The sequence below is a fragment of the Silene latifolia genome, chromosome Y (genome assembly GCF_048544455.1).
Source record: "Silene latifolia isolate original U9 population chromosome Y, ASM4854445v1, whole genome shotgun sequence".
NCBI classification, from domain to species: domain Eukaryota; kingdom Viridiplantae; phylum Streptophyta; class Magnoliopsida; order Caryophyllales; family Caryophyllaceae; genus Silene; species Silene latifolia.
This window is the reverse complement of record NC_133538.1, coordinates 190,010,571-190,082,659: the sequence shown is the minus strand read 5'-3', so window position 1 is coordinate 190,082,659 and position 72,089 is coordinate 190,010,571. Positions and strand designations below refer to the sequence as shown.

At 37.6% G+C, this 72,089-nt stretch overlaps 2 protein-coding genes across 2 annotated transcripts; both read left to right on the top strand.

Moving 5' to 3' along the window:
- The first annotated feature begins 20,146 nt into the window (after positions 1 to 20,146).
- Positions 20,147 to 56,141, top strand: LOC141629674 (uncharacterized). The gene is made up of 6 exons (XM_074442645.1): positions 20,147 to 20,717; positions 21,160 to 21,269; positions 53,527 to 53,667; positions 54,143 to 54,463; positions 54,927 to 55,074; positions 55,477 to 56,141. Exons 1-6 carry the CDS (start codon positions 20,147 to 20,149, stop codon positions 56,139 to 56,141), a joined length of 1,956 nt encoding a protein of 651 aa, XP_074298746.1.
- Positions 56,142 to 58,535: 2,394 nt separating this feature from the next.
- On the top strand, positions 58,536 to 60,119 carry LOC141626420 (uncharacterized). The gene has a single exon (XM_074440247.1). The coding sequence runs from the start codon at positions 58,536 to 58,538 to the stop codon at positions 60,117 to 60,119; it is 1,584 nt and encodes a 527-aa protein (XP_074296348.1).
- The last annotated feature ends 11,970 nt before the right edge of the window (positions 60,120 to 72,089 follow it).

Genomic DNA, 72,089 nt, shown 5'->3' with positions numbered 1-72,089 from the left:
GGGCCTATGTCTTGATTGGATCTCGACACGTACTCAATAAGTTTTATAATGCAAATGTATACATTACAAAGGAAAACGAGTATGTAGTAAGGTTGAGTAAGGTACAAGAAGTTGATAAAACCTACTAACCAAAGCCTTCTCATAAGCTTAACACGATGAGTCATGACATTTCAATTGAATTGAGATGAACAAACATACAAGATCAAATTAGATTATAGAATATGGAATAAAAATCAGGCATTGACTATTCATATGTGATAATCGCATTTGTCGTTCGAGTTTTATTTTAAAACTCTTTTATTATACTGTGTTACATCCAAACAGGTTGTATGACGATATTGAACCTCGTTAAAGTGAACCCGGATTAACATAGTATTCGCCAATAGTCACTTGTTTGAGGTGACGTCTCGAAGTGACTAGAGTGTGATGCGATTGATGGCAAGTTCAGTGCCATACAGTCATGTGAGATGACTAGTTGATCACATAGGCAGCCTGTTAGGAACACTTTGTCGGGCAGTGACCGCTTATAGAGTTCTGGCAAATTTATATAGCTTGGTCGTGGCGAGAGCTACTATAGTATTCTAATGAGTCAATTCTTTTGACTAAAGACTGTTCGCCTAAGATGGCACAGTTTCAGATTAGCTTTGATTTATGTTACTACGATCTTCGTAAATGGGGTCAAATGGGCATATTTTGGGTTATGATGGTTGTGGCTAGTCGAAGGGAAAAGTGCGATAGGAATTGTCCACCCCCTTGTCAGGGTTGAAACAATATCTCAGGGCCACTCGAGGAGTAATGAACTGGAAATGCGTGGCCACGCTCGGAAGGTTTCTATGGTAGAAAATTCCGGTCAATCAGTTATTCTCCAGATCGAGGAAACCACTCTCGATATGATCACTTGTAACTACGACCCGAAAGACACCTTGCATTGAGTGGGAGATAGTAATAGGACAAGAGAATTGGTGACGCACACTTTTCGAGGACAAGTGGGAGATTTTTGGAGTAAGTGTCTCCGACAATAATGCGATCACAATTGTCGATCATATTGATCACATATTTAAATATCATATCAAGAATACGAAAGGGATGATACATAACATATATATAGTCAACTGGTTCACACATATCGGTAATGATTGGTCAAGGCTAGAGTTTTACATTACGTCGTGCGACGGTGGGTGATCGATTGATCCTTGTGGTCACACCTAAAGGACGATTCCCTTAATTGAAAAAGGTTAATCAATTGTATGTCGATACAGATTAATTAATTCCTTAAAATTGAACAAATTATTATAATAAAAGTGAAAATGACATCGTATTATAATGTGATTAAATAAGATTTTATTTAGTAATTTAAGAAGTTATATTACTAAAATTAATCGGTGTTTGCGAAACACGCGAGATGATAATGATAAGTTAGTTATAATTACAAGATGTTGTGAATTATACTAACTAGTATTTAAATGACCATTTTATGAGAAAGTAATTTTGAATTACTAGTCAATTTGTCAAATGTGATTTATTTAATTTGTAAATGATATTTAATTTGTTAAATATGCATTTTAAATTAAAACATGACATAAGACATGTCACATGTCACATGACATACAATTGTACAATTGACAAAAATAAAATGGACTCTATATTACACATCAAAACCGCAATTGGTGGGCAAATTTTAGAAGTTTTGTCTTATTCATTGTCTTATTCATTTGTCTATGACACTTGATAGTGACATGACTATGGACAAAGGCTTACACAATTTGTCTTGTGAAGACAAAAAAGAAAAAGAAAAAAATGGTCCATGACCACTTAATCCCACCGGTTTTTGGAGAGAAATATAGAGAGATTTTTTCTCCATAATTCATTCTCTCATGTTTTATGAAAACCCAACAACCTTCTCTCTCTTGTTCTTCATAAAATCAAGTTTTATGAATCAAATTTGTACAAATCAAATACTAATAATACTAGTAGTAGTATATGAGTATTAGTAATCGATTTTAAGGTAAACCACATTACAAATATCTAGTACATGTTAGTTTGTGGGATTTTGGGATAGTCTTGGGTGCTACTTATTGGAGGGATTCTATTTTGAAGTCATGGATGTTCATCCATTATTGGAAAGCTCAAGAACTAACAAGAAGGAGATCTTGTTGGTGCCCATAAAACCGAAATCATTTAGTAAGAACAATGATTTCTTCTGTTATCTTATTTATGTTTGCATGCATAAGATCTAAAATTTATTTTATGACTAAATAAATTGTTTCATATATGAATATGTAAATTAATGAGATTAATAATTTCTAACATCTCTTCCACTGTAACATTCTCTTTTCCCTTTTCTCTCATTTTATTTAATGTTTATTTCTTTACCCTTTCCTTTTGTTCTTACTTTTATTATGTCTAGCTAATTTCTCTGCTAGGATTAGGTGATTCAATGGATGAAAGTTAATTGCTAATTAGTTTATAGATTGGTCGTTGTTGTTTTAGTCTTTGTTGTTAATCACTGCCCTTAATTGTATCTAGCTGATTGAATCGATGCAATTAGCCTTTTAATTTTGGTAAGCCTTGACCTAGACCGAAAGGTTGGAAGGGGTGAGACCCGCAGTGAACAATAGGATGCTTTAGTGAGGGCGAAAGTTAAGCTAATAGCATTTTAGGGCGAATTGAGACCGAAAGGAGATATTCATTGCCCCTTAGACCGACACATCGACTGATCTGTGACCTTAACTGCGATTGACTGACGTTCATTGATGACCCGAAATCCTAGTCTTCTCTCCCTTGCTTGTTAATTCCTCTCATTTCTATTTCTCTTGCTTTATCTAATTTAGTTTAGTCAAACAACTCAAAACCCCCAACTTGTGACTTAGACAGACCGAATAGACAAGTAGATAGTGACCGCCTCCCTGTGGAGATCGACCCTACTTACCGCTGACTTCTGTTAGTAGTAGCTAGGTATTTATTTTTGGTACCTGACGACGGTATCACACAACACGGGCCTCCTTCATTTTAATCGGGATAGTTGCTTTTTTTTGTACTAATGAGGGGCAAGCCCTAAGTTTAACTACTAGCTATTACAGGGGGAATAGCTACACCAAAAATGTCTTCCCAAGTATAGGGCATAATTCATCAAAAGGAGAAACTAAGTGAGTTGTAATGGTGCTAGAATGGACTCCACGATTAGCTAATAAGTCAGTGGCTCTGTTAGCTTATTCTCTACAAGTGTGCTCCAATTTGACCATCCAATGAGCTTCTCGAATAAGATCCTTACAGCGCTTGACGATATATGTAAGGCTATTGCTGACTAACTGGTCTTCGTTAATGAGATTGACACAAGGCGAATTATCCATGTGTATAGTAAGCTTGGTGAGATGAAGAGTTTTTGCCCTTTATAAGCCAGCAAATAAAGCTAATAGTTCAGCCTTTATAGATAAACAAATACCACATGAAAAGTAATAGGCTGTAATGAAATCACCCGTCTCGTCCCTGAATATACCACCACCTCCTGCTAGACCTGGATTACCTTTCGACGACCATCTGTATTAAGCTGGTACCACCCATGAGGTGGAGGGAGCCAACGGACGAGTTTCTAGGTTGCGGGATAAAAATATCAAACCTCTCAAAAGCCTTTTAGACGTCTCAAATTGCTGATAAAGAAATGGCCTTAGGTCTATTGGATTATCATTTCCATGGCTGAAAACAACATTATTCCGCCATCTCCATATCCACCAACAAGTATTAGTATCGTCAATTCCTACCAAGCTCCAAATTTATCTCGAGACGGGACAATGACAAAGAAGATGGTTCGTAGTCTCTTCCACTTCGTTACAATGCGGGCAAATAGGATCATTGCCCATGTTTCTAAATACTCTATTAACATTAACCATTAACCTTCCGTGAGCTGCTAGCCATAAAAACATACGGACTTGCTACTGAACTGGTAATCTCCATATGTTTCACCACATCATGTTATCGGGTAATGGGGCAGCGTCCGCTCCTTTCAGATAGCCTAAAGAGGATTTAAGGGTAAATTTCCATGTTAATGTACGTTGCCAATAGAACGTGTCTTCCAAATCAGGATCGTTTACTAGCGAAATGGACGCAACTTTTTGAAGAACATTCTATGGAAGAAAGTTGGAGAAAGTGTCCTATTTCCAACCATTATTTTCGCACCACATTTCACTCAACGTCTCACCTAGAATATCATTCGGAATATGAGCTATTGTATGGTCACTCAAGCATAATCCATCAGCCCAAGTATGATCCCAAAAAAGCGTCCTAAGCCTACTACCCACTGTTGTAGCTGCGCCCCTAACAATTGTTTTTTACTAAGATGTTATTCCGGCCCATACATTAGACATGTTGGGTTTTGGCTAAAAGATATCGATATCATAGCGATTATTGCATTATTTAGCTCCAAGGACCCGGGACCAAAGACTAGTTGGTTCAACTAGCACCTTCCATCGTAGTTTAGTAAGAAAAGCTGCGTTAGCTTGTCTTGCTGATAAAATACCGAGACCTCCGATGGAATTTGGTTTTTGAAATGTTTCCCTTGAAATGAGGTAAATAGGCTTTTTTATTTCGTCACCACCCCATAAAAATCTTCGAGCTTTTCTATCAATAGAATCACACACGGACCTTGGGATTTTCGCCGATTGCATACTATAATTAGCAATGGTTGTCAACGTAGATTTGACAAGAGTATGTCTACTAGCTAAACATAGTCGTTTAATAGACCATCATGTAAGACGCTTATTAACGTTTTCTTCTAAATGAGTAAAAATATGTCGATTTACTGATAGTTAGCATACCAAGTAAGTCCCTAAATCACCAGTTTCTTCGAAGTCTAGGGCGCCACTTACCGTAGCTCTCGTTATGCTATCAGTATTGCTAGAAATGAAAACCTTTGACTTTGCAGCGCTTATTTTCTCACCCGAAGCATTACAAAAATTATCAAGCACATACCTTATTACCAAGGCTTGTTATTCCTTAGCTTCCCCGAATAATACCATATCATTTGCGAAGAAAAGATTGGTAATACACGGACCATTTCGATACAAGATATGTAACACCTTCATACACCAAGGTGCCTTACCAAGGACCACCCAGCATATCAAGGTGCTACCATCTCGGTTGCCCGAGGTAAATTATATCAAATAGACTATTACAGAACATCGATTAAAAGTACAAAACTGTTTAATCAAGACAACCCAAAGTCAAACCAAAACTGTTTACATCTCCGAACAAATCAATAGAAACTAATGTTTAAACGACAACGGAAGCTAGCTAAATGAAAGGTGATAACTCGGCCTCATCCGTAACCCGCGAGCTACATCCATAGCCATTACCTGCTAAACCAACTGCTTACTATGCCCGAATGGATCACCACAGTTTTGAAAACAATAAAAGGGGCAGTCAACTGCATAACCAATATAAGAAATCGCAAATACACAATCCAGTACACAATCTAAATTGTAGTAACCATCTTCCAAACTCCAATAGTAACCAGTAACCGACTACACAACAAAGTGTGTAGCCCTGCCAAGTTACCCATCGCAACAGATAACCCACACCGCTAGTGGGGGACCGCAACCTTACCCACTAAATCCCCGTTCATCGCAACGAGCGAACCCAGATCATTAATGTACACATCCCCCTTGTGACGGAAGCCACAAGGGGCGAACATAGGGTTGGAACCATCTCCCGAAAATGGGCCCATAACAACAATACCAATCAACAATATAATCTCAACCAATGTAAATCCAAAGGATACATATTATAAAATCAATCACAGCCAATCTTATATTAGTTTTACAATCAACTGAGTAGGAAAACCCTACCTTATTGTAATCCAAATCAAAGCACAACAATCACGCTAGAACCCTCCTTTACGAATTCCTCACCTTTTATAATATCATACAATCAATATACTACACATAAAATGACTAACCCTCCAAAACCCCCAATCACCCAATTAGGGTTTGTAAATTATAACCAAAATACATAAATGACAAAGGGTAAAACACTTACTGATCGAATTGACGCGGAAAGAGGAATGAAAATACCCAAATCTATAACCCTAGCCTTGGAAATGATTAGGATAATTGGAGAGCATTGTTACGTCATTTAGAGATAAGAAAAGTGATTAAGAACTGATTATAAAATGATTTAGTCGATAACACAACTTATATATACTTCTCCAATTATCTTATTCAAAACCACGTAAACTAACCCGTCAGACCGGGTACTCGGTCGAGTACCTAGGGTACTCGGCCGAGTACGACCTACTCGGCCGAGTTAGTCATAACACGGCCGAGTGCACCCAAAACAGTAGCCTGTTTTAAAGCACTCGACACCTTACTCGACCGAGTATGGACTACTCGACCGAGTAAGCTAGGACCAGAAAACCTTGGTATTACAGTCTTTCCTCCCTAAAATGAACTTCGTCTCCAAAGTTCACACCATACCTGATACAACATGCAAAACCAACCTACTAACTATGCAACTCAAAAGGACACCTAACTCAAAAGATACTAACCATGAACCCAACTATAACCAACAATTGTTCACACAAACCGAAACACAAGCATACTGACCTCAAAACTACTCCAAAACACATACGATCACCTCCTACCCCCTTAAAAGACAAAGGTTACGACCCCGTAACTAAACATACCTGGTAAAAACGATGTGGATATCGTTCCCTAATTGCTTCTTCCGGCTCCCAAGTGGCTTCCTCCACGTTGTGATTAAACCATAACACCTTAAGCAAGACAGTTTCACCATTCCTTGTCTTGCGTACTTTACGATCCAATATCTCTTTTGGAACCTCCACATAAGTTAGAGCTTTATCCAACTCGATATTCTCAACCTCAAGCACATGTGACGGATCACTCACGTATTTCCGAAGTTGTGACACATGAAAAACATTATGCACCCGATCAAGAGATGGTGGCAAAGCTAGCCCATAAGCTACTTCACTTACCTGATCCAAAATCTCATATGGACCGATGAATTTCTGACTCAACTTCTCTATCTTGCCAAACCTCATAACGCCCCGCATAGGTGACACTTTCAAGAGAACCTTGTCACCCACTGCAAACTCAATGTCCCTACGATGCAAATCCGCTTAACTATTTTGTCGATCTTGAGCTGCTTTCATCTTTTGCAAAATCAAGTGCACTTGCTCAACCATATCTTGCACCATCTGTGGTCCCAAAACCACAGCTTCAGCACTATCGTCCCAATACACTGGACTCCTACACTTCCTACCGTACAACCCCTAAAAAGGTGTCATCCCAATGCTCATGTGATACCTGTTGTTGTATGAAAACTCTATCGGATCAAGTCTATCCTCCCAACTCCCACAAAATTCCATCGCACAAGCTCGCAACATGTCTTCTAAGGTCTTGATAGTCCTTTCAATTTGACCATCTGTCGTAGGATAAAACGTCGTACTCATCTTTAAGGTAGTCCCCCATCAATTCCTGCAACTCTTGCCAAAACCGTGATATAAATCTCGCATCTCTATCTGACACAATATCTTTTGGTACTCCGTGTAACCGTACCACATGGTTCCTGTACCCAAGAGCTGGTTGAATCTTACTCCAAGTATCTTTCATTGGAATAAAATGAGCTGACTTTGTCAGACGATCGACGATTACCCAAATCAAATTGTTACCCTGCTGAGTCCTCGGTAACCCCACAATAAAATCCATAGAAATCGATTCCCATTTCCATTCTGGTACCTCAAGTGACTGAATCTTACCTTGTGGTCTCCGTTGTTTCCCCATGACCCTTTAACAAGTCAAAAACCTCGCCACAAATTCTGCCACCTCTTTCTTCATACCGGGCTACCAAAACCTCTTCTTCAAGTCCTTATAGAGCTTGTTACTTCCCGGATGTACCGAATAAGGAGTGCAATGAGCCTCCATCATAATCAACTTCTTCAACTCAGTATCATTAGGCACACACCACCTCCCACTGAATCGAATGCTCCCATCTATATGGATAGAAAATCTTGAAACTCTACTATTCTCTACCCTTGTCTTCCACTCCTGAATCTTGGGATCAAGTTCCTGTTTCCTTTTTATGTCATCATAAAGTTCAAGCTCGATAGTCAAATCACCGATGGCATCTCCCTTGTGAATCATATGAATCCCCATTTTAGTCATCTCGTCCTTTAATTTCATTAGTGACATGGCAGTGTATAGCGAATGCACACTCTTTCTATTCAAAGCATCTGCAACCACATTAGCCTTCCTCTCATGATAAACAATTTCCATGTCATTGTCCCCAATCAGCTCCATCCACCGTCTCTGACGCATGTTCAACTCCTTCTGAGTGTAGATGTATTTCGAACTCTTATGATTTGAAAACACCTTAAAGGTTACCCCGTACAGATAGTGCCTCCAAATCTTTAGAGGAAAGATAACCGCACCCAACTCCAAATCGTGAGTAGGATAGTTATCCTCATACAGCTTCAACTGCCTCGAAGCATGGGTATAAATCTCGAAGTTCTCACTTCCCTCAGGCAAAGTTAGAATGGGAGTTGTAGTCAAACGCACCTTTAATGTTTGGAACGCCGTCTCACAACTCTCATCCCAACGAAATCTAGTCTCTTTCCTTATCAAATTTGTCATAGGTCTAGCGATCTGAGAGAAATCCTTCACAAACCTCTTGTTCTAACTAGCTAAACCCAAGAAACTCCGGTTCTCAGCAACATTCTTTGGTGATTCCTAGTTTGACACCGCCTCGATCTTACTAGGATCCACCGATACACCATCTTTTGAAATCACATGACCCAAAAAGGCCACCCCCTCTAACCAGAACTCACACTTGGATAACTTAGCATATAACTGATTATCTTACAAAGTCTATAGTACCAACCTCAAATGCTCCTTGTGATCTTCCTTAGTCTTACAATAGACCAAGATGTCATCGATGAAAACCACCACAAACCTTTACAGAAATGGGCTAAAGATTCAGTTCATAAGATCCATGAACACTGCCGGTGCATTAGTCAACCCGAAATGCATCACCATATACTCATAGTGACCATACCACGATCGGAAAGCTGTCTTAGGAATATCTTCATCTACAATCCTCAATTGGTGTGATGTTAAATTATAAGAACAAACGTGATTGAACAGTACGACGGTATATTCCTTTGCAAGATAGGATAAAATCGTGTATGTTTGTTGATGTAACTAGTAGTTTCGCAGCAGAATTGTATTTATTTTAACTGTTTAACACGTGAATTTGGAAGTAACTGGGATAGTATGGTGAATCTCGCTCTCTGCCTCGCAAGGTACGAACTCGAAACACTCACAATCAACCTCGTAAGGAAGATTAAAAGACTAAACTCGCAAGCCTAATCAAACAAAGTTCTCAATGGAAACTTCTATTAAAATTCTGAATCTCACGTGTTAATCTAGATCATACACGCCCCCTATTTATACTCCTACTTAGCTTGACTAATAAGGTACCTTTCCTAATCCTACTCGATGTCACAAATATAACTCGAGATCTAATTCCTTAGCTTGCATATTAAGCCATCTACTTCTTTCCTAAACTAACTAGGAAAGTTATTAAACTACTAATAATTAAAATACAATCAGATTTAAAGTATTCTAATTAAACTAGGATTAGGAAATAACAAATTTTCCTAACTTGACTAGAGTTAGGATAAGCTAACCTTTCCTAAACTTATTCGAAATTAAATAAAATAAGCTAAAACTAACTCCACATGGTTTAGGAAACCGTGTCTCCACAGCTCGGACTCGAAATCCGTATTACTTGATTGCCAAGTAATGCAACTCCATTGCTGGTTCACCAAGTAATCCGTGTATCATGCTCTTTTCGAGTATGCTCCTGCATCATACTCCCCTTCTTAAAAAAAGAATCAACCCGATTCTTGGACCATCGACCTCCCAGATCAAATATAAATCTCACAGATCGTTGATAAGGAATAACAATGTACTTGAATCATCCTTGAGGTCATCATCCTCGATGCAAACTTCAAGCTCATTCATCCTTTTCGATTTCAGCCTCCTCTCGTGCCTTGTGAACCATATTTTCTTGTGCCTTCCACCCCACCTCCCTCCTTGTACAAGTCTCAACATCTTATAGTGAACCGTTTTAGCGACCCAACAAATTGGACACGACAATTCACTCACCATAGCAGCATGCTCTTCTATTGGGTAATCAGCCTTGTATACAAACTTGTATTGATAAGACGACTTTTGCACTGTCGCATCCATATCCCTGATTCGTGCCAAATAAGAAACCAATGAAACCTTGCCCTCAGCATACTTCTCTTTGCCTCCTATAATTACTTCCAAGGAATAATCAATGTCATCCTTCAAATCGCCACAAACTGATTCCTGTTCTTCATGAATTCCTTTAAGAGATTCAAACTTTTCTTCTTTAATTGGATCTAATGGCTTGACAACATATGTGACAACCTCGTCTTCCTCATCTTCATAATCATCATAGATAGGTGGTAAATCAAGATTGAAGAAAGAATCACCTTTATCTAATGGCTCGATAATATAAGTGAGAATCGCGTCTTCCTTTGGTTCATCATTTGGAATCTGACATCTTCTGGACTGTTCGTTTGGACAAGATCAGGCGTCTCTATGATCTGACAGACGCCTACACTGTTCTGTGGCGTCTCTCCATGCTTTTCTGCTTCTTTTTTGTGAGCGACTTTATAAGATTCAATTTTAATCTCTTCTTCCTTCGTGCCACAAGATTTATTAAGTTCACGCTCCCACTTCTCGTATTTGGATGCAAGTTGGTCAATTGTGCTTGTTATGTCCTCCCATAACAATGCTTGTTGATAATCCTCCAACGTATTTAATGCTCGTTTGAGTTTCTTCAAACCCATGGTCTCATTCCTCACAAGATCGATCTATTGAGAAACAAATCTAAACCTGGCTCTGGTAACCACTTTGATGTAAAATTATATGAATAGACATGATTGAACAGTACGATGGTCCGTTCCTTTGCAGGATGGGATAAAATCGTGTATGTTTGTTGATATAACTAGTAGTTTCACATCGGAATTGTGTTTATTTGAACTGTTTAACTCGTGAATTTGGAAGTAACCGAGATAGTATGGGGAATCTCGCTCTCCGCCTTGCAAGGTACGAACTCGAAACACTCACAATCAACCTTGCAAGGAAGATTAAAAGACAACTCGCAAGCCTAATCAAACAAAGTTCTCAATGGAAACTTCTATTAAAATTCTGAATCTCACGTGTTAATCTAGATCATACACGTCCCCTATTTATACTCCTACTTAGCTTGACTAATAAGCTTTCTTTCCTAATCCTACTCGATGTCACAAATATGACTCGAGATCTAATTCTTTAGCTTGCATATTAAGCCATCTACTTCTTTCCTAAACTAACTAGGAAAGTTATTAAACTACTAATAATTAAAATACAATCAGATTTAGGGTATTCTAATTAAACTATGATTTGGAAATAACAAGTTTTCCTAACTTGACTAGAGTTAGGATAAGCTAACCTTTCCTAAACTTGTTCAGAATTAAATAAAATAAGCTAAAACTAACTCCACACGGTTTAGGAACCGTGTCTCCACAGCTCGAACTCGAAATCCGTGTTACTTGATTGCCAAGTAATGCAACTCCATTGCTTGTTCACCAAGTAACCTGTGTATCTTGCTCTTTCCGAGTATGCTCCTGCATCATGGTGATAACCCGATCTCAGATCAATCTTGGAAAATACTCCGGTTCCACTTAACTAATAAAAAGATCATCAATCCTCGGTAAAGGATACTTGTTCTTCACGGTAACATGGTTTAGCTCTCTGTGTTCGATGCACAACCTCAAACTACCGCCCTTCTTTTACACGAATAGAACAAATGCACCCCAAGGCGATACACTAGGTTGGATGTATCCCTTATCCAACAACTCGTTCAGCTGCTTCTTCAATTCCTCCAATTCTTTTGGTCCCATACGGTACCAAGCCTTACATATAGGTCCCATCCCCGGTTTAAGCTCAACACTGAAATCAATGTCCCTCTTAGGAGGTAACCCTGGTATCTCCTCCTGAAAGACATCACCAAACTCACTAATCACCAGCATCTCTGCTGCCGATGGCTCCTCTACCCGAGTATCCCACATGGTAAAGGATCATAGGACACCCCTTCCTCAAACATGACTTTAAAGTCATCACTGCAATCATCTTCACCTTGGGTTTTCCAACAAACCCCTGATATGACACTTTGACTTCCTTAGGCCCTTTTAAAGACACTTTCTTTTGACAACAGTCTATCTTGGCCCCATACTTACCCAACCAATCTATCCCAACTATGACCTCAAACCCTTCTATAGAAAACTCAAGCAAATTAACTGGTAATTCCACTTACCTAACCACCATAGACACCCCTTTATACAACTTATTACAAGACACTCACTCCCCCGATGGTATAAACAAGTTATCTTTTACCAACTCATACTCCCCCAAACCCATAGATAAGACTTGACCCCTAGACACAAACGAGTGGGTTGCCCCTAAATCAAACAAAATGAAATTCGGTGTATTATTAACAAGAAAATTACCGGTGACAATATGCGCATAATCCTCAGCCTCCTGCTTGCCTATCATGAAGAGTTTGCCACTGTTCTTCAGACCTCCTCTCTTGATCGTAGTCGCTGACGTAGTAGGCTTAGCCGCCGAATTCTGAGTCACACTGTTATTCGGGCGCTGATAGGATCCACCATTGTTGTGGTTATAGCCGCCATTGTTTTTGCCCTGACCTCCTTGGTTGTTCCACGACCCAGCAGGCTTGTTACTCGCCAGACTGTGGCTCGGAGTTTGTGAGTAATTCCCCTGATAAGATCTCGGAAAGCCTTCTCCTCCCCTTACAGCGCTCGTACACTCGTATCGTTTGTGACCTAACCCACCACAGTTGTTGCATTGTAAGGTTGAGTTGTCGCTAGTGCTCCGGCCACCTCTTCCCAATGCACGAGATCCCCCACCATAGCTAGACCCTCCAAAATAAGTTCTACCTTGATTGTGGTTACCCCGCTTGTGGCTTGGTTGGTTGCCACCGACACTCTCAGCTTTCCTCTTCTTAGTCCCCTTTTCCAAGGCCTCCTCGGCCATATCAACCAACCTCTCAGCATGCCCCGCTCTCTCATAGAAATCTTTCAGATAAGAGATCACCCCGGCTGGTAGCTTTTCCATAATCTTCAATGCTAGCCCTCTCTCAAAGTGAATAGCCTAACTCCGTTGACTCATATGCATGTCTTCCGCATAGCGTGACAACTCAATAAACCTGTGATAGTACTCAGTGACGGTCATGGTATCGATCATAGTAAAGGTATCAAACTCAGCCCTCAATTTTGCACGGATGTGCTCCGGAACGAAGTGGTCTCGCATCGCCCTCAAAAACCCTGCCCAAGGAATTGCACGTTGGCCCAAATTCCTATACTATGCCCGTGCTCCTTCCTTCTTGATAAGACGATATTATCCATATTTAAACCCTTTATCTATATATTTTTACGGTCGCTCCTCGTACTGTTTAAGCTATATAATATACTCTTGTCACTTTGCTTTTTTAATGATTAAAAATGTTATATTAGTGTTAAATAAATTAATTTACGTCTAATTTGGATTAACAGGTTATGGGACGATGAATTACAAGACCGTTCGAGTTACTGAAACAATAACAAAAGTGGGTTTTCTTCAATTAAGTGAATCAAACTATCAAAGAGCACCAAGTGAAGTTGCACGTGGGCTAAGTAAGAAGCAAGAAGACGGAACTCAGAGTAAATAAGTCCAGCACATCACGTGAGTTTGGTCTTGAATAACAAGAAGTCTAACAATAATAAAAAATATAAAAGAAAAGAAAAAAAAAGGACAGAAGCTACGAGAAGCCAAGTACAACACAAGCATTGGAAACTTCAGATCATCTCGAACTTCCAAATTTGATCTCTTCCCGTATTTTAATCACAAAATTTATCCCAAATATCGTATCTTAATCAAGTATAAATACCAATTCTCGTGTCAAAGGAAGTGGCGGAATAGCCGAATACCCAGATATTTTATAGAAATTGAGCAATATAGAGTGACGATTTGAGACCTAATTGGGTCGTGAGAGTAGTAGGAGACCGTACTTGGCCGGAGTCTTAGCACACAGTCGAGTAAGGACGAGTTTGTGGCGGATCCTGAGGTGCGACAATCCGAAGTTCCGACTACAAATTCCGGGCAGTAATTGAGTTCTCTCTACCTCTCTTGTATTCAATTTATGGTTCATTTTTGTTGATTAATTTTAGTATTGGAACTATTGGTTGTCTACTGTTAATCTTTCAGTTATTTGTATCCGAAATTTTACTCGTATCAAATTTTGGCGCCGTTGCCGGGTAGATTGATGTTAGTGTGTTAATTTTCTATGTAAATAGTATATCTTAAGTCTTGACACTAACGTAATTTCTTTTCATAGATTTTCTTGGAGGTGAAAGTGGATGACATGTTTTCTAACAATTTTCTTTCATGTTTTCTGCCTTTTTGTTCTCCTATTTTTAATTCTTGTGTTACTAACTTTCTTTACCAATACTTTTATTTTATCAAACTTTGTAATGCTGACTGGATTAGTATTTTGGTTGGATTTTATGTTGGATGAAATTTGAGTAGATAACATGTTTGGTAACACTTTATACATGATGTTTGCTTATATGTTCTCTGTATTTTTGAATCCAGCTACACTAAGAGTTTGTTCAGCATTATTTAGTGGAACTTTTAAGTGTTTGAATGTAAACCATGTGATCAATTGAATATGTCCTTGTGTACCCTTAATTCGAGTTTCCTGTATTTTTGTGAGGCTAGTGACTATAGTTTGAATTCTACTTGCCGTTAAATTTAGAACGTAGCCATTAAACTCCCCGTCTGTTAGTTAAAGGATTTGGCAATAGTATTGTGCTGATGGTACTTCAGAGTTTGAGGTTTACTGTCCTCTAAAAGATTTTAATGTAATATTTGAGCCGGCTAAGCTATAATCGTACACCTGAGTTTGGTTAATTTAGCAGGTATGACATGTCATGATGTCCACCTCCTGATTTGATGATGAGAGTTTAGAGAAATTTGGCAACAAGTACTGGGCGAATAATGGGTTGAGTGACCTAATTTTTAGGGAACTCGCAGCCTAGCAAACTACTTGTATTCTGTTTTACGTCTACTTGTCCCTTATTGAATTATGGCTGATGATCTCTACTTAAAATGCCTAAGTTGCTAGCTTCCCTACATAGTATTTATGCTACCTTAGTTGACGTTGAAATTTCCTTTGTGGTTAATATTAAGTGTGGGGGAGGAGAATTTGAAGTTTTAAGACATATATTTGCTGGTACTTCGAGAAATTTGCTTGTGTATTGTGGACTTGGGTTTTAAAGATGTACAAGCTGGTAGGTGCTGAGATATTAGTATTGGATGAGCTGATTACAATATTAGTTATGGAAAAATGACTGAGCTGGCTGTTGAAGAGTTTAATTATTTTTGAGAAGAATAGAACTATGTCGAGGCACGACATAAACCAAGGCGCTTCTTGGAAGGCAACCCAAGCTTAATTATTTATTGATTTCATGTTTGTTTAATTTAATATGCTTTATAAGTTAGTTAGTCGAGTCGGCTTAACTGCCTCCCTGAGTTTCGCAACCTTTGTAGGGGGATGTTAATAGTGTCGGTTGCACAAAAAAAAATTAGTTTAGGTTAAAAATTGTTGCTGGTATTCTGGGTATTTTGTCGCTTACGTATTTCACGGTTCTTGGTCGAGTTCTTATATTTTACAGGAATGATATGCAATTGTCGGACTGCTTCTGAATTGATGATGGAATAAAAAAAAGAAGTCTGCTGCAAGTTGCAGATGGGATCATAATGGAGGCTTATCATGTTAGATTGATTTACTCCAGAGCTGTTGGCAGAAGTATGCTGCAAGTATGCTAGATCAATAGAATTATTCAATTTCGAGAGCTCTACAGCCGCATCAAGTTGCTTATAAATTGAATCCGATAAGTCCCTCTTTCCTTCTTGTTATTTTATATGCATTTAGTTGCTGATCTTGACGCCTATTTTCGACATCGAGGACGATGTCGAGTTTAAGTGTGGGGGAGAGGCAAGGCCTAAAAACTCGGTTTACCAAAAACTTTGCTGGAGTTTGTGGTTTTTGTGTGCTGAAATGGAGTCTGACGGGTTGCCATGTATATTTTTGTTGCACTTTTCGGTGGTTAAATTTTTGGATATGTGCGTTTTTGGGGAAGGTGCTGTCAAAATTTGGCAGATATTGGTAGTTGATAAATTAGAAGACCTTATGCTTATTGGACTAACTAGACTAGCGAGTCGACGACGACTCTAATCTAACAATTTTTCAAAAATACTAACTTTAAATAATTTAACTAATATTAGTAGTAAAATTAAAGCAGCCTCTCCCTAAAAGCTCCCAATTAAAAACCCCCAAATTTAACCTAATCTGCTCCACCACTTTCAGCCGCCTCCTCCTGACACCTGAGCTCCTCTTTTGATCGGCCGTCCGCCGGAGATGAGGTGGGTCCTTAGCTCATCTCCGGCGGAATGATTCCCCCGCAACCGGTTTTCCCCTCACTGTGGATTAATTTTTCCGAGTTTTCATCTATGGCGGATGTGGAATGCGATCGTCTCACCATTTTTGTCTTTGGCCGTGTTTACATTTATCACACACACACTTGTATGGGTTTTTTGTTGCAGCCTTGTTTGAAGCACATCTTGTGTCGGATTCCGTCGGGTACCCGTCCCTCCGTTCCTCGTCCTGTCACCGAAAACCTTGTGCGCAATCTAGGGGTGATCCCCCCACTCCCCCCACCCCTGGTATGGCCTCTTAGTTATGTTTTTCTGGTCGGTTCGGTTGAGCTGAGCTTCTCCGTTGGCTATGAAGTTGCGATTTAACAGTAGTTTCTTTGGAGTTAGTCTTTGTGACTCTGGTATGGGACGGTTGGTGTTTCCCCCTTTCCCCCCACCTTTCTGACCCATTCCCTTGGTCTATAGTGTATGTGTCGTCTTTTAGTTGGCCTTGTTGCATGTATGGCGGTGGTCCTGGGAGGTATCGTTTGGTGAAATTGGGTTTCCTGTTCTTTCCTTTACTCTTGGTTTTTTGCCTTAAAAATGGTAAGGGGCTGGTTGATCCATGTTGATGGTTGCTGTCTCATTATACATTAAATGGACAGTAGCTTCTATTGGATTTAGAGTAATTGGGTTTTAGTTTAGTGCGTTTTGGTTTGTTATTAAAAGGATATATGGTTAGGAGTGCGTGGCTGTTTGTGTCTTTTGGGTCGTTTTTGGTGATCCCCCCTTTTCCCCCACCATTTGGACCTGGTTTGTTTGTGTCGGTTGTGTGTGATGAATGTGCGGTTTTTGTTGTTTCCTCCGGTTCGTGGTGAGTCTTTGTCTGTGGTGAGTCTTTGATAACTTGGGTTCTTGCTTGGGGTGAATCATTGGGTCGTGTTGAAATGAGCCTTGTGTGGAGTTGGTGGTCTTACAGTGGTGGTTTTCTTCCTCATGAAAGGACTTTGTTGGAATGTAAGGGGTTTAAATAACCCTCTTGCTCCTACGATTGCGAAGACTAGAGCGATTCTTTCTAGTTCTTATTTTGATTTTTTGTTTTTAGCTGAAACAAAGTGTAATGTAGAATTAGTTGATCCTATCTTTCGTTCTTTTGGGTTCTCTCAGAGTTTTGGTGTAGATGCTCACGAAACCAAAGGAGGCCTCTAGTTTGGTTTTAGATCTGATGCTCAGTTTGAGTGTATTTTTGCTTGTCAAAATTTCATTATCATCAAAGTCAAGCAATGCAATGATAACTTTTGGTACTTGTGCCTTATTTATAGCGAACCAGTCACTCATAAGCGAGAAGCTGTGTGGAATAATCTGAGTCAATGGATCCGCTCTTTTGAAAGCCCTTTCCTTCTTATTGGGGACTTTAACCAAGTTGACTATCAAGAAGATAAATGGGGAGGTAGTATAGGTAGCATCCCAGGAGCCTCATATTTTAATAAATGGAAGGCTGAGCATTTTTTGATGGATATTCCGTATAAGGGGCCAAGATTTACATGGTGTAACAAGAGGGAAGATCACAGTATAGTGTTGAAACGGCTTGAGAAAGGCTATGGATCGTGGGATTGGAATGATATTTTTCCGAATTCTGGTATTACTCATCTTCTTATTCAAGTTTCAGATTATGCGCCTATCATCTTTGAAACAGATTTAATTACTTGTAATGGTAGAAGACCTTATCGTATGGAGGCTTGGAATCTGGATTATGAGGAATATATTCACTTGGTACATAACGAATGGACTGAGCCTGTCTTAGGCTCTGCCACCGTCAGAATGATATGTAAGTTATCAAGAGCTAGAAATTGTATGCGTCTTTGGTCTATTTCCAAGAGGAAAGAATGGAATAAGAAATGGAGTGATTTTGATGACAATTTGGTTGAAGGGCTCCATGAAATTGAGACAAAGGGAGTTACTCGAACTTTCACCACTGCATTTACTAGTCAAGTGGAGTATGCTAAAGTCTCGGCTAAATATTGGAAACAGAGGGCCAAGATGAAATGGAACACCGAGGGAGATACATGCTCCAAGTACTTCTTTAATTGGGTTAAGGGTAGGGCAGGCAGGAACTACGTTGCTGGGATTAAAATGGATAATGGGGAGTGGAATTTTGACAGTGAGGGAATTAAGGGATTATTTGTCCAATTCTACTCTAGACTCTTTCAGGAAGGAGCAAATCAGATCACTTTTGATAAAGAGCTCCTTTCTCCTGATGACAGAGATGCACTTTGCATTCGTTATACCCCTAAGGAGGTTCGTACGGCTGTGTTTAAACTTGGTCCGTTAAAATCTCCGGGACCTGATGGTATTCCTGCTATCTTCTTCCATAAGTGTTGGCATTTTATTAAGCATGATGTTGTTGGGACTGTCTTGGCTATCCTCAATGGTAATAGCTCACCGGAATTTCTGAATAAGACTTTCTTAGTTCTTATCCCGAAATCTAGTGCCCCTGAAACAGTTGATAACTTCCGACCGATTAGCTTATGCAATGTTATAATGAAAGTCATTACTAGATGTATCACTAATCGATTGAAAAAGTACATGGGAAAGCTAGTGGGTGACTTTCAAAATTCTTTTGTTCCTGGGAGGAATATTGGTGATAATATTTTAATTACAAATGAAATATTACACAAAATTTCTTCATCTAGAAGTGGTAGGATGGGTAGGATGGCCTTCAAAGCTGACATGAGTAAAGCCTATGATCGGTTGGACTGGAACTTTATCAGAGGCACCCTTCTCTTGATGGGATTCCCTCTTAATTTCATTCAGCTGATTATGAAGTGTATCACGACGGTTTCTTATGAAATTCTGGTAAATGGAGTTCCTTCAAGACGTATCCACCCGAGTTGCGGCCTTCGTCAGGGCGATCCTCTTTCCCCTTATATTTTTGTTATGTGCACGGAAATTCTCTCGTTAAACATTCTACGTATGGACAAGGCTGGGATTTTACGAGGAATAAAGATCAGCAGAAATAGTATCCCTATCTCCCATATGCTTTTTGCGGATGATTCTATGTTTTTTATTGAAGGTAATTCTAAGAGTTGCGAAAGCCTTGGCAAAGTTATTAAGGGTTATTGTCATGCCTCCGGGCAGATTATTAATGATAATAAGTCCTCTATGATGTTAAGTTCAAGCTCTAGTCTGTCCTTTGCTCGAAAATGCTTGAAGACATTCAACATTCCGTGTGGCACTAATTTGGGATCTTACTTGGGTATTCCTACGGACGTGGGACTTTCAGGTGGGAATAAAAGTAAAAGGGAAATTTTTGAGTTTATCATTGATAAGGTTAGGAAGCGTTTATCCTCATGGAATTGGATTCTTCTATCGCCGGCGGGTAGATTGGCTTTGATTTCTTCTGTCTTGTCCTCCCTCTCAGTTTACTTTCTATCGGTATTCAAAATACCGGTAAGTGTGAAAAAAGATTAGATGCTATTTTGTCACATTTTTTGTGGGCGGGTCATAAGAAATCTCCCTCTATTAGCTGGTGTAGTAGGCTTTTCCTAAGTCAACCCAAAAGGAATGGTGGTCTGGGTATTAGACGTATGAAGGAGTTCAATCAAGCACTTCTAGCAAAGTTAGGATGGAGAATGATCACTCACCCAGATTCTATTCTCTGTAAGTCTATTGGTGCTAAATATGGCCTAAAGTGGCGGGATGGTGATCTGCTTTTTAACGATGGCAAGAGTAATTCTTCGTGGGGATGGAAAGGTATTGTTTGGGGCCTTCAACTCATCAAACCTCATTTAGCGTGGAACTTCTCCCCATTTTCTGACCTTGGTGTTTGGAATACTAAATGGGTTCATGGAACGGTGCCGAGACCACGATGTGTTGAGCTTCTTATTGATTCACCCAACTTGTGTAATTTGAGAATCAAAGATCTTATTTGTAACAGCAACAGGTGGGACTATAGACTTGTGTCTATGTCTTTTGATGAAACTTCCACTAAGGACATTCTTGCTATTCCAATTCGATGCTCTGATGGCAGCGACAACTTCTATTGGTCTGCCTCGTCATCTGGGAATTACTCAGTTAAGATTGGCTATCACATTGCTCTTCAAAATTTATGGAACATTTCAGCTTCCCCGAAGGACCGATCAAGAGTTTCTGCTGCATGTATGGGTGTTTTTCAAAAAATCCTTTGGAACTGCCCAGGCCGAAAAGGTGGATCATTCTCTTATGGAAACTTCTCACGGAATCGTTGCCCACTGGGGAAAGATTCCTAAGGAGGGGCTTTGATGGTCCTTTTACTTGTGTGCTTTGTGATTCACAAGAAACGAATCACCGGACCACCTGTTCGGATTGTTCCTTTGCTAACAGAGTTTGGGCTGGAAGTCTCCTGGGGATTAGGGCACAATCAGGGGATAATTTGAGTCTCCGGTCTTGGTTTTCAATTGGCTCTCTGTTCTTTTTAAGACTGATAATAAGCTTGAGGCTTGTCTCTCCTTTTTGTGTACCTTTTGGATTATTTGGGTGGTAAGGTGCAGAAAGATTTTTGATAGTACCGAATGCTCCCATATTGGTGTTATCTTACTTTATCAAGACTCTCTTAACTTAGCTCTTTCTACTGAAGATGGGAAACCGGGGTTCATAGCTTTCCAAACACCGATGGAGGAGGACTTGACTAATCTTAGGAATGGAGTACCCTTTCCTCTGATTCAGAGTTCTGTGAGTTGCTCTCGGTCTCATATTTATGTGGATGCGGCGTGGTCTAAGGAGTTTGTTCTTTGGGTTTGGCGGATGCATCCTTTTTGATAATGATATTGTTTCCAATTCGTATCAAAGGAATGGCTGAGAATGCTGAACAAGCGGAAGCTTTGGCAATTAGGGAAGCCTTAAAGTGGGCGCTCTCGCGCAACATCCTCCATATTAACATTTTCTCTGATTGTCTATAGGTTTTTGCACAAGTCCTACGGTTCTCTCAACTCAAACATTGGACAAGGAACACTATTGACGATATAACCGATCTAGCGGCAAACTTTCATTGTATTTCTTTTGCTTATGTTCCTAGAATTTGTAATAAAGCCGCTCATAGGATAGCTAAGCGTGCTATTAATATGTAGGTCTCGTTAACCCGATTGTCAAAAACAAAAAAAAAAACAAAAACAAAAAAAATACTAGTAGTATACTATAAAAAAAACGTTTTGAAGTCGTGTATACATGAGTTTTTCGTCCATTTTGAACTTGGATTGATTAATTAAGTGACATACATATTTTAAGTCTCCTTTAAATTAGAATTATAAAGCACTTACTTTGGCTACCTTTATTAAACTTTTCGTTGACTCTAGAGTGTAGGAGCGTAAGCCGGTCTTATTAACCAGCCAATTTACCTTCATAGGTGACTCCCGCTTTAAGTTCTTGACCTCAATTCAATTCGGTGCCCAAGTGATTAGACCCTTAGGGGAACCCAATCAATGTATTGGGAGAATGCCTAATGACTTGTCCGGATGGGCGGGATCCATTGGTTGAAAGCTCGCTACAAGGAACACTGGATATATCCATGGGTACGGAATGTGGATAGTGGAGATTCAAAACAAAAACAAAGAAAAAACAAAACAAAAGTTAAAACAAAAAAAACCGATGGAAAAAAAAAACTGAAAAGAGAAAAAAAAATGAAAGAAGAAATAAAAGGACGTGATTGATTGGTGGTTGTGTGTAATGGTGGTAAGTTAATTGAGGGACGACGGATACACTTGAATGCTCGGGAGAACGATCCTCGTACTATGTACAAAAAGTAAATTCCCTTTCCCCTAGGACCTTAAATTGCCGACGCCCTCCTCTACGAGTCAATATTGCACATGCTCAGGAAGATAGTTTTGGACCGAGTGTATTGCTAATGCATTTATTTATCATTGTAATTTAGAAGCGGTTTAAAATATTTATGTTGTTTATTTAATTGGTTGTATAGTTTGACTTGGAGGGAAAATTTGGTATATGTTGCTTTCTAATCTAACTACAAAGGTTTTCCGTTGACTCACTAACTTAAATAAAATGACTTTAAAAAAAAAGTTTTAGTTTGTCGTCAATAAACCTTGTCTTGGTTAAGTCTAAAATCTCCGAGGTTGATATTTGTCATTGACGAGGGCGACAATAAGCTAAGTGTGGGAGAATTTGATAAGATGATATTTATCCATATTTAAACCCTTTATCTACATATTTTTATGGTCGCTCCTCGTACTATTTAAGCTATATAATATACTTTTGTCACTTTGCTTGTTTAATGATTAAAAATGTTTTAGTATTAAATAAATTAATTTACGTCTAATTTGGATTAACAGGTTATGTGCCGATGAATTACAAGACCGTTCGAGTTACTGAAGCAACAACAAAAGTGGGTTTTCTTCAATTAAGTGAATCAAACTATCAAAGAGCACCAAGTGAAGTTGCACGTGGGCCAAGTAAGAAGCAAGAAGACGGAACTTGGAGTAAATAAGTCCAGCACATCACGTGGGTTTGGTCTTGAATAACAAGAAGTCTAACAATAATAAAAAATATAAAAGAAAGGAAAAAAAAAAAAAAAGAGGACAGAAGCTACGAGAAGCCAAGTACAACACAAGCATGGGAAACTTCAGATTATCTCGAACTTCCAAATTTGATCTCTTCCCGCATTTTAATCAAAAAATTTATCCCAAATATCGTATCTTAATCAAGTATAAATACCAATTCTCGTGTCAAAAGAAGTGGCGGAAGAGCCGAATACGCATACATTTTATAGAAATTGAGCAATATAGAGTGACGATTTGAGACCTAATTGGGTCGTGAGAGTAGTAGGAGACCGTACTTGGGCGGAGTCTTAGCACACGGTCGAGTATGTGACGGATCCTGAGGTGCGACAATCCGAAGTTCCGAATACAATTTCCGGGCAGTAATTAAGTTTTCTCTACCTCTCTTGTATTCAATTTATGGTTCATTTTCGTTGATTAATTTTAGTATTGGAACCGTTGGTTGTTTACTGTTAATCTTTCAGTTATTTGTATCCTAAATTTTACTCGTATCAAATTTAAAGTTGCAATATTCAGTTTGTAATTTGTTATCTTAATATGACCTGAGACTGTTAACTATGTTAATTGTGTGATTCTGTCTTAGTTTGAGTCGCATAATCCGAGTAGCAGCTAGTTTAGACTAATCTTTGCAATTGGGGTTAGTTTAAGTTAGGAGTAAAATTTGGTCAACTAATCTTTAGGTAGTGACGAAACTAAAGGGTAAATTGGATTAATGATATCTTCTTGGTTTGATAAGGCTTCTAATTCGGTCTTTTGTAGGGTGCGACAAACTTACATCGGTTAGTTAAGAATCGGTCTAGGCTTAGTTCAGGTCGATTGTAATCTAAGAGAAGATAGGGAGTTCTTGTTATCTTTAATTCCGTCGTTAATCTATAAATATACTTGAGATCTGACGTAAACAATAATCATCGGTTGACAAACTAGAATTACCAGTAGAATATATGCTTAATGGGGTATTTAACTTCACATCTAGCTTTAGTATATAGTTCTGTTAGTTAGTTTAAAATCACAAATGAAACGCCCATGTTAATAGCCGTAAATATTTAAATAATTAAAGGTATATATGTAAGTTAGTGAAAAATATTACTATATAGTTAATTAGTTTTTCCAGACTCTCCGTGGGATCGACCCTACTTATCCTTTACTATGTTTATATTTTTGAAATTAAGATAGGTTTTATAAATTATTAATTTGTATGCGCAAACGACACGTATCACCTCTCATTGTGCCACCATACCCCAGGCTCATCTCTTAGATAGAACGCAGCGTGCTCTACCATAATCTCCGCCAGACACTGAATCACTTCCAACACACTCTCCATCTCCCAGTGCCAGTTGTCGACCAGTTTAGGCTCGTCGGTGCCCTCATTAGTGGTAGGGTTAAAGCGGGAAATGGTGGTGCTCAAACGGGATGCATCCACCGATTTCTCTCCCCTTTCCTTACATTCTTAAGTGCCTCAGTGAGCGCCTCTTGCAACTCAATCATTCTAGCTATCTCATCAAGGCTCATCTCCGAAGCCTAGATGTAAGCGGCTGATCTCTTTGGCAGCATTTTGAGCTGATATAACCAATACAAACGTAAGCACATAGGATACGGTTCAAAACAAATATCACATCCGCCAGTCGAGTACCCGGGGTACTCGGTCGAGTACGAGCTTCGGTCGAGTATGCTGACTACTAGGTGAGTACTCTGACTCCAGTAGCTGATCAAAAATGCACATAAAGCATACTTAGTTTGTTAGGTTCATTAACCCCTAATTAGACTCTTCTAATTAGTTTCTAAATTACTCACTAATTTAGAATAATAATAGATCTAGTGCATGCAATATGTAAGTAATGAAATAAGGAGAAAGTGGATTTATCCTTACAAAATGGTGGACCGATTTATTGGGCACAAGGTAGAACACCTTCCTTACCTTATTCTTGAGCTTAATAACATTATGATGATCCTCCAAAAACCATAGTTCCAAGTGTAGGAACTCTCCTCTTAGTTGCACCCAAGACAACCTCATAACACTAATATAATTATTAACTAGATAATATATATTAGTATCCTTAAATATTAAATCTAATATTAATGATATTACTATTATAGTAATATATTTATTTTATTAGATTTTGTGAACAAATGTTAGCATAAAAACAATTTTTATGAGAGATGGAAGAGAGAATGAGAGATAAGCATAAGAAAATCAAGTAAGTAACATAATGAGAACTATTATCATTATATGGGGAGGGGGTGCCGGTTTGAGGGCCTATGGAAGGGCATGCCCACTTTTGCTTTTTGTCTTACTAAAAACAATAGGCTAGGCTTAGTGGAGATAGGTGTAATGATTATGTTTAACCATTAAAATAATCAACTACACAACCCTAAACCTACCCTCTCAAAAACCGGTCCCCTTAAGATAAATTGGACTTCCATTTTATTTTGTAATTTGTCAAATGTAATATTGTAGGTCATGTGACATGTAACATGTCATTAGATATTTTAATGCATATTTAACAAATTAAATATCATTTTAAATCAAATAAATTACATTTAACAAATTAACAAGTAATTGACATTTACATGTATGTAAAAGGGTTATTTTAAATTTAGTTAATATAATCTACAACATTTTGTAATTATAACTAACTAATTACTCTTATCTCAAATGTTTCATAAACATTAATCAATTTTAGTAATATAACATATTAATTACTAAATTGAATCTTATTTAATCATATAAAATTCTCACTCACAAATGAAATTTGTTTAATTTAAGGAATTAATTAATCTGTATCGATATACAATCAATTAACTTATCAATTAAGGGAATTGTCCTATAGGTGTGACCTTAAGAGATCAACTGATCACCACCGTCAAACGTCAGTAACGTCAAACTCTAGTCAGCCAATCGTTACCGATTAATGTTGATAAGTTGATAATATATTGAATCATCCCTTGTGTATTCTTATTATGAGATTTAATTATGTGAACGCACTATTGTTGAGGACACATACTCCAACAATTTCCCACTTGTCTGATACAAGTGTGCGTCACCAATTCTCTTGTTCTATTACATCTCCCACTCAATGCAATGTGTTTTGCAGGTCGTACTAGCATTTGATCATATCTAGAGTGGTTTCCTCGATCTGGAGAGTAACTGTTTGACCGGAATTATCTACCGTAGATACCTTCCGAGCGTGGCCACGCATTTTCAGTTCACTACTCCTCGAGTGGCCCTGAGATTTAGATAACCCTGACAAGGGGGTGGACAATTCCTATCGCATTGTTCCCTTTGTTCAGCCACAGTTTATGATGACCCAAATGTTATAATTTTTAATCTCATTAATTTACATATTCATATATGTGAGAAATTATTTAGTCATAAAATAATTACAAATCTTATGCATGCAAACATAAATAGAAGTAGAGAATAAATCATCAATCCTTACTATGATAGTTTCGGATTTGGGCACAAGTAAGATCTCCTTCTTACTTGTTCTTGAGCTTTCCTTATATGGATGAACAAAGGATCCAAAGAAGAATCCCTCCCAGAAGTGAATACCCAAGATGACCTCTTAAAAGACTAATATTATTAGAACTAGAACAATATTAATCTTACTAAAATTGACCCAAAATATTTGTTTTTGTCTCTTGTAATTTCGGCCAAGAGGAAGGATTTTGGAGATTTTATCTCTCTATATTTTCATACGATGTAGAGAGTATTTTTATATTTCTTACACTAGAAAAAATATAATGTAAAATTGTGAATGAAAATAATAGAGGAAACACTCTCTATTTCCCCTTGGTAAAACCGGTGGTGAGAGGGAAGGGTGCCCTATGCATGGGCTTGTTTTTCTACCCAAGAAGATAGGCATGCAAGGCTAGTCCTTAGGGTTAATAATCATGTTCCTATTTAAAATTAAAAACCCAATATTAATCCTCATACTCCCACCATTTTCGGCACTTATAAGATAAAATGTGTTCCATTTTATCTTTGTCAATTTGTCAATTTTGTCACAATGTCACATGTAACATGTTACATGTTTATGTCTCACATTTATGTATTTTAAACACATTAAAAATCAACATAATAATAAAAATATGTCATATACAAAATCGACTAGTAATTCGTAATTACTTGTACCAAAATGGTTTATTGAATTATAAATCACAACGTCTTGTATTTATAATAAATTATTCATTCAATTTCAATTGTTTCGTAAACAATAATTTTATCTAAGTAATAAAACAATTTGATTACTTAGACCGTATCTTATTTAATCGAATTACAATAAGACACGTTAATAATATTCACAAAATTGTCCGTCAATTTTAATCAATTTAATTAACCCGTATCGACATACGATCAATTAAATAATCAATTAAGAGTGTCACCTTTTAGGTATAACCTAAGGGGATCAACAGATCACCACCGTAGCACGACAGTAATGTCAAACTCTAGTCAGCCAATCATTACCGATATGTGTGGACCAGTTGACTGTAAATTATATTACATCACACACGTATTCTTAAAATGAGATTTAAACATGTGATCATCATGATCAACAATTGTAATCGTATTATTGTCGGAGGACACATATTCCAACAATCTCCCACTTGTCCTCGACAAGTGTGCGTCACCAATTCTCTTGTCCTATTACTATCTCCCACTCAATGCAAGGTGTCTTTTAGGTCGTACTTGCAAGTGATCATATCGAGAGTGGTTTCCTCGATCTGGAGAATAACTGATTGACCGGAATTATCTACCATAGATACCTTCCGAGCGTGGCCACACATTTCCAGTTCATTACTCCTTGAGTGGTCTTGAGATATTGTTATAACCCTGACAAGGGGTGGACAATTCCTATCGCACTTATTCCCTTCGACTAGCCACAGCCATCATAACCCAAAATATGCCCTTTTGACCCCATTTACGAAAGTCGTAGTAACATAAATCAAAGTTAATCTGAAACTGTGCCACCTTAGGCGAACAGTCTTTAGTCAAAAGAATCGACTCATTAGAATACTATAGTAGCTCTTGCTACGACCAGGCTATATAAATTTACCAGAACTCTATAAGCGGTCATAAGGCCCGACAAAGTGTTCCTAACAGTCTGCCTATGTGATCGACTAGTCATCTCACATGACTCCATGGCACTTGAACTTGCCATCAATCGCATCACACTCTAGTCACTTCGAGACGTCGCCTCATGTAAGTGACTATGGGCGAATACAATGCTAATCCGTGTTCACTTTACAGGGGTTCAATTGTCTTTACAACCCGTTTGGATGTAACAATGTATAAAGAAAAGATAAAAGACAAATGCGATTATGAACATGAACAAAAATAACACTTTTATTTCATTTCAAAATTTAACACAAACTTGGTACACGTTTGAGACCCATGGACACCATATGTCCATTGTGTTTAGCCTGCGATAAAGGCTTGGTGAGCGGATCGGCTATGTTGTCATCCGTCCAAACCTTACATATCGCAATTTCTTTCCTTTCAATGAAATCTCTAATTACATGATATTTTCTAAGTACATGTCTAGATCTATTATTAGACTTTGACTCTTTAGCTTGGAAGATCGTCCCACTAATATCACAATAGAGAGTGATGGGATCATTGGCGGTAGGTACTACTCTTAGACCTTCCGTGAATTGCCTGATCCATACAGCTTCCTTGGCAGCTTCTGATGCTGCAATGTACTCAGCCTCTGTTGTTGAAAACGCAATCATAGCTTCCTTGAAGCTTCTCCAGCTAACAGCACCACCATTGAGCATGAAAACGAAACCAGCTTATGATTTCATGTCATCTCTATCCGTTCGGAAATTTGAGTCCGTGTAACCATTAACACGGAGCTCGGTGTCTCCTCCAAACACTAAGATAGAATCCTTAGTTCTTCTCAAGTACTTAAGGATGTTCTTGACGGCTATCCAGTGACTCTCACCTGGATTCCCTTGATATCTACTCGTCATGCTCAAGGCATACGAGACATCAGGACGTGTGCATATCATGGCATACATGATTGATCCAACAGCGGAAGCATAAGGGATCAACTTCATGCGTTCAACATCGTGAGGTTCGGTGGGCGATTGAGACTTGCTCAATATTGTCCCACTAACCATAGGTACTAATCCTCTTTTTGATTTGTCCATGCTGAAACGTCGAAGAATCTTATCAACATAAGATTCTTGACTTAGTGCCAATATCCTCTTGGATCTATCTCAATGGATCCGGATACCTAATATGCGTTGTACCTCTCCTAAATCCTTCATTTGTAAATGGTTATCTAACCACTTCTTAACAGAAGACAACATTGGAATGTCATTTCCAATGAGTAGTATGTCATCGACATACAAGATTAGGAACACAACATTGCTCCCACTGAATTTCATGTATAAACATGGTTCCTCAACACTTCGAGTGAAACCATTCTCTTTTATCACATGATCGAATCGATGATTCCAACTTCTAGATGCTTGCTTAAGACCATAAATGAATCTCTTAAGTTTGCACACTTTGTTAGGATTTTTAGGATCGACAAAACCTTCGCGTTGTATCATGTACACCTCCTCTTCTAAATGCCCATTTAGAAAAGCGGTTTTGACATCCATTTGCCATATTGCATAATCATGAAATGCGGCAATCGCTAACAAAATCCGTATGGATCTTATCATGGCTACGGGGGCGAAGGTTTCATCATAATGAAGACCTTGGACTTGGGTAAATCCTTTTGCCACTAGCCTAGCTTTGTAGACTTCATCATGTCCTTCTATGCCATTCTAGACCTTGAAAATCCATTTGCATTGAAGAGGTCTTGCCCCTTTAGGCAAATCCACCAAGTTACAAACTTGGTTTTCATGCATAGAATCCATCTCGAACTTCATGGCTTCAAGCCATAAGGAGGAATTTGGACTAGAGATTGCAGCCTTGTAGGTGGCGGGCTCGTCACTTTCTAAAAGCAACACATCGAGTGTTCCATCTTCTTCAATAAGTCCCACATATCGATCGGGATGGCGAATAACTCGGCCCGTTCTTCTAAGTGGAGGAGGGACAACCGCGTTAGATGACGAAGGAACATCTTCTTGCGTCTCTACTTCGGTTTTTGGCTCTTGAACTTCATCAAGTTCAAAATTTCTCCCACTCTGTCTCTTAGAAATAAATTCTCTTTCTAAGAAGACAGCCTCACAAGACACAAACACTTTGTTTTCTTGAGGTTTATAGAAGTAATAACCTCGGGTGTTAGAATAGCCTACAAAGGTGCATTTTTCAGATCGTGGGGCTAGCTTATTGTCATTTTTGGTTTTGACATAAGCATTACATCCCCAAATTTTCATGTAGGATAGATTAGGAACTCTTCCTTTCCATATCTCAAATGGAGTTTTCTCGGTGGCTTTGGTGGGACAATTGTTCAAAGATCTTATTGCGGTTTGAATCGCAAATCCCCAAAACGAGTTCGGTAACTCGGTTTGACTCATCATGGATCGAACCATATCAAGTAGGGTTCGATTTCTCCTTTCGGCAACACCATTGAGTTGTGGTGTTCCGGGTGGAGAAAGTTGTGATATAATACCACAACCTTTCAAGTGTGAATCGAATTCAAGGCTAAGATATTCTCCACCACGATCGGATCGTAGTGCTTATATCTTTTTGTTCAATTGGTTCTCTACTTCATTTTGAAATTCCTTGAATTTCTCAAAGGCTTCACTCTTATGCTTCATTAAATAGATATACCCATATCTACTCAAGTCATCGGTGAAGGTTATGAAGTAGTCATAATTTCCTCGAGCGGTGATACTCATTGGTCCACACACATCGGTATGTATGAGTCCCAATAGTTCACTTGCTCGAGTTCCTTTACCGCTAAAAGGATTACGAGTCATTTTGCCAAGAAGTCAATATTCGCATGTTCCATATGATTGATAATCAAATGGTGTAATCACATTAGTCGAAATTAATCTTTTGATGCGATTCTCGTTTATGTGACCTAATCGACAATGCCAAATGAACGATTCATTTGGATCACTTGATTTGAGTTTCTTTGATTGAATGTTGTAGATGTCATTAGTCGGATTCGAGGTTTCTAAAATGTAAATGCCATTAATGGAAGGAGCTTGGCCTATAACTAAGTCATTCCTTGAAATAGTACAACGATTGTTTTTAATGACAAAACAAAAACTGTCCATGTCCAACATAGCGATTGAAATAATGTTTTTAGAAAGCGTAGGCACATAAAAACAATTATGTAAATACAACTCAAATCCATTAGGCAAAGCTAATACATAAGTTCCCTTGGATTCGGCCGCTACTCGAGGTCCATTTCCAAGGCGTAGATCCACATCTCATTTGCTAAGCCTCTTCACGTCTCTTAACCCCTATAAATGATTACAAAGGTGAGAACCACAACCGGTATCCAGTACCCATGTCGTAGTGGAAGTATAATTTACATCAATAACATAAATTTCCGTAGGAATTTTACCTTTTGGAACGATGATTCCTTCCCTTATATTTCGCAAATATACGGGACAATTCCTAAGCCAATATCCCATGCCATAGCAATAATGGCACTCATCTTCAACTTGCTTGAAGTTTTTCCCTTTCTTTCCCTTCTTCTTGAACCTTTTGCCATTATAAGCAAGAACTTGATTGCTTGAGCACCCACTAGTTTTGGCATCTTTCTCTTCCAAAGACAAAGATCCTATAGATTTTATGAGGCGGTCTTCCTGAGACCGGCTCACAAGAGATCTTGTAGTAGTAGGAGGTTTAGAATAAGTGATGAAATTTATGTTTCCATCCGAACCTATCCCAAAATAAATTTCTCTAGTAGTGTCGAAATCATTGTTGAATCAAACGTCGTCAAAAACATTGTGGCAAGACTCAATAGTTATTGGTGTAGTAACGTTTGATGGATTCATTGTAATGAAATACAAGTATGGAGGAAAAGGAAATATTAACATTTGTCATTTTTAATCATACTTGTAAATAATTTTAACAAGATATGAGCATTTATATAGTGACCTCTACCCAACTATTATAAATGATTCCAAGACCCAAATTCATATTAACTTAGGCATCGGTAAAGCCGAATACAACCTTTATCAATATAACTCGGTGGATTAACTCTTTAATCGATTCTACTTTTAGAACTCTTGGTCGATAAAACTACATTAATATTTATCTTTAGCCCGAAAAACATCCGGCAACCGTCGAGAATACTTTCGTTGAGTACAACCCAAATTTCGAATAAATGTGTCCATGATCCAAATTTACATCAACTTGGGCATCGGTAAAGCCGAATACAACCCTCATCTTTATAAATTCGGTGGGTAGACATTTATCACCCACTTCCCCTACGTAGCAAGGTTTGTACCCCGGTAAGGCCGAGCGCACTCCCCTCACGAAATAGGTTTTCATGGTTTCTACTTTTTGGTAAGGCTAAGTCTCAATTGTTTATTTTAGCGAGAGGTCATGTCAATTTATTATCTATCACGTTTTAAGTGAACTAAAGCGGTGAACTACGATAATTGTAATTGACACGGTCGATTAACTCGATTAAATGATAATGCATGTTTTAGTTATGGCGATTTAGCGATGCATGCAACATATAAATAAAATGCAAAGCATAAATAAATTTCTAGTATGGCCTTCCTAAAATAGTAAATCTAATAAACTATTACAAATTCGTAAACCAACTCCTTTGGTCCCTTGAACTTCGGTCTTGGCACGCATTTCAAGGCAATACTATCTTTGATGGATCGCCTTCTCGAGTGGCACCGTCTTCAAAGAACTCCGGAATAAATAAAATACATAATAAATTACATAATTTCCTTTATATATTTGTAATTAAAATAAAAATAAATCTATTAAATTACAAAACGGTGATACGAGATCACAATAAATTACAACTGAATCGATATTCCCATACATTTCGGGTAATATCAATTAAAACTAAGGTCATACTAAGTAAAATTACATAATTCAAAACTTACATAAAATTAAAATATGACAATCATAAATAAAATTCAGCATTATAATATGTATGAACATGCCCAATTTTATGCTAAATCGCCTTTAAGGAGCCAATATCGTATACTAATCGGTTTTTACGGATTTGCGTGATTTAACCTTTTAAAAATCACAATAATTACATAAATTCATATTTATGTACAAGTTAATTACCCTAACCAATTTAGGACTCAAAATTAGTCTCCACTAACATATTGACAATAATTAACCTAAATTTCTTAATATTGTTCATAAATGGACCTAAAATACAAAAATATGCCATAAACTTCAAATTAAATCATAAAAATTTCAAATAATTTAAAATTTTGAAATTTAAACTCATGAACATTCTGGAAAGATACCATGAAACTCATAATGTTCAAAAAATTAGGTTAACAATTTCAAAAACTTATCGAGAAAAACAATGTTGCGGTTTATCGGTTTTAACAAATATGACCATAAAAATATGAGAAAAATTATTTTTATCAACTTTTCACTTTTAGGTATGAAATATAGGATAAAATTCAACATGTGATGTTTTTCCTTTAGTCATGAAGTATGTTTTAGCATTATTACCAATTTTAGTCACTATTTATGTGATTTTTCATCAAAAATTCATAAATCATGCATAAAAACTTCATTATAGCCAAATATTTTACACACATCTTGTAAAATTGCATGTGATAGCATACTAAATTTTCATGACCAGATTCAAAATATAACTCATATTAACCTATTTTCCCATTTAAATACGATTTTAACTTGAAAAATCCATATTTCGAGCAAAACAACTCATTCTATCATGAACGTTTACAGGCCATCAGTAGATAATATATGTAAAAACATATCCAAAAACCACTGAAAAAATCGAAGTTTAGCTATTTTTAGTCCAAAAATGACTTTTTTATCATAAAAATCACATTTTAATGCCATTATTATATAAAATGAACAATAAAATACATAAACAAACCAAAATGTCCTAAAAATCACTTAGGACCAGAAACTTTTAACATGCAAATTTATTTTAAGGTTTATTTTCATAAAACCAAATTAATTAGTTTTGTATGTTAATCATATAACTCGAAAAAACTATAAACCGATTTGCATGCAAACAACCTAAGGCTCTTGATACCGCTTGTTATAATTTTTAATCTCATTAATTTACATATTCATATATGTAAGAAATTATTTAGTCATAAAATAATTACAAATCTTATGCATGCAAACATAAATAGAAGTAGAGAAGAAATCATCAATCCTTACTATGATAGTTTCGAATTTTGGGCACAAGTAAGATCTCCTTCTTACTTGTTCTTGAGCTTTTCTTATATGGATGAACAAAGGATCAAAAGAAGAATCCCTCCCAAAAGTGAATACCCAAGATGACCTCTTAAAAGACTAATATTATTAGAACTAGAACAATATTAATCTTACTAAAATTGACCCAAAATATTTGTTTTTGTCTCTTGTAATTCCGGCCAAGAGGAAGGATTTTGGAGATTTTATCTCTCTAATTTTTCATAAGATGTAGAGAGTGTTTTTATATTTCTTACACTAGAAAAAATATAATGTAAAATTGTGAATGAAAATAATAGAGGAAACACTCTATTTCCCCTTGGTAAAACCGGTGGTGAGAGGGAAGGGTGCCCTATGCATGGGCTTGTTTTTCTACCCAAGAAGATAGGCATGCAAGGCTAGTCCTTAGGGTTAATAATTATGAACATTCCTATTTAAAATAAAAAACACAATATTAATCCTCATACTCCCACCATTTTCGGCACTTATAAGATAAAATGGGTTCCATTTTATCTTTGTCAATTTGTCAATTTTGTCACAACGTCACATGTAACATGTTACATGTTTATGTCTCACATTTATGTATTTTTAACACATTAAAAATCAACATACTAATAAAAATATGTCATATACAAAATCGACTAGTAATTCGTAATTACTTGTACCAAAATGGTTTATTGAGTTATAAATCACAACGTCTTGTATTTATAATAAATTATTCATTCAATTTCAATTGTTTCGTAAACAATAATTTTATCTAAGTAATAAAACAATTTGATTACTTAGACCGTATCTTATTTAATCGAATTACAATAAGACACGCCAATAATACTCACAAAATCATCCGTCAATTTTAAGCAATTTACTTAACCTGTATCGACATACGATCAATTAAATAATCAATTAAGAGTGTCACCTTTTAGGTATGACCTAAGGGGATCAACTGATCACCACCGTCGCATGACAGTAATGTCAAACTCTAGTCAGCCAATCATTACCGATATGTGTGGACCAGTTGACTGTAAATGATATTACATCTCACATGTATTCTTAAAATGAGATTTAAACATGTGATCATCATGATCAACAGTTGTGATCGCATTATTGTCGGAGGACACATATTCCAACACCAAAAGATGCCCATTTGCACTCCATATTCGGAAGTTGTAGAGCAAAAATCAAAGCCAATCAGAAACTGTGCCGACTTGGGCGAACAGTCTCTAGTCAAAAAATCAACTCAAAAGAATACTATAATAGCTCTCGCCACGACCAGGCTATATGAATTTCAAGAACTCCATAAGCGGTCACTACTCGACAGAGTGTCCCATACAGTCTGCCTATGTGATCGACTAGTCATCCCTTATGACTCTATGGCACTTGAACTTGCCATCAATCGCCTCACACTCTAGTCACTAGGAGACATCATCTCATATAAGTGACTAGGGGCTAATACTACGTTAATCCAGTTCACTTTAACAGGGTTCAACGTTGTCTTTACAACCTATTTGGATATAACAAAGTACAAGAGTTTAGAATAAAACTGAAATGATGAATGCATTATCACATATGTAAAATTAATACAATATCAATTACTACATAATCTATAATCCATATTTAATTTTATATATAATGGTACATTTCAATTCAATTGAAATGACATGACTTATCATGTTAAGCCTATGAGAATGCCTTGGTTAACAAGTTTTAGCAACATCTTGCACCTTATTTAGCCTCATTATATACTATTTCTCTTCATTATCTATAATCTTGTATTATAAAAACCTTTTGAGTACATGTCTAGATCCAATCTAGACATAGACTCTCTTGCCTTAGGATAGCTCCCACTGTCCTCAGAGTGTGTGGGATTCATCGTTCTTGCATATCTCATAGTTGCAAGTGTACTCAAGGGATCAACCGATCACCACCGTCAAACGACAGTAACGTCAAATTCTAGTGAGTCAATAGTTACCGATAAATGTTGATCAGTTGACAACATAATTTCCGTTGTATATATCTCATTGTTCAACTGCCTAGAATGTTTCTCGCAGATTTACTCCTTAAATAATCATAGCCAAGATGGTTCTCTAACCATCCTTATGTGTTTAAAATATGGTTTTTGTGTAACTCATTGCACATAAATCCAAAAATTATTTCCAAACATTTAGCTTCATATCTTTAGTCCTTCTTAAGTACTAACGGATGAACTATATGGTTATATAGTGACTTTCACAAAGATTCGATTTTAATTTCTCGTCATACTCTAAGTATACGAAGTATAAGAATAGTGATACATCTTAGCATAATGAATTAATCCAGCAGCTGAAGCAAATGGATTCAATTTCTACATGTTCAATATTTTTGAACTTGTCAAGATTCTTATTAAAATAAGAATATTAACTTTACGCTAATATCCATCGAACTGGATATCTTAGAGATGTATTATTCTTCTCCTAAATCTTTCATCACTCATAGTGATCAATATGTCATTTACATATAAGATTAATAAGACCACCCTACTCCCACTAAACTTCATGTATAAATACAACTACTCGACAATTCGAGAAAGGTTTATCACATGATCAACACATACAATTCAACTCCTTGATGTCTACTTAAAACTTCTTCTTAAGTTCACATCCTACCTTAGGATAGTTGTGATTTACAAAACTCAGTAAAGATGATTTTAAAATCCAACAGTCAAATAATATTATAAAATCCGAATTTAATGAAGCGTTGAAATTGGTGCAAATATTTTACCACCAATCAACCAAGTTAAGGAAACATCTTAATGTTTATGTTCAGTTCGGATTTTGGTGGAGTTGAAACTAGATAAAGCATTTTAATAAGTTACAGATTTGTCACTTTCCAAAAATAACATGACTCATGTCCACTTAGGTTTCGAAGAAAAATTTACTGATTTTGACCAAGAAGGAACATTTTCCTACATCTTATGTTCAGTTTATGGCTCTTGTGGCTCTTGAACATTTTCTCCCACTCTGTCTTTATGAAATAATCCTCTTTTCTTAATACACAGCATCACGAGCCACAAACCCTTTGTTCTCGTGATCATGTAGGAAAAATGAGCACATGTTTACTATCGAAACAAGCTACATTTTAGGTACCATGCCTAACCATATCTCATATGAATTGTAGATGATTGCTTTAACTATGTTTTGTTTTAGTGGAAAATATAAATGCCAGACAAATTTTATAACAGAAACTACCTCCAACTTTATTGTAAAGATTCAATCATATCATATAGGATTCTTTGTTACTTCCTAACACACCCTATCTAATATTATGTGCTTATGAAAGTGAACTTGTGATACCATATCACACTCTTTTTAGTGCAAATAAAAGTCATTACTTTATTGTTCCCTACCTTAACAAAGTACTAATACTTTGGTTTTATAATCTCTAGGTTTTGATACTTTTAAAAATTCATTGAACTTGTTCAAAGAATTTCTCTTCTTACCTCATTAAGTGGATACCAAGTATCTACCTAATTCGTTGGTAAAAGAGATGAAGAAGTAATAACCTTTTCTGATTGAAATTGTATTCGACCATACACTTCAATGTGTACATAGGGCGAATATCTTGCTCTATTCGTAATCCTTTCAAGAAAAAGTCATGAATTTTCTTGCTTTGAATACATGATTCGCACACACCAAGAGATGTCTAATCAAATGGTTTGGGACATTAGTCAAAACTAGTTTCTAAATGCGGTTTTCAATCAAGAATTGAGAAGTGATTGGGGTCACCAACTTGAGTCTTGTATATATAACATTTATTTCTTGTTTGAATTAGAATATAATTACCTTGATTTGTATGGTCTAACCACAAACTTAATCATGGTATGTAAGGGCACAACGCTTGTTTCAATTGCACAATAGTGAAACCCTTTGCGTTTTATACAAAACTTGAATTATATTCTTATTTAGAGTTAGTGTACATCTAACAATTATTTGAGGTACATTTCTAAATACTAAAATAAAATGAGTACACTATAACATTTATATGTTCATGGATGAAATGGCAACTACCTCAGTTCCATTCATGTAAATTTCTGAATTTATTCTTGCTAATCGTCACACGATAATGCCAAATATTATGATGAAATCCACAAATTTGTATCAAATACTCATGATGTGGTAATTAGCAAAAATGCAATGTCAATGTCATAGATATTCAAGACGGAATATGTTGAAGTCATACGACCAACTTCCTTGATCTTTACTTATTTGGGGTTTGTATCTATTTTAGTGTCTAACACTTTCTCTTTTGAGCCTAGTTCTATCCTTAACAAATTAAGATAGGTACTTTCTTCTTATCGCTCCCACTGACTTCTAAGAATTTCTTCTTGATGAAGATTTTTCTTCATTTAAATTCCTAGTTAATCCTTCATAAGGGTTAGCTCCATAGTGGTATTTGGTCAATCAAAATTTCTAACAAATCAATTTACCAATTTTAATATTGTCTTGTTCTTAACTAATTAAGTGCTTGATGACAAGTGTTTAGGTTGAGCAATAAGACTTTTGAACCGTGGATGCATAGAAGATATTATCAAAACATATTTTGATTAATCATTACTTCTATTCATACTTCTTCATAAGAAATCATACATAGGTATGTTAGGAATTTAAGATGCTAATCTTATATGACATAGGACAATTCCTACGGAGTTCTATGGACTAGAACGATTCCTATGAAACTAGTCCATGCCCTATTTAAATGGTTCAATTGAGGCTTTTAGAAAGGAGATTCTATTTGTCTTTAGCTATAGTGGTTTAATAGAGACATAAGTTAAAATTGAAATGACATCGTATATGTCTAGGAGCAAAGATATAGAACAAATCTAAACAACAAAATAGTGGGAAAACTAACATTCATCGTAATATTGAAAACTTTTAGCAAGTTTTAGCATTTATATAATGACCTTCACCCAATTATATAAACGATTCCAAGACCCAAATTCATATTAACTCGGTTGTGAGCCTACGGGCCCTCTACACCCTTACTACTATAATTTGGTAGGTTAACTCATTTAACCGATTCTACACATAGAACTCTCGGTCGATGAAATTACATTAAGTTCATCTTTAGCCCGGACCTATTGAGACAAAGGTCCCTCTAATACTTCCGTTGAGATCAACCAAATTTTAAAATGTAATAACATTTTATTACCCCACTTACCCAACGTAAAAAGAAAGCACCTCGGTATAGTAAAATACCGTATTCTACTCCTAATGAAATTGGGATTCATGGGTTCCTACTATTTGGTAAGGCTAAGTCTCAATTTAAAGAAATGTGAAGGTCTTGTCAATTTATTATCTATCTCCTTTAAGTGAACTAAAATAGTGATCTATCGATAATTATAATTGACAAGGTCGAGAACTCGTTATAAAAAGATATGCATGTGATGATATGGCGGTTTGACATGCATGCAAACATATAAAGGAAGAAAACAAGCAAAATAAAACAAATTCCTAGTATGACCTTTCTTAAAAAAGAAAAATCTAATAATCTATTACATTTCGAAAACCAACTCCTTTGGTCCCTTGAACTTCATGTGACACACCTCCCAAGGAAACACCGTCTTGATCGAAACTCCTTTCCGAATGGCTCCGTTTTTAGGAAACTCCGGAATCACAAAATAATAATATAATACATACCTATTCCTATTATACATGTGTAATAGAAAACTAAATCTATTAAATTACAAAACGGTGATGCGAAATCACAATAAAATTACAATCGAATCGATATTCCCTTACATTACGGGTAATATCAATTAAAAACTAAGGTCATACTAAGACAAAATTACATGAATCAAAATTACATAAATTTAAATGACATTCATCTATAAAAATGCAACAATATATAAATGTATTCAACATGCAAAATGAATGTGCCAACTCGCCCTACTAGATTATATCGTATATCGCTTTGATTTTTTGGAAATGCGTGACTTTTAACTTATTAAAATCACTAAAATAATACTTAAATCAAATTTAAGCCCAAGTTAATTACCCTAACTATAGTAGGACTCAAATATACAATAATCTAACTAGGTTTTACATTATTGCTCATTATAATCTATTAATCTTAACAATTAATAAATAATTCCCAATAAATCATAAAATTTTGGAAAAATTCGAAATAAATATTTTGTATATTCATAAATATGACCAAGATCCCAAAAAATTCAATAAAAATTGCTCACAAAGCATTTTTAATTTACTTCATAGATAAATAGCATAAATCATAATTTTTACAACTTAATTCCAAATTAATCATAACAATTATGAAAAAATTCAAAATCAAAATTTCTGAACATACTAGAATAATTTCTAGATCCTGGAAAAACATAAATCTAACCAAAAATTTTGAATTTAATTTTATGACTAATAAAGTTGCCTTTTATCGATTTTAACATATAAAAATCAATAAACACACAAAATTAACAAAATTAATTTTTTCTTTTTCACATCTGATGTTATAAATATGTGTGGAACTTTGGGGAAAAATTCCATGCTATAAATTTCGTTTTAGCTACAGTTAGCTTATATTATCTCGATTTATTCCATTTTAACCATTAAAATCATAAATCAAGCAAAATTAATCACATTAACCTCAAATTTTACATACAATAAATAAAATATGCATGTGAGATCATATTAAAATTTCATGGCAAGAAACAATATATAACTATTTTTAATTATTAAATAACCTTTTTACTCATTACAATGTTATTATTATCCAATAAATTATAAAAATGAGCAACAAAATTCCATAAATTATCTAAAACGACCTAAAACATTTTATAACCAGAATGTATACATGCATCAAAAATTTCGTGCATATCTTATATTTACACAAATTTTTCGATTTTTATTTTAGTCATCAAATAACTCGTAAAAAACTCAAAAAACGATTTGCATGCAACAACAAAACTCTGATACCACTTGTTAGGTTCATTAACCCCTAATTAGACTCTTCTAATTAGTTTCTAAATTATTCACTAATTTAGAATAATAGATTTAGTGCATGCAATATGTAAATAAATGAAATAAGGATAAAATGGATTTATCCTTACAAAATGGTGGACCGATTGATTGGGAACAAGGTAGGACACCTTTCTAACCTTGTGTCTTGAGCTTAATAATATTAGGATAATCCTCCAAAAACCATAGTTTCAAGTGTAGGAACTCTCCTCTTAGTTGCACCCAAGACAACCCCATAACACTAATATAATTGTTAACTAGATAATATATATTAGTATCTTTAAATATTAAATCTAATATTAATGATATTACTACTATAGTAATATATTTATTTTATTAGATTTTGTGAACAAATGTTAGCATAAAAACAATTTTTATGAGAGATGGAAGAGAGAATGAGAAATAAGCATAAGAAAATCAAGTAAGTCAAATAATGAGAACTATTATCATTATATGGGGAGGGGGTGCCGGTTTGAGGGCCTATGGAAGGGCATGCCAACTTTTGCTTTTTGTCTTACAAAAAACAATAGGCTAGGTTTAGTGGAGATAGGTGTAATGATTATGTTTAACCATTACAATAATCAACTACACAACCCTAAACCTACCCTCTCAAAAACCGGTCCCCTTAAGATAAAATGGACTTCCATTTTATTTTTGTAATTTGTCAAATGTAATATTGTAGGTCATGTGACATGTAACATGTCATTAGACATTTTAATGCATAATTAACAAATTAAATATTATTTTAAATCAAATAAATTACATTTAATAAATTAACAAGTAATTCACAATTACATGTATGTAAAATGGGTCATTTTAAATTTAGTTAATATAATCTACAATATTTTGTAATTATAACTAACTAATTACTCTTATCTCAAATGTTTCATAATCATTAATCAACTTTAGTAATATAACATATTAATTACTAAATTGAATCTTATTTAATCATATAAAATTCTCACTCACAAATGAAATTTGTTCAATTTAAGGAATTAATTAATCTGTATCCATATACAATCAATTAACTTATCAGTTAAGGGAATTGTCCTATAGGTACGACCTTAAGGGATCAACTGATCACCATCGTCAAATGATAGTAACGTCAAACACTAGTCAGCCAATCGTTACCGATTAATGTTGATCAGTTGACAATATATTGAATCATCCCTTGTGTATTCTTATTATGAGATTTAATTATGTGAACGCACTATTGTTGAGGTAACATACTTCAACACAATCGAGTACCTTACATACTCGGTCGAGTACGCCCCACTCAGTCGAATACTGCCTCTATTCGGCTAAGTGGTCATATTCCAGTAGCTACTGCCAAATGCACAAGTACCCTCACTCGGTTGAGTGACAGGTTACTCGATCGAGTACCCCCTACTCGGTCGAGTACCTGCAATGCTCGGCCGAATCATGCCAAAAACGAGCTCCCCCCCCCCAACCACCCACACACACAGACACACACACACAACCAATAAGTATAAGTACATAAACACAAAGCAGCAGCCTATTCACATATTCCTATACCATGAACGAAAAACGCAAACAACCAATCATACACATTATGCCTTTCTATATCGCTTCTATTAATCCACAACATATGCATGCAATTCATATCATACCATCTCGAACCACAACATGCTCATCCATTCTATTCATGCACAGATATACACAAACATACACCGATCCCCAAGACACACGTTGTAGTGACCGGTTCAAATTTGTGTGGGCAATATTACGGTTTCGAGACGTCTCTCAAACCTTTGCGGTAGCTCCAAACAATTCTTACTCGGGTTCATTTTAGTTAGACACCATATGTTCATTTTGTTCATTGGTTTTAGGTTCCAAAATCGTCGCTCTGATACCACTTTGTAACACCCTCACACACCGAGGTGCCTTACCAAGGACCACGTCAGCATATTAGCGCTACTATCTCGGTTGAACGAGATAAAGTATATCAAATATACCATTACAGAACATTTACTAAAAGTACAAAACTATTTAATCAATACAACCCAAACTCAAACCAAAACTATTTATAACTCCGAACAAATCAAAAGAAACTAATGTTTAAACGACAGCGGAAGCTAGCTAAATAAAATGTGATGACTCGGCCCCATCCGTAACCCGCGAGCTACAACCATAGCCATTACTTGCTAAACCAACTGCTGACCATCCCTGAATGGATCGATCACCACAGTTTTGAAAACAATAAACGGGGTCAGTCAACTGCATAACCAATCTACGAAATCACAAATACACAATCCAGTACACAATCCAAACTGTAGTAACCATCCTCCAAACTCCAATAGTAACCAGTAACCGACTACACACCAAAGTGTGAAGCCCTGCAAAGTTACCCATCGCAACAGGTAACCCATACTACCAGTGGGGGACCGCAGCCTTGCCCACCAAATCCCCGCTCATCGCAACGAGCGAACCCAGATCATTAATGTGCACATCCCCCTTGTGACGGGAGCCACAAGGGGAGAACATGGGGTTGGAACTATCTCCCGAAAATGGTCCCATAACAACAATACCAATCAACAATAGTCTCAATCAATCTCAATCCTAATGATATATGTTATACAATCAATCACAACCAACCTTATATCAATTATACAATCAACTGAGTAGGGAAACCCTACCATATCGCAATCCAAATCAAAGCACATCAATCACGCTAGAAAGCCTCCTCTACAAAGTCCTCACCTATTATAATATCATAAAATAAATATACTACACATAAAATGACTAATCCCCCAAAACCCCCAATCACCCAATTAGGGTTTGTAAATTATAACAAAAATACTTAAATGACAAAGGGTAAAACACTTACTGATCGAATTGACGCGAAAAGAGGAATGAAAATCCCCAAATCTATAACCCTAGCCTTGGAAATGATTAGGATGATTGGAGAGCAGTGTTACGTCGTTTAGAGTTAAGAAAAGTGATTAAGAACTGATTATAAAATGATTAAGTTGATAACACGACTTATATATACTTCTCGAATTATCTTAATCAAAAGCGCGGAAACTAACCCTTAGACCGGGTACTCGGTCGAGTACCTGGTACAACCTACTCGGCTGAGTTAGTCACAACTCGGCCGAGTGCACCCAAAACAGTAGCCTGTTTAAAAGCACTCGACAACTTACTCGACCGAGTATGGACTACTCTATAATATCCGCCCTTTTAGAGACCCTTTGACCAGCGTTGACTGACCTTGGGAGCGGTAATAGCCCTTAGAAGTGCGTGCCAAAGTTACCTTGGGTTGTGAGTTATGTGTGGTACTCGATAGAGTAGAAGCTACTCGATCGAGTAGCTTGGATACTCGATCGAGTAGGGGACACTCGATCGAGTATGTTGGCCACTCGATCGAGTATCGGGTTTTCAGCGAGGGTTTATAATCGCGTTTTGGTAAATCCGCAATCCATTTCCGCCTCATTTCTTCAGCTCCCTAGGTCGCCTCCTTCCCTTCCCTTCACCATACAACCTCCATGGAAGCCTTTGAAGGTTATTGTGCCTTATGAGAGCATAGCTTGAGTCGGGTAGCGGTCTTTTGCCAGGTCTCTTCTTGTAGGTATGTCGTCATCATCATCCGTATCCTTGTCTTTACAGTTAGGGTTTGCTTGGTAGTGATAGATGATTGTGTTGTGGATATAGGTGTTGCTGGATTGCTGGATAATTAGTATGATGGCTTGGAGTGGTTGCAGTTGCTTAAAGGTAGGTTCGCCTACCCAGTTTCTGTGGATAGTCCAGTGTGTCGGTTGTCTCGTCATTGTTGTTGTATTGTGGTTGTGTTTGTGTGGCAGCATATATGCGGTGGTCGGTTGGTACGTACAGTTTGTTGGTTGTTGTTGTATTGCAGTTGTCTGTGATTTTTTGTCTCTGGTTCTCGAGGTGCGTCCTTGGCTGAGTGGAGTCACTTGCGGGAGTGGCTTCACACCCTAGTTTCGCTCTCCGTGGAACCCGCCACGGGAGGGGATGTGCACATTAATGGGACAGGGTTATCGCTCGGTATGATGAGCGGGGATTTGGTGGGTACGGCTGCGGTCTCCCACTGGGAGGGCTGGTCCAGTGGACAGTCGGTGACGGAGATTGATTGGAGTGGATGTGATTGTGTGTGTGACTGATTGTGTTGTGTTGTGTTGATAGATGTTGTTGGTATTGTCATGTCTTATCTCAGTACTGACCTTGCGTGGTTGTCTTATTGTTTCTATGTGTCTGTCGTGATCCCTTATGGTGAGCAGTCGGTCTTAGCAGGTGTTGGTGTTGTTGATAGCTGGAGTCCTGGCGGGAGGAGTTCTCACGAGTTTCGATATAGTTAGTGTGTAGCTCACGAGTTGTATCTTTATTTTGGTTAAGTTGGTTGTAACGCTTGTAATATAACTATAAATGTTCTTTTATCGACTTTTGATGATTACTTACCTCGGGCAACCGGGATGGTAACGCCCTTATATGCTAAGGAAGGCCTAGTTAAGGCTCCTCTGAATATGGGGGTGTTACAAAGTGGTATCAGAGCGACGATTTTGGAACCTGTAACCAATGAAAATAATTAACGTAGTGAGTCTAATAAAATGAACCTGGTGTATGTATAATGAGAGCCCCAGCTGATGCTAGATTTTGGGTGAGTAGGCGCCCTCATTTCAAAATCTTGGCCCCATGGTACTTAAGCCATTCACAGGGTACGGGAATGTGGAGTCCATGTGTATGTATGTAATGTGTATGTTAACTGTGTCGGAATTATTTGTGGTCGAGTCTTTGCTAACGTAAATATGGGTATAGTAGTTGCATTTGGATTGTGTATAGTGATGTTTTGGCATAATTAGTGAGCTTGTACGATGATTATGAGAAATGTGACAAGAGTTTATTTAATAGAAATGCGTGAAGGTGCGGGAGTGTATGCGGTAATATGAAAGGTGGACGTGTTGGTGTTTACTTTAAGTTGTTAGTAATAGCGAACCTATATGAGTTTATAATTTCTACCGTAGCTATAATGATGATAGTTAAGGAAGTGTTGAGATATAGTACGAGAATTGGTAATTAGTGATGTGTATATGCAATGCTTGATAATTGAAACTTTCCGCTTGCGTGGTGTTTAATTGTGTGGAATAAATTGTTTATAATGGAACTGGAACATGCTAAGCTTTAATTTGCTATGTAGAATATGCATTTGAACGACATATGAAAGAATGATTTATCGTTAATTATGGTATGATAAGTTTAAGTATGGTATGATGACGTGATTATGCATATGAATGACTCGGTAGCAGGTAAACCGAGTCGGGTAAATTTGTTGTAGCGTAATATGACATGAATCTTATCTGACGAGACGGTATGACACACTTAAGTAGTAATGTTAATACATGAGTAAGTATGATAACTAGTGACGAATTCCGAACATAGTTTGGAATCGACACGCGATATTGTTTTTGCAGGAATCTTCAATTTACTTCGCATTTCTGACCGAGTACTCAACCTTACTTGATCGAGTGCGAGTGCTTACTAGACCGAGTAGACCTCACTCGATCTAGTTAAGAAGCTATGACGTCGGGATGTGGAAATTTTTCTGCAGATACTCGACGAAATAGCACCTACTCGATAGAGTAGAGGGCACTCGATCGAGTACCCGAGGCACTCGATCGAGTAGGCTACAGTACAGAGCCTCTTACGGGTTTCTTAAAACCCCTAATTCTTCTTATGCCTCTCATTCTTCCCTCTTATTTCGAACCCTAAGCCTAAATTTCTCCCAAAACTCTCCTCTCTTTTAGTGTTGGTGGTGATTAAGTTGGGTATTTGCTTGTTAATTTCGTTCTTTTAGTTTCCCTATCTAATCAAGGTATGATTTTCTTCCTTATTTACATGTTTTTATTACTTTGAATTTGTTGGAATGACGGTGTAATCTGAAATTTTCGATTCACATGGGCGAATTATTGCTTTAAATTGTTGTAATATGATTCACATGCTTTCATTTCATGAATGTTGGTAATTAATTGCTGTAAAAATAAGCTAGAAATTGCAAAATTTGGGGACGAATTTTCTAGGGTTTGCAAAAATCAAAATCAATTTTGGTTGTTTTCTATAAGTTGGATGCTGGAATTGAGTATTATATGCTGTATATACCGTGTGAAAGTTGGATTTTGGTAATTTTTACCTTAAAATTTGCCTTAAAACTCCGTCTTAAAAGTGCCCCAAGTTGAATTTCGTTTTCTATAATTGAGTTTTGGTGTTGGATATGAATGCATATGTAAGAGTTAAGCTTTTAATATGGTAATGGTGATGTTAATTATTGGTGAATATGTCAATTTGTTACAGCTGTAGAGACCGTCTGACTAGTCTATTTGAGTTAATTGCTTCTAATGTTGAAGGTTGGTGATGGCATGTTTTATGTTGCCCTTCTATGGACATATATGAATATTTCACATGTTGTCAAGTATGTATATGAAGTAGCATGTGAGCCAAGCCATGATAGCTGAATTGATTGAGTAAATTATGTTTATTAGGTTAAACTTTTCACAGCCATAGAGATCGTCTGAATGCCATAAACTGAACTTATACATATCAAATTGGGAATTTGTTTGTGAAAGTGTGTACTTAGCTGAGTATTCAAGTTTCAATTGTATGAATTACGTGCTTTACATGCCTATGCAAGTTTGTTTAAATCGTATCTGAAACAGATGCCGAGACTGAACATAGGGACCCGTCAGAGTAAGAGGGGGAGGGTTGCACAACCCGAAGTTGGGGAAGGTAGTGGACCCGTGGTACCCGCGGTACCCGCGGTACCGGAGTACCCTTCGGTGGTATTTGTAGACTTTAAGCAAAGGGAAAGATTCGTGGTTTTGTAAAAGCGCAAAATGCGGCCAACCCGGTGTGTGGATACCACACTTTTAGAGGACTTGGGAATAGAGACGGACGTCCGTCACATCTTTGAGACTTTGGGGTTTATGGGGTTGTATCGGCTGAGGAAGCACTCTTACCCTTTTCTGACTTTAGAATTTATGAGCTCGTTTAATTACGAGCCGGCTGCACAAACTGTTGAGTTCCGTTTGATGAACACAAGTTTCTTGTTGACCATGGACCTTTTCGCTTCTCACCTTAGGTTGGCCAAGCCTCCCAAGGATTCCATCATTGATATTCCTTCTGAGTGCGGTGTTTGCCGCCTAATGCCTTATCTTACCGGAAAGCCAGCTCCCACCTCAAGCAACATGTTGATTAATGATGTTCAACATGTTACCTTGAGGATCTTCCTTCGTTCTTTGTCAAACCTCCTGTATGAGAGGCCGGGTATGAGCAAGTTGAACAACCATGAACTGCTGCTTCTGATGTCTTACCTGAACCCGGAGCGGACCGAGAAGGTGGTCTTTAATGCTCCCGCCATGGTCTGTGCTAGCCTGGCCTTGATGGCTACTTCCCCCACCCGGTACCTGAGTTGTGGTTCTATCGCCACTCGGCTAGCTGAAAAGCTAGCCTCCTTTGAGGCTTCTTCGGAGTATATTCCTCTAGCTACACCGGTGCCTACGATGGACCGGGACTACTATCTCGACCTGAAATGGTTGAGGACATTAGCTGATGGTAGCCTAGCCTAGAGAGTGTGGGGTATGAGTTGGATGGGGATCCCGGCGCCTGAGCACCTTCCACCGACAGAGCCGTTAGAGCCGGTAGTGGTAGCTGTGGACTCTGATGAGGAGGAGGAGGAGGATGATGTGCCCCGACAGTTGCAGACCTACCTCATTGAAGACACGATCCTTCGAGTGATGCCCGAGCCGAAGAAGGGGGAGAATGCGGCAGTGGTGGAGGAGAGACCCAGGTTGGGGAGAGGACCTCACAGAGTGAGGGGGAGGACAGCTGAGACTAGATCACGGCCGGCAGCACCACCACAACAGCACCCTTTTCCTTGTTACCCCTACCTCGACACCCCGGAGACGCGATCGAGCTATTTGGCAGAGAGAGTGTCATCTACTTTGACACTCAGGAACATGCATGAGATGGCGTACACTCAGGGGATTGGGACCGAGGGACCGCACCCGGTGTGGTGGAGCGGAGTTGGGGACTATAGTGGGGTTTTCCACTCTTACGGGGTGGATCGGTCAGCTTGGGGGACACCGCAGTCCTTTGCCTTTGGCGGCTTGACCCCATGGTATGTGAGTCCTGGAGCTGGAGCAGAGGTTGATGCGGGTATTGGGTCATCGGGAGCGGGCACCTCGGTAGGAGATGGTGGTGGAGATGAGTTGATGGTTGAGCAGCAGCAGCAGGAGTGATGCTCCTTTTCTTTATCTTTGTTTATGGTCGTTGGTGTTGGATGTTGGTAGTTGTTGTTAGTTAGAACTTTTATTTTGGATTTGTACGGATGGCCATAAGGCCGGATTTGCTGGTTTGACCTTGTTGCAAGATTGATTTTGGGGATCGGGAAGTCATCCCGACTCGCGTTATGTGAGGATTATATATATATGGTGTTATGACAGGATTTTCCAAGATTTTGACCTGTAGGTACTCGACAGAGTACCCCATACTCGGTCGAGTAGCTGCAGGTGTGACAGAAATAAGGCATTCTGATCTCAGGGCTACTCGATCGAGTAGCCAAGACGCTCGATCGAGTAGCGGGCACTCGATCGAGTACCACTACATACTCGATCGAGTAGCACTGTTACAGGAACTTTCGTAAAATTAAAATTATTTGACGGTCATATAATTACATGTTTGGTGTTTAACATGGTTATTAATAATTAGTAACATATTTGAACCATTAATATCATATGTTGGAGGTCGTGCTTCGTTTTTAGAGGCGTATTTGTATCGAATCGTGAAGATATAATTGTTTTTATTGCATTCATTTTACATCCGTTTTGTCTAATAGTTATATTTCACCGGAGTTGCGTCTTGTCATATACTTGTACATATGATATTAACATGCATTCTCGACGGCGGCTAGTTCTTCGAATGGGTTGCGTATGTTTTCTAATTTAATGGGTATATGATTAGTGAGTAATGTCCATAGTGAATGATATGGGTTGGATATATGTGTCAAAACGTAAGTTGTACATAACATGTGTAGTGTTTTGGTGGTGAACTTCGGGGACGAAGTTCCTTTTTAGAGGGGAAGAGTAATGTCGCAAAATAAAAAGACCGATTTTGAAATTATGTTGTTGTTTGTTTATAACGTTTTCTACGACCTTAGTCACATCTCTTGTATGAAAGTATAATTGCTTGCACTTGTTAGTGGAAGTGACTTGCATGTTGAAGTAAATTTGAATAGTATACCCAATAAGGCGGTCATAGAAATATAGTTACGAGGTCGTGTGTTGAAATAGAAACATATCATTGAGTAGCATAGTGGTGCTAAAGTGACATGTCCCGTGTTATTGGTTGTTGTTAGTGAAGGTGTAACCTTGTAGTGTGTTGGGTAATCGTTAGTTGTGCCGGTTTATGTAGTGAGGGTGGTATTTCAAGTAGTAACTTGTAAGTGTCGACCTATATAGAGTGTTAGACAGTTGATGATGATGACATGGGGGATGGTATTTCCGAGGAGTAGTGACCTGTGTCGAAAGAGTAATGATGTCGTTGTGTTCCCGTGTCTTGTGCTGTGAGATAGGTGAGTTGAACTTCGGGGACGAAGTTCTTTTAAGGGGGGAAGATTGTAATACCCGCCCTTTTAGAGACCCTTTGACCAGCGTTGACTGACCTTGGGAGCGGTAATAGCCCTTAGAAGTGCGTGCCAAAGTTACCTTGGGTTGTGAGTTATGTGTGGTACTCGATAGAGTATAGGCTACTCGATCGAGTAGCTTGGATACTCGATCGAGTAGGGGACACTCGATCGAGTATGTTGGCCACTCGATCGAGTATCGGGTTTTCAGCGAGGGTTTATAATCGCATTTTGGTAAATCCGCAAACCATTTCCGCCTCATTTCTTCAGATCCCTAGGTCGCCTCCTTTCCCTTCACCATACAACCTCCTTGGAAGCCTTTGAAGGTTCTTGTGCCTTAGGAGAGCATAGCTTGAGTCGGGTAGCGGTCTTTTGCCAGGTCTCTTCTTGTAGGTATGTCGTCATCATCATCTGTATCCTTATCTTTACAGTTAGGGTTTGCTTGGTAGTGATAGATGATTGTGTTGTGGATATAGGTGTTGCTTGATTGCTAAATAATTAGTATGATGGCTTGGAGTGGTTGCAGTTGCTTAAAGGTAGGTTCGCCTACTCAGTTTCTGTGGATAGTCTAGTGTGTCGGTTGTCTCGTCATTGTTGTTGTATTGTGGTTGTGTTTGTGTGGCAGCATATATGCGGTGGTCGGTTGGTACGTACAGTTTGTTGGTTGTTGTTGTATTGCAGTTGTCTGTGATTGTTTGTCTCTGTTTCTCGATGTGCGTCCTCGGCTGAGTGGAGTCACTTGCGGGAGTGGCTTCACGCCCTAGTTTCGCCCTCCGTGGAACCCGCCACGGGAGGGGATGTGCACATTAATGGGACAGGGTTATCGCTCGGTATGATGAGCGGGGATTTGGTGGGTACGGCTGCGGTCCCCCACTGGGAGGGCTGGTCCAGTGGACAGTTGGTGACGGAGATTGATTGGTGTGGGTGTGATTGTGTGTGTGACTGATTGTGTTGTGTTGTGTTGATAGATGTTGTTGGTATTGTCATGTCTTATCTCAGTACTGACCTTGCGTGGTTGTCTTGTTGTTTCTATGTGTCTGCCGTGATCCCTTATGGTGAGCAGTCGGTCTTAGCAGGTGTTGGTGTTGTTGATAGCTGGAGTCATGGCGGGAGGAGTTCTCACGAGTTTCGATATAGTTAGTGTGTAGCTCACGAGTTGTATCTTTATTTTGGTTAAGTTGGTTGTAACGCTTGTAATATAACTATAAATGTTCTTTTATCGACTTTTGATGATTACTTACCTCGGGCAACCGAGATGGTAACGACCTTATATGCTAAGGAAGGCCTAGTTAAGGCACCTCTGAATATGGGGGTGTTACATACTCGTCCGAGTAAGCTAGGACCAGAAAACCGTAGTATTACAAGATAATAGGCTTCCATTTTTTATTTCGCACTTCATGATCAATAGCTTGCTGTAATTTCTCCAGGCACATGACGAAGAGGTACGAAGACAGAGGATCACCTTGTCGTACCTCACTAGATGGAGTAAATTGTTCAGTTGGTTCACCATTCCATAGAATCTGCATTCGAGGCGAGGTAACACATTCCATAACGACATCAACTTAGAGCATCGGGAATTGCATATCGTTCATAATATCAAGTATGAAGCTCCACCTTAGTCTATCATACGCTTTTTCAAGATCAATTTTGATAGCCATATTACCAGATTGACCCTTTTTTTTCCGCATAGAATATAACTTCTTGGAAAATGACGATATTGTCAGTAATTTGACGACCCGGGACAAACCCACTCTGAGTTTCCGAGATGACATGAGGCAATACCTTTTTAATCTGGTTAGCAAGTGTTTTATTGATAATTTATTACGCCACATTACACAAGCTGATAGGACGGAATTGAGTGATATATTCGGGAGTATTTACCTTAGGTATGAATACGAGATGGGGGTCGTTCAGGCCTTCGGGCATGCCTTTACCCTCGAGAGCATTAATCACCGTATTGCACAAAGAAGATTCAACTAAAGGCCAGTTCTTTTGATAGAATAAAGCTTGAAATCCATCCGGACCCGGGGCTTTAAGCGCCCCCATATGAGATATAAAACTTTCGATTTCAGCTATATTAAACGGTCTCATAAACCACTCCCAATCTTTATTATTGAAAGCCTGAAATAAATCCCATGGGACGTTATCTTGGTCACCCAAATAAGGCTCCTCCGTATACAAACCTTTAAAGAAACAATTAGTTTTGCTTATAACCTTTGTAAATTATAGCGAATGGGTGTATCACCCTATCACCCCGAAAAAAGGTGTTGGTTGGGATGAATTTATACCTCCGTTATAAATTATTCTTGTTTACAACGGATGTAAACAAGAATTTGTGTTAAAGAAATCAACAATGCTTTTGACGGTATTCGGTTCATCAGTCCATATCCCTAATTGCTTTTAGAGGTTGTCTGAATAATACGCACCATAATTGCCCTCATCATGATTAATGTTTTTGTTTTTTAATTAACAGCTAATTGCATGCCGCTTTTGCTCGAGTTTATGGGATTTTTACTGTATCATTTACCGAGTTAAAGAGGAATTAAGACCGACAATGAGGATTAGAGTTCCCAAAAAAACTTGTATACATCGGTTGCATATAAAGGGCATCAAGGTACTTTGTTAATCGTTTTATAATGTTTTATTGTACATCTGTTTTATAATAGACTTCGGAATTTATATTTGGGGTACAAACGTCAAACAAAAGAGGGAAGTAAGGTGAAATGGAGGCGGTATTTTATTGTAAGGGTGATAAAAATAACGTTGGTAAAAGTTATCGATGTATTGTCTAAAATCTAATTTCATCAAGTTCAGAATATATGATGAATTGTTGCTGAATAAATGACTGATTCTCGATTTATACCTAAGACTAATCAAAACTGAAACCAACATGAGATGAAGAAAAACTAAACAATGTCTCAACTCGACTGATAACTAGTAAATTCAACCCAACACTTAGTAGAGTGAGTAACCTAAACCAATATTACTAGCCTAAATATCTCTCTTGAAAATACACGATTAGGTCCTCTCCGCCTCTCTCGCATTTATTTTTCGCTGACGACTCTATCTTCTTTTTAACGGATAAAAAGGATGCTTTTCGACAGCTTGATGGAATTCTTAAGCGGTTTTGTGAGGCTTCGGGCCAAACTATCAATTATGAAAAATCTGGTATTATTTTTAGCCCAAGCACTCCGATTAAATGTCGTGCTTCATGGGACTTAAAATCCTTAACATCCGGAATAACAAGGGCATTGGTAAGTATCTGGGTATATCCACGGATTTTGAAAGCTCAAAAGCAGATATTTTCTCCACGCTTGTTGACAATGTTAAGAAGCGGATCTCCTCGTGGAATGGGATCTTCTGTTCTATCCACTATTTCTAGCTACTTCCTATCGGTGTTTAAAATACCGGTAAGTGTGGCCAAGAGAATTAATTCTCTTTTGTCACATTTTTTGTGGGTGTGCTTGAGATCGTCTAAGACGGTGCACTGGTGTAGTATTAATTTCCTAAGTATTCCAAAAAGTAGAGGAGGTCTTGGGATTAGGAACGTTTCTTGTCTCAATCAAGCTCTCATGGCCAAGCAAGCCTGGAAGTTGATCACAGCGCAAGACGCTCTTTGGGAAAGTTTTCAGAGACAAAGTACTCCCCCCTTCGTTTGGTCCTGCTTCCATGTCCGCAAAACATACCTCGAATCTGTCATGGGGTTGTAGAAGTCTGATGCGGGGGCTTGAACTTATTCTCCCAAATTGCGCTTGGAAAGTGGGGTACCTCTCCGACATGCACATATAGAGCACTAAGTTGGTTAATGGGGAAACACCTAGCATGAATCCTAGCCTTAATCTGGGTCAAGTCTCGATTGCCTTAAATCTTAAGGTCAAAGACCTTCTGTTAGGGCCAGGGGAATGGAATAAAGAGCTAATAACCGAGCTTTTCAGTGAAGAATGGCGATCTAAAATCCTGGCCCTCCCTTTGTGTTCGTCACAACCTACTGACACGATTTTTTGGAAGCATACTACTTCAGGTACTTATTCGGTTAAAAGCGGTTATGGTATTGCTCTCGAATCTCACCTTAACAAGGCTTGTAATGAGAAGGATTTATCCAGTGCTTAGCAGTCATGTGTTGCTTTACGTAAAAAGAGGCTTTGGAGACTCCCTGGGCCTCAGAAATGGAAAGTATTAGTTTGGAGAATCCTTACTAATTCTGTCTCTAATGGGTCGGTCCAAAAAAGGGGAATAAGTGTGGACCATTCTTGTAGATTTTGTTATGGTATGGATAATATCGAGACTTTGAATCATCTATTCCGAGATTGCGATATTGTAGCTAGGATCTAGTCTTCCTCTAATTTGGGAATTCGAACTTGCAACGATTCCCATTTGCCTGTTGGAGAATGGATTATCAATTGGATTAATTACCTTTCGGAAGCTGATAATGGGGAGTTTTTGGTTATTAGCCTGATTGCTACCATCTGGTGCATATGGTGTACCCGTAATAATCTCGTTTTTAGAGGGGATTCATTCTCGCCCGAGACTTTCTACAATTTACAATCTAAGACGACTGCTGAGGCAATTGCTGCTTATGAGGCTACCCAAGGGATGGTAAGAGCAAAGGGGTTTTTTCCTGGTCTTCAGCGTAATGAAGTTCGGGAAAAACTGGAAAATAGTTTCCAGGTTTATCTGATAGGCACGGGCAGAGGGTGTAATACTATTAGGGTCAAAGTGGATGCTGGATGGCATACGTCATTAGTGTCTGCTGCTGGCTGGGTGGCGTACGACCATGACGTTTCTATCATCTTTGAAGGCGGCAGGAGTTTTTGGTCTGAATCTGCTTTACAGGCTGAGGCAAAGGGTATCCGAGAAGCATTAAGATGGGCTAGCGCTAATGGGATTTTTCATTTGGATGTGTTTTCTGATTGCCTACAGATCTTGCTGCAGATCACAGGAGTGGAGAACGGACACCATTTGACACAAGGAATCCTACTTGATATTGAAGCTAGTTTACCTTTCTTTCATTGTATTAGTTTTAGTTTTATTCCTATAAACCTGAATTCTGTGGCTCATCGACTAGCGAAACGAGCTATGAGATTGTAAGAAAGTTTTCTTTTACAGCTGCCAAAAAAAAAATACATGATTCAAATCTACTCATACCGACTTCGCCTCAATCCAAAAAATGGAATACTCTGAATTACTCCAAAAAAATCAACCTCCATATAACTTGACTCGACTCGACTCGACTGAAGTTGATTGTCTGTCACCTCTTGTTTCCGTGGAGAGAAATGGATCTTTGTTTTGGACTCTTGGGCTTGAAACTCTCTTATAGGAGCTATGGGCTGGTCAGTCTATTCGCAATAATGGCCCATGACAAACTACACGGTCAATGTTCACAAATTTACATTGGGCCAGGATCCATTGCTTTCTGGACTTTTTTTTATAGGTTTGCTATGTAGACTTGAGCCTTTTGCGAGAAAAGACATTTAGGGGTCGTTTGGTTTAATGTATAAGAATGGATTATGATACTATAAAGGTATAGAGTTAGAACCCCATACTTACTTATAAATGTTTGGTTCGATCCTGGAATGGATTGAGTTGTAATAATAAGGTGGAATGGAGTTAGAAACTTGGGTTAATACATGAGTTTGAGATTCCAATTAAGGGATTGGAATGAAGTTGGAATTCATTGAGTATCTAACTCCATTTCAAAAGCCTCCAATCAAACACTAGAATGGATTAAATTCATTCAAATCCATTCCAAAAGTTCCAACCAAACACCCCCTTAAGTCCTATTTTAATGGACTTAATTTCAGTTCAATTTAGTTCAGCTTAATTTAGGTCGATTCAGCTTAGTTTAGTTTAATCTAGTTAAGTCCAATTCAATTTTTCACTTCTTATAAGTTAAGTTAAGTTAAGTTAAGTTCAGTTTAAGTCCATTTAGTTCAACCCGTTTCAATCCAAAAGAACAGTGGACATGGCGCTAGAAAGTAGCTGAAACAAAATATAGGAGCCCAAATACTGCTTATAGGTTAAGTTAAGTTAAGTTAAATTTAGGTTCATTCAATTCAATTCAGTTCGACCAGTATAAAGAACAAGGCCTTAGAAAGTAGCTCAAACAAAATAGAGTCCAGATTCTCGGACTCATAGCATCTGCAAAGGCAAAATATTACCTCCCCATATGTCTTCTCTTTTCTTATATGAGACACCTCATTGTTGCAAACACATCCCTATAATTTGGGGTTCCGCTACTTTTATGGGATGTCATCAACAAATTACAATATAAAATTTGTGTTCTTGTGGAGAGGTTCCCAAAATAGAGTGATGTGTAAATTAATTTTGTTGGGGAACCTCATTGTTGCGGAGACGTAATTATAAATGGCGAGGGTAAATGAAATAGTTAGTGAAAAATGAGGTGGAAGAATAAAAAAAAAGGGAGATAAAATATGGGGCGTTTCACCATTACGGATGCTCTGGTAGCTTCCAAAGTGGAGTTATGGTCATGTAAATGTGCATCAAAATTACTCCCTCCATTCCATATTATATGACGTTTTTGTTTTTTGAGGTGAGCCTTTGACTTTCATTTTTACAAAAATATATTAGACTAAAAATTATACCATAAAATTCCTTATGAAAAGAACTTTCAAATGAGTATACATTTCATTATGTTTACTCTTGTATTTTGAGAGATATTGAAAAGAGAAGGAAGTGCTTCGAAAAATAAGAATGATATATAAAAAAATAGAAGGAGTATTATTCTACAAAGACCCAAATATTCTCTCTGAAAGTAAAAGTACATGATTTGATAAAATTGAATCTTATTGTCCAATAGTAATATATATTTATTAAATGATAATAATGTCATATCTAGTGGGGTGTTAATTCCATATTAGTTACATTTTTTTTTTTTTGACAAATGGATAGATTTTGTACATTTTTTTAATATGTAGTATATTTTACATTATAAACTTATTATGTTTTTTTTTTGGTACATAAAAAATTAGGTTAAAGGGCAGATTTTACTTAATCGAAGGCCATGATAGGGGTCTTTTTAAGGGCTTACAGTGATGTTTACAGATTGCTTACCAACATGATAGGAATTGACCTCTGACTTCAAGGTTAGAAGGTGGACACTTTACCTTAGGGCAAACCCTTGTTGGTTATAAATATTAGAATATATTAATATCAATTAATTATTCTTGTAAATATTGTAGCTATTCTGTTTCCTAAACTAATGCTAGGTTTTGCTAATTGTATGGGATTGACTCCCCTATTTTAGATATTAGTTATTGACTCCCCATAATCCATGGGATTGAGGAGACAATCAAGGCACCTCAACTTGTATATATTGTACGTTGAATGAATGATATACTCAAGGGAAAATATTACTTTCATGGTATCATTACCCAGAAATTGATCCCTCTGCTTCCGCCTATCCTCTCTAATTTCTACCTTTTTTCTTTCCTTCTCCTCTTTTTTCGACTCTGTTTCTTCATCATGACAGGTCCCGAATCCTCCAAACAAGCTTTCCATCCCGCCTATTCCGTCTCAAACATCAAAAACTATGTTCAAATCACTCTTGAGATTGAGAATGTTCACTACGCTTCATGGGCCGAGCTATTTCTCAACACTGCTCGTGCTTTTGACGTACTCGATCACGTCGCCCCTCCTAAGGACGCCGTTCTCAAGAAGGATGGAAATTGGGACCGTCTCGACGCCATTGTTAAACAATGGATATATAGTACCATCTATATTGACCTTCTTCACACCATCCTTGAACCCGGTGCAACGGCTGAACAAGCTTGGGATCGTCTCAAGGATATTTTCAACGATAATTATCAAAACTCGCGCGCTGTCACATTGGAGCAACAATTCAGCAATATTCACATGGATAATTACCCGAATGTATCCGCCTATTGCCAAGCTCTTAAGATGATCGCTGATCAATTGGCAAACGTCGGATCGAAGGTGCCTGAAACTCGTTTGGTGCTCCAACTCGTAACCCATCTCTCCGAGGGTTATGATAGCGTCGCGACGATTATCCAGCAAAGTGACCCGCTACCATCGTTTTATAAAGCTCGTTCCATGCTCACGATGGAAGAAGCCCGCAAAGCCAAGATTGCTACCTCGTCTGACTCTGCTCTCCTCGCTGCCAATGCCGATTCGAAATCAAAACCCTCTTCCAACAATGGTGGTTCGACAAATTCGAATCATAACAATAATTATAAGGGTAAAGGGAACCGCCATAACAAGGGGAATTATCGTGGAAAGCATCAGGGCAGCAATGGTTCGTCAGGTTCGAACAAGCAAGTCGGCCGTCAACAATCGCAACAAGGCTCCTCTGCTACCAATTGGGCGTGGGTCCCGCTTGCTCAGTGGCCATCAACGCCACAACAGGGGTGGTCTGCACCACCATGCCCCTACCCCACCTCCGGGTGGGCCCCACCTGCTGCTAATAACGGCCCTGGAATACTTGGGCCGCGTCCGTCGCAAGCCTTTCTTGCTCAGTCTAATGGTCTCGGCATGCCCGGCGCTTTCGTTCCCACTGATCTCGCAGCAGTCATGCAGTCACTTAATCTTCAACAACCCGATGACAACTATTATATGGACACCGGGGCATCGTCGCACATGAACTCCAGTAACGGTAAACTCACAAACTATTCTTATTTGACTGGTAATCGTGCAATTGTAGTCGGAAATGGCGATATGATTCCTATTCGTGGTATTGGTAACACTGTTATCCCTTCACCCCAAAAACAACTTCATTTAAAAAATATTTTACATGTCCCTCGACTAATCAAGAATTTAGTTTCGGTACGTAAATTCACTATTGATAATTGTGTCTCGGTTGAATTTGATCCGTTTGGTTTTTCCGTGAAGGATCTCAAGACGGGGATGCCACTTCTGAGAAGCAATAGTACGGGGGACCTCTATCCTCTCCTACCACCTACCCGAGCCGCCACAACCACTACTCCCATTCAAGCCCTCACTGCCATTTCGTCCGATATCTGGCACGGACGTTTAGGTCATCCGGGTCATAGCATTTTTAATTCGTTATGTAATAATCCCGACATTTCATGACGAGCTCGCAAAACTTTTCCTTTATGTAGTTCCTGCCAAATGGGTAAACATGTCAAACTTTCATTTTCCAAGTCTTTATCTACTACTTTATGTCCTTTTGATATCATACACACTGACTTGTGGTCTTCACCCGTCATTAGCACGAATGGGCATCGCTATTATGTCCTATTTCTTGACGATTTTACCAATTTTCTATGGACATTTCCCCTTTCCCAAAAATCACAGGTTTATGATATTTTTACAACATTCCATAATATGATAAAGACCCAATTTCAATCTCAAATTAAATCTTTACAATGTGATAATGGCAGAGAGTTTGATAATACCCCACTACATAAGTTTTTCAGTGCTCAAGGGATGCTCTTCCGATTCTCATGTCCTCACACTTCACCTCAAAATGGTAAGGCCGAGAGAAAAATACGAACCATTAACAACATTGTTCGCACTCTTCTTCTCCATGCCCATTTACCATCTAATTTGTGGCATCATGCCCTTGCCATGGCCACATACTTACATAACATACTCCCAAGTAAGGCCAACCATAACAAATCCCCTACTTCGAGTCTCTATCATCGCACCCCGTCTTATAGCCACCTCCGCACCTTCGGTTGTCTCTGTTACCCACATGTCCCACCTACGACCATCCACAAACTTGCCCCGAGAGCAACCCCGTGCGTCTTCTTAGGCTACCCGTCTTCTCATCGTGGATACAAGTGCCTCGATCTTGTCACAAGGAAAATTATAATCTCACGTCATGTAACATTTGATGAAACCGTGTTTCCTTTCGCTAATAAAAAAAACATGACCCCTGCCTCCTTTAATTTTCCTCACAATGACCCCTCTCCACTTATACAACATCAAATTCTTACTCCCTCCACCCCATCCAACCCGGTGGTGTCGCCTATGGCCTCCCCTGCCCCAACTCCTCCCGTGGTTTCCCCTCCCACCACGCCTGTGGTTTCCCCTGCCCCGAGTCCTGAGCCCACACCCCCCTCTACACCCGTGGCCTCCCCTGACCCGAGCCCAGAAACCACACCCAGCACTACCCCTGCTCGTTCCCCAAGCCGTGAACCACCTCCAACCTCTTCCCCTCAAATGGCTACCCGTGCTAAGCACGGGATATACAAACCTAAACCCATTTTCGACCTATGTGCCACCACTCTATCACCTATCCCCAAGTGTCCTATCACTGCCCTCCAAGACCCGAATTGGAATCGCGCCATGAAAGATGAGTACGATGCTCTCATTAAGAATGATACTTGGGTTCTTGTGCCTCGACCCTCGGATGCCAATATAACTCGTTGTATTTGGTTGTTTAAGCATAAGTTTAAAGCTAACGGTGATTTGGAGCGATACAAAGCTCGACTTGTGGTTAATGGCAGGTCTCAACAGGTTGGAGTTGATTGCGACGAAACTTTCAGTCCAGTGGTCAAACCCGCTACCATCCGAACCGTGCTCAGTCTAGCTGTCTCGAAAAATTGGTCTCTTCACCAATTGGATGTAAAGAACGCTTTTTTACATGGTCATCTTGCCGAGACGGTATATATGCATCAGCCTCCCGGGTTTCGGGACCGTTCTCGCCCCGATCATGTCTGCCTCTTAAAAAAATCTCTTTACGGTCTTAAGCAGGCACCACGGGCCTGGTATCAACGCTTTGCGAATTATGTCGCAACCATTGGTTTCACTCACAGCAAGTGCGATAATTCTCTGTTCATATACAGTGACGGTAATCAACTCGCCTATCTCCTTTTATATGTTGATGATATTATACTTGCTACTTCGACTGATACACTCCGGGTTCACATCATGTCTCTACTTCGCTCCGAGTTCGCCATGACTGATTTGGGTCCCCTGAACTTTTTCTTGGGTGTTGCTGCAATCCGACATCCCACGGGTCTTTTTCTCCATCAGCAAAAATACACTCAAGAAATCATTGCAAGGGCGAAAATGACCTCCTGTAAACCCGCCATTACTCCAGCTGACACAAAATCAAAATTGAGTGCCACGGGTGGTAACCCAGTTTCCGACCCAGTTCTGTACCGAAGCCTTGCGGGTGCATTGCAATATCTGACCTTTACCCGTCCGGACATTTCCTATGCTGTTCAACAGATATGTCTTTTTATGCATGATCCGCGCGAAGCTCATTTTGGTGCTCTAAAACGCATAATTCGCTACCTTAAAGGTACGTCTCATTATGGCCTACACATAACCAAGTCGGCCTCTACCAAACTCACGGCCTACTCGGATGCCGATTGGGGTGGGTGCCCCGACTCCCGTCGATCGAGTTCCGGCTACTGTGTTTATCTTGGTCAGAATTTACTATCGTGGTCATCAAAACGGCAAGCCACAGTATCACGGTCTAGTGCAGAGGCCGAGTATCGCGGCGTTGCCAATGTAGTAGCTGAATCGTGCTGGCTCCGAAATTTACTACTCGAGCTCAGATGTCCAATTCGACAAGCCACCATCGTTTACTGTGATAATGTTTCAGCTATCTACTTATCGGGAAATCCGGTTAATCACCAGCGGACCAAACATATTGAATTAGACATACACTTTGTCCGAGAAAAAGTTGCGATAAATGAGGTACAAGTCCGTCATGTTCCGTCCCGATATCAATTTGCCGATGTGTTCACAAAGGGACTCCCTAAAATTTTGTTCGATGATTTCCGATCCAGTCTCAACGTCGGCTCACCTCCCGCTTCAACTGAGGGGGTGTATTAGAATATATTAATATCAATTAATTATTCTTGTAAATATTGTAGCTATTCTGTTTCCTAAACTAATGCTAGGTTTTGCTAATTGTATGGGATTGACTCCCCTATTTTAGATATTAGTTATTGACTCCCCATAATCCATGGGATTGAGGAGACAATCAAGGCACCTCAACTTGTATATATTGTACGTTGAATGAATGATATACTCAAGGGAAAATATTACTTTCAATAAACTTGTCATGTAACGCAATGTAGAGTAACTTGATTGTTTCAAGTATGTTTTGATAAAAATGTGAGTAATTTTGTGTTAAATCTGATAAAATAGAAAGTTGTATACGTATAAAAAGGCATAATAACGAAGAATCTCTTTAAGTTCAAATAGTTTTATTATTTTTCTCAAACTATGTGACGGGGAATTCAATCAATATCAATATCTATCTATATTATTAAAGGAAACTTTTTTCAAGCTATTACAGAGTCTCCCACTTTTGCGAACTACCTAATTATATAAGGATTTTTCTAACATGTGCCCTAAGGGCACATGATAATAAGCTAAGTAGGGAAAGATTTTCCTACTTAGATTATTATCATGTGCCCTAAGGGCACATGTTAGAAAAACCCATTATATAATAATAAGTAATAAGCAATAGATAAATATTTGTAATAGAAAAAGAACTATATCCTATGTACCGTAAAGCATGAAACTTAATCAATAAAAATCAAATAAGAGTCAGCTAGATACTATAACTCTGTAGCGCAATACTAATGATTATTTCTTATTGCGTTTTTAGAATTTCAATCCAAGTAAAAGTTATCCTTAAAATTGTATAAATAGATTATAGATTATTTGCCATTTACGTTGCTTGTGAATTCATTGTTTTGTCAACTGCTTTTTTTCTTAAGTTTTTTCTTAGCATTCATTGATTCATGTAATCTTATGTTACAATAGTCCGTGGCATAATTTGATCATCCAAGCTTAGTTATAACTTTATAATTTTATCGACTTTGGATTTATTTTTATGTCTTTTTTAACGGTTCATCTTTATTATGTATATATGTAGGTTATTGCCATTACAAAAAGAGCAAACATGCGTACTCAAGGGTAATGTCCACACAGGATTCGTATTAGACCGTCCTCTAATCTCAATTCGAGAGATAATACTACAACAGGGTAAACAATTTACTTTGAGATCGAGTTTCATTTCGATACTATTAATTATAGTTTTTTTTATATAGGTGAAATACGATTGGTCAATAATGATCTTTTTGTTAATTCTTTAGGCATATACGAATGAGATTGTCCAATGCGATATATGCAATATATATTTGAAAGCATTATAAACGATTATGTAGTTAGCCGAAGTTTGAATGGCCAAGTTACTGTACTGTTCTCATAATATCATGGCTAACTACTCATCAATTGCTGTTATTGTTCTCATAATATCATGGCTAACTACTCATCAATTGCTGATTAATTGTATTATATAAACGATTATATAATTAGCATTAGCAATTGTATTATTTTAATAATACTATTTATTATTTAATACTTCCACCTCATGGCCTTCCCTATTACTAATACCTCACGGCCTTCGCATATGAGATCTTTTTATGATGATTCTGTTCACATATCAGTTTGTTGTAGGTGAACGCGAGTTTTTTTATTCTGTTTGTGGCTTTACAGTTCTGTATGTTGTTATATTTCATTGTTTTTTTATACAATGATAGGTCTAAATATTTTATTTTTACGAGTATGTTTCTATGCTGAACTATTTTTTTATTCCACGACAATTTAATATTTTCTTTGTATTTCAATGTTCAGGTCAATTTCATGGATTCACCCCGTCAATAAAGGTATGTATTGCATAAAAATCTACATAAGATTGTAGGATTTTATATTATTACACGGAGTATATTTTAACCATCCTAACTTTGTTGTCCCTTTTAACTAAAAATATGTGATGGAATGAGTTCTTTTTGTATTTAAAGATTAATACAGTATGTGATTAGAAAACACAAAGGAGAAAATAGAGTGCAGAGCAGCCATACAGGAATTGTCATTACAAATATTTATACAAAGCATGTCGGTTATTAAGACATGCGTCAAAGCTAGAACGCATATTGTCGAATATTTGTTATTTACATAAATTGTAATCTTGGAAAATCTTACTATTTTCGTGTTAAATCAAAGTATACATTAGAGTCTCCCAAATTTATAAACTACTTATTCTATATTTTTAATATGGAGTAAATAGTTATACGTATTTACTTACGGATAGTGATAGGGCCTCACCGGGTGGCGCCCAAATTGGTGTCACCCTCTCACAATCATTCTTAACTGAAGGTGTCCCCACTCACCCCATGTGAAAGAGTGACGTCTAAATTGAGTGTCACCCGTGGCGCCCTTTCATTTTCCTTTATTTATAGGCACTTGGACAATATATTTATGAAACGTTTGTTCGAGTCTTCTCATCCTCATTTTCAAATTGCCATTATTTGTAAACAATTCCTACCGTTATCTCATAGGATATATTCCTACAAATTCATTACCAAAAGAAGGTAATATTCCACAAGAAATCAACATTACATAAATGTATGATATGTTAATGTAAGTTTATGAGCCTAGCTAGGTTGATTATTGAGCTTTTGAGAATTGAAGAGGTTAATACGTAATTCAATTAGTTTAGTTATGTTTTAATCACAAAGGATGGGGTTAGAGATAATTAAGGGCATAACCACTCAATCTCAGTTTCTCTCATCAGGGTGTTTATTTTGCCAAGTTAAATGGTGATGATTAGTTGGAGTCACATTTAATCGTGTGACTCCCGTAAGGACTTGCGAGGTTATTGTTAGGAAAATGAGAAGGTAGTATTATATGGACGTTCGGCCAAACAAGATCCATGCATGCTAATAAGTTTAAAAGTCTTCAAATCATATAAACCGAACTTGAAATTTTCTCTTAGTTTCTGTAAGTTGGTCAAGACTCAAGCCCAATTAAAGACAAGCATGATACATGGAGTTAATTCATCAAAAATTAATTTATAATGTTAAAAAACATGGTCAACTAAAACCATACGTAGCCCGACTACTACTGAACGAATTATAATCCATATGAAATTACAAGTTGGTCCGTGCATCGCACGGGCATTAAATCTAGTATATACTTAAAAGAGGCACTTTTGGAGCGATTTCATTGGCTATTACTTTAGAGCGATTTCATTGGCTATTGTTTTTATTGAATAAATTATGTGTATAAATAAAAAGATAATTAAAATAGTAAACTATCATTGGAATTTTAAAATAGTAAATTAAAAGATAGAGTTTAGTATTACATGGATTTTTAATTGCTATATTTTAGTATGTACTAGTTGTTGCTCCGCGCCCTACCGGGCGCAGTGCCCCAATTCGGCAAATCGTGTAGATGTCCTCATTAGAAAGCTTCATAATAGAAGTCGATATTGTCTCTCAGCTTGCCCAAAACATGTATAGGACAAAGTATGTACTACATATAGGATGCACCTAAAATCAAGCTTTAATGTTACGTGCTAGAAGGAATGCTATGTGAAAAATCAAACTCCAATACATGTTATTACATCACCGCCTAAACTACAACAAGCACCTTAAGAGAAGTTGAGTGTCATGTTAAAAAAACAAAGATTAACAACTTAGCAAAGAATCACATGTTAAAAGAAATCAAATCAAAATAAAAAAGAAAGAGTTTTTTCTATCATGTGCCTAATGGACACATGTTAAGGTGCTAATTAAGGAACGATTTTCAACAATTTATCATGAGAACTTGAAATATGAAAGGAAAAACTATGTAGCGAACTTGTAAGATTCTTTAGCTACATTAACTTGGGATTTCAAATTTTCAATAAATTTGTTATAACTCCGACGACACCGACTCATGTAGCACAATAATATACAATGGTGTATTTAAGCATCCAATGAATCGATTAGTACAACTAAACCTAAAGTATTAAACATTTAGTACTACAAAACCATATCACAATTCACGAAGCTAAAGACCTTGCTATATAGCAGACCATATAATGGGATGAGGCTCCATAGCTAGTTGTGTAGATGATAAGGACTAAAAGCTTGCAAGTGTGGTGCTTCCGTGAGACCCTCCTTGCCCAAGTAAGTTCTTCTAAAGAGTCGCCAACAATGACTTCATATAGCCTGAAAAAACCCAATACATACATGCATATGCTGAGGCTTTATTACAAGAAAAAAAAAATATGGCTACCTATTATATAAACAAAGAGACATAAATCTACCTAATGTAAGTTACCTTGAAAAAAGTTGTTATTGCATGAGCTAATTCATATTAGTCATTAAATGTTTGACAATACTCAGACAAGTTAGTATGAACTCTTTTAATGCAATATAATGTTTGTTCATGCAACTACAAAAGTGAGAATGAAAACTCTATGACTAAGTGAGAATGCAAACTCTACGAAGTAATCCAGATTTTACCTTATATCAAGAAAATATTATCAGATGCATATATACCCTATATAAAGAAATGCAACCAGACCACGATTAAAAAGCGAGGCAACTGGATTAGCGAAGTGCTTATGTTTTTTTTTTCTCTCTTTTTAAAATATCCCCAAACTATATGAATTACACCTAAAGCATGCTCAAATCAGTAATTGTTAGTAACTTTAATAACAGGTGTTGCTACATTTTGTCCTTCAAAATCATGGCCATGAACAACCGAACGGTTAGCAAGACTCCCTCTTGCGTATTACAAAGAGCAGCATTACCCTAGTGACTTCAGAGTAGGAGTACCCTCACCCTCATAATAACAACAACAACAACAACAAGAGCACCATTTAATATAGTGACTCAAGGGGGCTCTCGCATATTACAGAGGGTAGTAAGAAGCTCACAGCCGTACCCTTGTGTCATTACTACACCCTAAGTACTCCTTCAAGACAATACCACACACAAGCTAACACAAATAAACAGTAAATGAGATTTGAGAAAAGAAACAGCTAGAAATTACTTACACAGGACGTTAAGTAGCTTAAACCAAACTCAGAGAATCGACCTTTGCTAACGCACGTGAAGGCGCTAGAAATTAGAGAATTTGAAAAGTTGATCATGGTAAAGAATTTTTCGATTTTAAGGAACACATCCCTTACATGATACAACAAATAAAAGGATATATATGAAGGTTTAAGTTAAAGACACTTTAAAGTTTATGTCTTTAAGCTGATGGCTATTATTTGAGAAAAATGAGTTAACACCAAGATAAAAGACCAATACTAATGAAAGAATTTTAGTTAAAGGGATTCAACTTTAACATAATCTAGTTAAGTACCCCAACCTACATCACCGTTATGTTTTTTTTTAAGTGTAAATGTTTTGTCTAAAGCTAATAAGACCGATTCTCTGCTATGTCCCCCTCACGTTTCTTGTGGTTCTCTTACCTTTCTTGAAAATATCTTCACCACCTATTTTCCTCTAATTTCCCCTCCATTTGTGCACCCAATGACACATTATATTAATACAAAACTCGCACAAATTTAGACCACTTTTACAACAGAAATAACCATCATTTTTTGTACAAAAAATCTACTTTAACAAACTTTCCAATGATATCATAAGTCGCTAGATAATCAATACAACTGCAACTAATTGCTTCAAATGCCTTTCCTATTTTAGCTAACATATTAATGACTTGACTAATAGCGCCCTTGAGTACCCTCATGGTCCGCTTCCCAGTTCCCATGATGGTTAGTATAGCAATTTAAAGTTCAGTATACAAGTGTAGTATGTAGTATGTGATGTGCGTTCATAAACACAAAACATACATGATACGATCTCATATGAGACCAAATTGTCCATAAAATGTGTTACATACGATCAGCGATTCAGAATTGACTATACTAATGCAATGACAAAGAAGTGAAGGACAACCCATACCTTCAGACTCCACCATTCCTTAATGCATCTACCGAAGAGAACATAAAGCAACACGCCAACAAAAAGTTTAACTGTCCGTCAAAACATCTATAACCAGTAATTTGTTTAATGTGCTTTCTCTAAGAACATTGACTCATTGAGTCAAAGAGACATCAACAATCCCATGTCACGCCTATATATACACAAAATTTTCTTGTTTCAAAATATACAAGCTACCAACAAAACACAACTGCCACCAAAAGTTTCTTCTGAAGTTTTTGATAATTCCGAACAATAACATACCTATCAATGATCCAAGCTAACGAGAAACAACAATGACCATCCACAATGAGATGACAGAAAAAGAGTCAACAGCATGACAAAAGGCCAAACCCTATCCGCAACAAACCTAAAGTTAAAGGGTGATATCCTATTTCTGATCATCTATCAGCTCACTATTTCAGCTCACAGATGAAAACTTCCATTCAAAAAAGCTTTATTTACAGTACAATTCCACCATATCCTAGAGTACAAATCTCCTTTTCAATAGCTACATGCAGAAATAAATCTCAAAACAACCAAATACTCCCTCAGTCTCAATCATTTGCTTACCTTTTCTATTCTATTCTCTTCTTTGTGAGAAGTAATTTAATCAAAGGTAAACAAATAATTGAGACGAATGGGAGTAATTAGGCCCAAGAAGTATGTTATATAGGATGGACCTGGTTTTCAATTTGTCCTTAGCATCAGTCGTGGCTTCTCCACTCAGTAATCCTGACTTTCTCTTCTCTCTTATTCTCCTTCTTTAGCTTCCTTCCAACACCTCCACCTTTTCCCTTTAATCTTGCTTAGCTACCCTAATTTTCCTATCTCACATCTCCACCTTTTAGCTTGAAGAATAAAGGGTCACCGATATGGCGGTGTCTGACTCGTTTGTAGAACAAGATAGAATGCGAATATGGTAGATGATTGAGGTTTTTTGACGAAAAGTAGTGTAATGAGTCAAATGTGGAAAATGCTAAAAGGTAGAGAATGCAAATATGGTAGAGAATGCCGCCCTCTTTTTCCTATCTCACATCTCAACCAAATATAAAAGTTTTTGACGAAAAGTAATATAGTGAGTAAAATATGTATTGTGAAAATCAATTATGTCATTTTTGAGCTCGGTTATTGTAATTTGCTACTTTTTTTAATTATAACTCGTCAATTAATTTTGTTACACCATGAATAAATTAAGCATTCTATGCCTCTTTAGTGTGATGGATATACAATGGCGTATGACCAGTGAGCTGAAAAATTACTTATTCAGGATTCCATAGTTGAAAACTTAAACAGCTCATCGTCTCACCAAATCTCGCACAAACCAACCCCTCAAAAAATACGCAACCATCATCTTTCTAAATCCACAAATTTCTCAACACGCCACCCTTTCTGCCTCAAGAACTAAGCTAAAGAAGCCCTAAAACCCAAATGTAAAAACATCCAGTAATCAGTCATTCAGCAGCATAAATCGAAAAGGGACATGTAGATGATACCTACGTACGGAAAATGAGTAACTGTAGCTTATAATTATATCTTCGGCCCCCTCGACACTGGCAACCCTCGACTATATGCATGTTTTGGCCTTTCACAGGAAAAATAAGTACATATCCAATCCAATTAGAATCAGGCCCATCAACATCATAATCATAATTTCTAAAATAAGGAAACAATTGTAAAAGTCAAAAGCATAAAACCAACCTCAGGTCATTCCTGCCATGCATTGCCTAGCTCGTCGTGGGGCACGCCATAGTCCTAAAACCGCAAAATATAAACAAAAAGGAAAATACTGAGAAAATAGAGAACATAGGTAATTAATCAACAACAAATTAAAAAACATATGAAATAGCTAAAACCTACATTTCTAAATATCAAACAATTAAGAAAAACATATTTTAAAAAAAAAACCAAATAAAAAAACAAAAGAACAAACCTAAGTCTACAGATCATCAAATCAAACCCTCCTTTTACTGATACCTCAACCGTTATCCTAACGCACGAAACAAGATCACAACAACCCAATCAACACTCAACAATATATAAAACGCAATACAAGATCATAATTATATAGTACAACGAAAACCAAACAATAAACAAATACCTGTAAATAAATACGATGTGAGGCTCGTTAGCATGTGACCAAAACCTGAATCAAAACCTGATGAACCCAAAACCAAAGCCTGATGAACCCAAAACCAAAAAGCACTGGGAAAGTACAGATATAATAAAATACAAATAACCTTATAAAGGTGATAGACAACGACCGTGTTTCCCGTAAAAGAGGAAGTGTAAGGGACTGGTGTCGGAGAAATAGAATTGTCGGAGAAATAGAATGAAATAATTCAAAAAACTAAAAGGAGATGGAATAACCTGGTGATAATTATCACTCAAATGAACTAATTTGTCCCAGTATAAACTAAAATTATAGTTCTTAATACAAACTTCTTTGTACTTGCAAAATTAATCGGCAATCTCTGCACATTTGCTCCCTCTATCACCAACGAAAATCTGAAAAGGCACAAAAAAGAGTAGATTTGATTACTAACAATTTATCAAGTCTGACAATGAAGAATAAATCGAAAAACTGGGGTATCACGTAGCTTACCGACAAAAATGAGAACCATATCATATGACATATTTGATTAACCTCTAACATCCTTGAGAACATCTCAACTCCCTCTCACCTGATACAAAACCAAATAGAAATAAGAGGCACAAGCAACATGGATGGGAGTCATAGGACTGACTTGTTAAACTATTTAGCTGTATTAAGATATGCAAATGAATGACATACTATACACCAACTTACTACCTTAAACTCGTCAATTAACATTTCCCTTACACCAGCTTAATAAGTGAACTTCCGACTTAATATACAAACTCAAAGACATGTTGTATTAGTTTAACCTCAAACAGTCTTTAAATCTAATAATTAGGCAGCCAAATAAAGACATGGGGCATCAACAACATGACATTCACAATCTTTAAAAAAAAAAAAATATAGAGAAACCCCCAATTATGAGCGTGAATCTGAAATTTTCATTAACAAATCGATCCACCCACATCAAAATAAACAAAACACAGTTCATAATCCCAACAAGTACTATCAGCCTTTCAATCGCTCGACAATATCAGCTTTTCTATCCCTCGACAATTCCAACCTTAAAGGACCTTAAGCGGAAACAATACCTTTATCATATCCTCTACATTAAGTAACAATAATAACAATCACTTGCAGTTGATATACCACCTGAAAGTTAAAACCATATTAAAAAAATAAAATTAAAAACCGATGGAAGAACTC

Coding starts and splice junctions, on each gene's coding strand:
- LOC141626420 (XM_074440247.1), top strand. CDS start 58,536: ATGACAGGTCCCGAATCCTCCAAACAAGCTTTCCATCCCGCCTATTCC.
- LOC141629674 (XM_074442645.1), top strand. CDS start 20,147: ATGAAGGAGTTCAATCAAGCACTTCTAGCAAAGTTAGGATGGAGAATG. Junction 53,668..54,142: donor TGCATATAAAGGGCATCAAG/GTACTTTGTTAA, acceptor ACGGATAAAAAG/GATGCTTTTCGACAGCTTGA. Junction 54,464..54,926: donor TATCGGTGTTTAAAATACCG/GTAAGTGTGGCC, acceptor TTAAATCTTAAG/GTCAAAGACCTTCTGTTAGG.